We start from the raw sequence: 72,089 nt of genomic DNA, 5'->3' as shown, positions 1-72,089 counted from the left end.
TGATTTCCATGGCCAATAAAAGTCATGCCAATACTTGGTATGGCTACGATGGTTCCAGAAGTGCCCGCAGACTAGAAGCTTGCTGATTGGTTGCTAAGAAACCTTTCAACAAGCTTTATTTGGGTGACAAACCTGAACAGGAACCAGGCGTGAAGTACAGTCAAAACTCAGTGTTCGGTGTTCAGCACTGAACACAAGGTGTTTGGTATGGACACCAAACTTTACAGTTCCGGTTCGCTCATCTCACCTAATTTCCGTCTGACATTACATTTTCTTCACTGTCAGAACATAAAAGGGCTTATACCTCACCTTATACAAATCACCCAAGAAAGTGTGTTACTACAACAAAATTCCCCAACGATGGCTCTAATTTGCTGTCATGATGCTGATGTCATCAGGTCCCGATGAGGTCAGAAGTCCCAGCTAGCATTCTGTACCGGAATCCCAGTGTCTGCAGGTATGTGGGGGTGCCAATCACCATAAGTCTGTAAGTCTGCCACCATAAGTCCGCCAACTGTAGATAAACATTGGTGCACACAGATTAAAGATATTTTTTTTCTATTCTGTAATGACATGAAATAAATGAGACACAAGAGAAAATGAGTAACAATCTCCATGGAATGACTTCCCAAAATATCCCAGCTTCAGATTGTGTATATATACTGTATACTGTTCATGTGCTGTATCCATTAAATTTTATGCATGCAATGATGGTGTCTGTGTCTTCTAAGTCTCCTATTTAATGACAATGATGGACTTCCACTGATCTGGCAGACATTTTCTAATGTGACAGAAAATAAAGCTTCCAAAAATGGGTGTCCAAAATATGAACACATCTAATGTAAGTAATGTGACTGGAAATGCGTTACCTGTGATATGATCCCGCTGTGTTCGGGTGTGTGGCCATGGTCAGTGTTCAGCAGTTGAAGGAAACTTGCGCTCACTCTGCGCTGCCATGAATAGACCCCTATAGAGGGACCCAGGACACATCAGTAGATGGAAGACATTTATTTTTACGCATTTCAAAGTTTTCTGGCTTCTTCTTCAGAAAAAAACCACAATGCACCCGTACAGACAACATTCAGGTTACAAAGCTGCTGACCTTTGAATTTTTAGCGCCAAGGAGGCACATGAAATGTCCAAGTTCACAATTAGTTTGCGGTAGTAAAAAGACAATTTGATTGTATAGTCCACTTAAACAAAAACAAAGAAAAAGAAAACTAAGGAAATACTGTATGTGATAACTTTGTTGATTCATGAAAAATAGATAAAAATAATAATTAAACAAAGAAATGGTCTAGAACTTATGATTTCTATGAGCTGAGAAAGGTGAGAGGATTGCAATGCTAATGAGCTAAGTTCAAGTCATAAAGAAGGAGGCAGTGAAACGTGTGTAAAGGTAACAAGCTGTGCACAGAAAAAAGGCAATTTTATATGTACTAGTATTAAAAATAAAAAAATATTTATTAATAAATGTGAGGAAGGGATAAAGAAAAGATTATAATAATGGTGGTAGATTAATGTGGTTTAATAGATTGAAATTAGGTTCTCTGTAATAGTTATAGGACTGTATGATAGAGTATAATTCACACTGAATTGAATGGGAATGAATGAAGTGATGCAGCCGGGATAAAGTGGTTCATTAGCTGATGTAAACATGGGGATTCACAGCTGCTGGGAGTGACTCCAGGTCAGCAGTGAAGAAGAGCCGGAGTGATGAGATAGCGGCCTCTGCCGGGTGCTGTGTATATATCATATGGGTCAGGTAAAGAGAAAACCGGTTTAAATGCCGTGCTAAAAACCACTTATGCTGTAGACGAAAAAGATTTCCTTTATTTCATAATTCTACGCGTTTCAGAGACATCTTCGTCTCCTTCCTCAGGAAAAGAAATCATAACATTACATAACATAATAATATTGATTTCTTTTCCTGAGGAAGGAGACGGAGATGTCTCTGAAACGCGTAGAATTATGAAATAAAGGAAATATTTTTCATCTACAGCGTCAGTGGTTTTTAGCGCGGCATTTTAACCGGTTTTCTCTTTACCTGACCTATATATTATATACTGCATTCCGGGGCCGCTGCTAAACCGCAAAAAGGCACTCACATGCGATCATAAGGAGTTGTGACTTGCAAAACCCTACCAGGTGAGTGTACCTCTTTCTGTCTCTCTACCCTCATACCGGGTAAGACCCTATTGCGCTTTTTCCCCCTACAGCTCTATATATCATATGGAGGAGAAAGGGAAGAAGAAAATGGAATGAATGTTTTGAAGCAGAAGAGTAAAAAGGAGTGATAGATTTGTTATCAACAAGTGAAAGAAAGAAATAGAGAAGAAAAGAAAGGAATAGCTGGAAAGCCGAAAATTAAGAGAGGATGAACATGCCTCAGAAGAGCATGACATGCGATATACTGATGACCCTGTGAATGGGATTGTTTTAAGTAAACTAGAAAAATTGCCGGCCCTTCCTAATCTCATAGTCTGAACTGCTGCATACTGAACATGACCTGCAATATCCAAAAATAAAATAACTTGTGAAAAATAGGGGGTATTTACCATGTTTACAAGTAAAACTACTGTTCCACAATTGTGAAAAAAATATCCAATTTTTATTATTACAAAAATACAGATATTAGAATCACATGTGATAGACATTTAGTAATTTGACATACATGATTAAAAACCAGTTAGATGAGACAGAAGGAGGAAATAGGTCCCAAGGAGGGAGACAGACTGCCCCTTAGCCTAAATAAAGGGAAGAGAACCATATCTCTAAATCCCAAGGGGACATGTAAGAGTAAGTTAGAGAGCGATGTAACCTAGGGATCAGTAATATCATGGAGAACAGAGACTTTTTACTCTTCTAAATTAACACATTTTTAAGTGTTATTTAACTCTTTTTATGACCTTGGACGTTCACATATGCATATGAGCCCTCATTACTCCTCCACATGTCTTCTGAGCTGATCTGATCAGCAGCCATGTGTAGCTAACATGTGCGGGTGGTTCCCCGATAACTAGTTACATCGCGCTATCAAACTCTGACAGAGTGAGCTAACACACCCCGGCGGGTATTGCACCATTCACCGCTGCCATTGGAAGCCTCGGGACATGATCACGGGGTGCCAATTGGTTGACCCCTGTCTCTGTCATGACTCACTTCCTGTGAATGCCAGCCGAGTGCCGCCATTCAGAGGAGGATAGCATTTCTGCTGTTCAGAGAGATTCTGAAGCTGATTATGATCTGAAACATTGCTTTGATCAGCAGAAATGATCGGATAGTGCAGGCGTAAAGACCAACATGGAAACTAATAAAATCTAAAAAAGTTTTTAAAAAGATGAAAAAAAGTTCAAATCATACCGCTTTTGCTCCCTTAAAAATAAATAATAATACTAATAATAATAACAAAAAATACACATTTGGAATCGCCACTTTCATAACTGCTAGAACTATCAACATATAATATCAATTCATCTGATCAGTAAAGAGAGTAGCAAAAAATAAAATCAAAACGGCAGAATTACTGTTTTTGGTCACCACAACATTGCATTATAATGCAAAAACAGGGGATTCAGACATTGTATCTACACAAATAATTAAAAATGTCATCTCAAGATGCAAAAAGTAAGCATTCACACAGATCAAGATCCGAAGAAAGGAGAACCCGACGGGTCTCGGAAAATGGCAACAAGAAGCGCATTTCTGGTTTTTTTTTTTTTACAAACTTCTGAATTATTTTTCAGCACATAAATAAAATTAAACCTATACATGTGTGGTATCTACAAACTCATACTGACCTGGGGAATCGTAATACCAGGTCAGTTTTACCACATAGTGAATGTGGTAAATTAAAAAAAAAAAAAAAAAAAAAATAACTAGGCAATTTCAGTTTTTGCATTTTCACCACACTTCAAATTTTCTTCCCGTTTTCCCACACAATATGTGGAAGAATGAATGGTGACATTCAAAAGTACAACTTATTGCTCAAAGACAAGCCTTCATATGGCTATATTTATGGAAAAATAAAAATGTTGTAGCTCTGGAAGAAGGGAAGGAAAAAAGGAAAAACTGAAAATCTCCGGATGGTGAAGGGGTTAACTATTTGAAGCATTGGAGTGAAACCAGCAAAACATTTTGGCTAGGAAATATTTTGAAGTTTTGTGTTACATATATTTTACGTGACGCAAATAAATGAGATCCTGGAGCACAAGAAAAACTGCATTCTGCATCTATCTTTTCATTTTTACTTTTTTTTTTTTTTACATAAATGTCAATAATTGTTCCAGTTCCTGCCCCGATACCGGAGCCCACAGGTCCATCAATAATATGTAAGAGGTTTGTTTGATGGACAAGGTGTTTCAAACTGCAAATGTATTCTAAATTGTAATTAATTTAAAAACTAAATAAAATAAATAATAATATAAAACTTCATGCCTCCATTAGAGTCAATGGAGCTGGAAGCCACAGGTTATTATTAGCAGCTGTGATTGGTTGCTATAGGAACGAAAGACATTCATGGTATAACAAGCTTATGTGTTAGGTAATATGATATCGGTGGGGAGATGGATAGAGAGAGAGGCAGACAGACACAGAAAGGGAAAGAGGCAGGAACAGACAGACAGGGAAAGAGAGACAGACAGACAGACAAACAGAAAGAGACAGACGGGGAAAGAGACAGATGGGGAAAGAGACAGACAGCAAAAGAGACAGACAGAGAGACATACAAAGACAGACCTGGAAAAGAGACAGACATGGAAAAGAGACAGATGTGGGAAAGAGACAGACATGGGAAAGAGACAAACGTGGGAAAGAGACAGACCTGTAAAGAGACAGACAAACAAAGAGACAGACAGGCAGTCAGGGAAAGAGACAGATGGGCAAAGAGACAAACAGGCAGACAGGGAAAGAGACAGACAGAGAGACGGGGAAAGAGACAGATGGGAAAAGAAACAGACAGACAGGCAGACAGGGAAAGAGACAGGCAGCAAAAGAGACAGACAAAGACAGACGGGGAAAGAGACAGACCTGGAAAAGAGACAGACCTTGGAAAGAGACAGACCTGGGAAAGAGACAGACCTGGGAAAGAGACAGACGGGCAAATAGACAGACAGGGAAACAGACAGATAGGGAAAGAGACAGAAGGGGAAAGAGACAGACGGGGAAAGAGACAGATGGGGAAAGAGAGAGAGAGACAGACAGACACAGAGAGAGACAAACAGACAGAGATAGAGAGAGACAGACATATAGACACACACATACACACACACACAGATAGAGAGAGACTGAGAGATTGTTACAGAGACAGACAGAGAGATATACACAGACAGACACACAGAGACAGACAGGGAAAGAGACAGACAGAGACAGACAGACAGAGACTGGGAGAGAGACAGAGACAGTTACTAGCCCGGGCAACGCCGGGTACTACAGCTAGTATTTAATAAAAAAAGATAGCCTTGTACAATGTGTAACAAATAAGAATGTATCTAGTTTGAAACTAAATTTATTTCACCCCTGAATTGTGTTTTTCTCTAGATGTCGGAGAAGAATCTGACAGTAGTGAAGGAATTTTTCCTCTTAGGCTTTCAAGGCAGTGAGAAAGTGAGAATGTTTTTGTTCTTTTTGCTCCTTGTGGTTTTCAGTGTGACAATCTGTGGGAACCTCCTGATCATCATCCTGGTGTCCACCAGCAAGAACCTCCAAACTCCGATGTACTTCTTCATCTCACAACTGTCCATCGGTGACATTTTGTTACCCACAGATATTGTCCCCAACTTGCTCCATGTTCTACTGAATAATGGGGGGCCCATAACATTTATCTGCTGCATGGTTCAGTTGTATTTCTTCTGTATTGCTGAAGCCTCTGAATGTCTTCTGCTCACAGTGATGTCCTATGACCGATATGTGGCCATCTGTAAACCCCTCCGTTATGTCTCTATCATGACAGGCACATTGTGTGTGAGGTTGGCCTTCACCTTCTGGTTGCTTAGTTTTACTATATCATTAATTTACATTAAAATAATATTAATGTTAGAGTTCTGTGGACCAAACATCATTGACCATCTGTTCTGTGATCTTGTTCCCTTACAGGATATTTCCTGTTCTGATACATTTCCTATAAAACTACAGATATATTTATTAAGCATACCATTTGTGGGTATTCCCAACCTAATAATTATTGTTTCTTATATAAACATTGTCCGTGCCGTTTTACAGATGCAATCTAATGTCAGTAGACAGAAAGCCTTCTCCACCTGCAGCTCCCACCTCACTGTGGTCTCCATATTTTATATTAGTCTTTCAAGTGTGTATATTCTTCCAAAAAGAAGACAAACGTCCAATGCTAATAAAATCTTATCACTCCTCTATATTGTATTTACTCCATTGATGAATCCCATAATATACAGCTTTAGAAATAGAGATATTAAGAAAGCAGTGCAAGAAATCATTTCAAAATATCTAATCTATTGTATATAATATAAATTAAAAATGGAAAAATAAAAAAATTACTGTAGCCAAAAATTGATTTTGGATAAAATTTAACTGTCTTGTTTAATTCATTAATTTAGAGATGATACAGTTAGGTCTAGGTGATGTGAATTTGCCTTAAATTTTTTTTTACAGGATCAAAACTTTTTTCTGTTAGCTGCATGCAAATTCTGCACAATGTTGGTCAGCTGGAAATAATTTTTCTGAATAAACGAAAGACTTAAAAATGGATAAAAAAATATTCATCTTGTAAGTCACCATGTCAGCTGCTGACATTACTGTTACTCACCTGATACATGGCTTCATTGTGTCTACAGTGTATCCACCCATATCCTGTCCACTGCCATTAACTTGAGAACGGTGGCAGCTATAGGCATAGAAGTGGTGTCTAGGTATAGTAAAGTAGTTATGCACTATGCAATGAAACCACCCATAGCGCCACCTGGTGGAAAACGGAGTTAGCATTTTTATCTCGAAAACGGAACGAGATAGAAAAAAAAAAAGTGAATTACAAAGTTGTAGAGCATCATCAATTCAATACGAATCGACACCTTGTACAGAAATGCTATGAGTAGAATGTGTAAAACTCACAAGGCTGCGGACGTGAAGCGATACCTCATGGAGACCTTCCTACAAGTCATGGGGTACGGTGTCTGTGTGGAGTGGCCTCCACGCTCACCTGACCTGACCCCATTGGACTTCTTTCTGTGAGGTCACATCACACAGCAGGTGTATGCGACCCCTCCACCAACATTGCAGGACATACGATGATGTAACACAGATGCTTGTGCAAACGTGTCACCTGCCATATTACACAGCGTTCAGCAAGATACAGTATGATACAGTATGCTGTCCAGAGTCCAGATGTGCATTGCAGCTGACAGGGGACACTTTGAGCATCAAAGTTGAATGAGAGCCATATGCTTGACCAGCATTCGATGTTTTGGGAGGGTCAAGGGTTTCATATCATAGCATTTCTGTAGGGCAAGTACTGTGTAGGAGAACCCGTGACCTAGGCCGACATTCCACAGAGTTTGAGAGATGGAAGATCAAGAAATCCTATAAAAGGCCTTCTTGGCTTCCAGTGACCGTATCATAAGGGGAGTCTTGTTGGTGTTAACATGATTAATAATATCTATGGTTTTAAAGGTATTGTCATTCACCTCTCTTTCAAAGAAAAACCTGTCCTAGTGCTGATAGATTAATTCAGGCAAAAGGGGGTTTAGCCTCTTCACCAGCATCTTGGCATATATCTTCAGGTCAATGTTTAGAAGAGAGATTTGCCGATAACTTGCACACAATTTAGGATCCTTCCGCGATTTAGGGATAACAGAGATAAATGCAGAGGAAGAGAGGTAAAGAAAAGGAGAGGAACTGGTCATAGAATTGAAGTCTGCCAACACCATGGCCCTGAGAAGAATGTGTAGAATTTAGAAGTAAGGCCATCAGGGCCTGGACTTTTGTTGCAAGGCAGATTGCCAATTGTCTCGGCCAACTCCTACACCGAGAAGGGGATCTGCAATTCTGACAAACCTCCAGATCCAGGAGTCAAAAAAGAGAAGGTAGATCAAGGGATGGAGTGATAGGGGAGGGTAAGTTATACAGCTTGGCATAGTTTGACTTAAATGCATCAAGCATTTCCGGGTTGGTGTTTACCATGACTTCCTTTAAGCTCTTTAAATGATTTTGAGTAACTCTAGCTTTCACTGCTCTAACCTGCATTTTGCCAGGCTTATTTCTGAACTCATAGAACCTACTATGACCCACCTGGAGGAGATGCCTAAAGGAAGCATCCGGCAAGTGTTTAACCTCTAGTCTTGCCCTCAGAATGCTCCTAAGAGTTTCGGTGAAAAGAGCATGGTTATGCGCCATCTCCAATTTACTCATTGTCTGGAGAGCCAGCAAGAGTTCCTAAGCTCTCTCGTTCTTCAGTCTAGCTCCATTCTTGATAAGCACCTTCCATCGTACATATTTTGGGGCTTCCCATTTTATGCAGGGTGCAGTGTCATCTGCCTCATGATCCAAGATAAAGTTGGAGATACAGTTACTAATTTCTGCTGTGCATGTTGGATCAAGAAGTAACGACTTGTTCAATCGCCGGGGGCATGATGGTTTGGAAAAGGAAGGCACTTTTGAGGATCAGTACACTGGGGCATGATCTGACCACAAGGTATTGCCAATGCTGGTAGAAGAGAGCCAATAAAGGGTACTATGTTGTATAAGAATGTAATCTATCCTACTATATGATTCATAACAATCACTGATCTTGAGGAGACAAGCCAGAGAAAACACTGCTGGCACCCAATGAGGGCGCTCAAAACAGTGAAATCCTAGGTGTATTGCCCCTGGGAAATATGCAAATCAAGAAAGTCTGTGGAGCCTCTGTTAGGAGTCTTGACACAGAAACTAGCCAGATATCCCTCCAGGAAGGACCTAGCCAAGGAGTGGCTCTTTTTAGGAGACCACCATAACCACCATACTAAGTAGCCCTTTTAGTCAATATCCAACTTTTTGGCAAGTTTTCATAAAGATATGACAAGGGAAATATCAAGGTCAGGTATCCATCCACAGAGGTGTTGCCCCTCATCAGTGTGGAGTAGGATTCTGGCCAGGTGGGAGCAATGCCTAGTAGACCAACAAGACAGAACAATCACTGATCTCGGGGAGACCAGCCAGAGAAAACACTGCCTGGTCTATATGATTCATGGTACGAGTAGTAGGAACTGTAGTCTCTGTCAGCTGGGTGATGGATTCTCCAAGCGTCGCTCAGCTGTAATCGTAAAAGGGATTTTTTTAATGTGTTTACTGGCTGCGTACGAGACATGGGACCTTTTGTTTGAATTGTCTAGAACCAGATCTAGTGTACCATTAAGATCAACACACAGAATAACTGTTGCACTGACTAAGGGAGAAATCAAGTCAATCAGTCTTGGGATATAATTTGCCTGATCCGGATTAGGAGCATATAAGATAATAATTTTAAACAGTTGACTTTCAATTGATAATGTGAGAACCAGGTACCTAGCCTCTGAATCAATGCTGCATTTTATTGTTTGATGGGTGAGGGACTTGTGAATAGCAATTGCTACTCCCTTGGAATGCACCAAGAGACTGTTTGCAAAATGCCAGGTCATGTAATGTTTGTATTTAATAGATGGTGGATTACTGGATTTAAAGAGTCGTTCCTGAAAACAAATGATGTGAACATTTCAGTGATGAAACTGATGAAGAATCTGCGCTTGTTTTTCTGGAGCATTGAGTCACCTGGCATTAGATGATGCAACATTTAAGTCAGCCATTTGCAGGATGCAGGTTGTGCTTTGCAGGAAAAATGGAGTAAATTCCCATGGTCAGAGTTAGAGAGAGGAAAAAAAGTGGGGATTACCAGAGAGGAGAAAATAACATGGAAACAAAAGAGCAGAGGGATAGCCTCTGCAGACAGGACTACATCACTATTAACAGTAGAGAAGAGATTGGATGGTCCTGAAGGGCCAAACAGGGGCTCCCAACCTATTGGGAGAGAGAAAGGTCAAATATGCAAGGAGTAAACCTTGAGCAAAGCGACAGAAAAATATAAGTTGTTCAGATTCCCAACATATAAACAAAAATGTGTAACTATGGGCAGTTTAGAAGCATTTGCACTAAGTATCGTTAAATAGGATATAAGTTTAGGTGAGCTAGAGTCCCGTGAAAAATTGGATGACATTTAAGAAATTGTTACAGGAGGGCTTCTCTTTCCTTTTGGCACGATCCTTCACGGCAAGTGCCTCATCGAGGCAGAGCAGGAAAAGATCCGGGATAGACGCTTAGCCAAGTAGTTCATGCCAGCTCCACGGCCCACTTAGGTAGGGATAAGCTTGGTTAGTCTACACCAGAAAGGCAACGTCTCCTGGGAATTGAAGAAACATGAACCTCTTCTCACCCTGAGTGAGAAGGGGAAACCCCCCCTGAGGGGTATTCCTTTTTCATGAAGGAGATCAAGCAGTGGTTTGATTGCTGAGCACTGAAGGAGGGTCAGCAGAGTCAGTTACAGCATAATTCTGACCGGGTAGCCATTAAAGGTAATCTGCTTTTTGTGGCATGCTTGGAGAATGTCCTCTTTAATAGAGTAATAGTGGAAACGACATAATATGCCCCTCAGGCGTGGATCCTTGGGATCAGGTGGACACAGGGCACTGCAGGCTCTGTCTATTTTTATATGTGCCCCGGTGGATGGCCAAAGAGGCCATTAAAGATAGATGTAAGTGCAGATGGGATGTCCGATGGAGTGATAGACTCAGGCAGAACTTGTATCCTGAGGTTATTTTTACGGTTATGGATTTCGAGGTAATCTAGGTTCTGTTAGAGGTCGTGGATCTGGGAATCCTGATGGAGTGACTGTATCTGTCAGGGTCCTGATTGAGGACTCAGCTGATTCTTGGGCCTGAGAAATGGTGTTTACTTTGATCTTAAGGGTAGAGACTTCAGCGCGAACCTGTACAAACTCCAGTTTGCACTCTGCAATAATTTCCATCGTTAAAGTGGAGATATCCTGCTTAATGGGGATAGATTGCATGATGAGGCATAGGTTAGCTAGTGAGGCTGGCCTCTTATCTTCCCCAGCTTAAAAGTGGAAACTGGGGTCCCGAAGTGTCGAACTTGGAAATCCTGGGGTGGGGAATAATTCACCTCAGTGCTGCGCAGGGTGACAATGGTGTCCTCTTGTGTGAAGGTTCTTAGGGGAGATCCCAGGAGGTCTACAGCTGCATTGGTGGATAATGGCCCCGACACACCCAGTCTGAGAGTCTAAGCTGGGTGAGGAAGGGAAGTTGTCCAGGAGGAGACAGTTGACCACAAGGTAAGAGAGTTGTGATCCAATTCTGTAGGGGGTTCACACCATAAGGATTGCTCCAGGAATACAATCTGCTAGTGGCCTATATGATACGACCCTCCAACTGTTAAGCTAGGAAAATATGAGGTGAAATGAGCATTCGAATATGTGCACAGAGAGCATCCATGCTAATGTTTGGGATCAGAGAGGATAATGATAAGGGGTCCTGAGATGCAAGGACAGGTGTAGAGAACTGGTGCTCCCATTACTGGGGTGGCTATCCTGGGCCGAGAGTGGTTGAAGATGTGCTGGGTGTCTGCCCATTGCCTCCGGTGTGTTGGAGACCCTTCTCCTGGGATGGGTCAATCACAAGGGGAAACATTATAGGTGCAGGACCATCTTGGAGACAGGAGCTTGCTTTATTGTGGGGTGCAGGCTGAAGGCAGAGCTCCTGGCTAGGATGGGAGTCTGTGGGTGATGTCCGGATGGGGCCCGTGTTACCTGATCATCGGTGGAGGGATACTTTTCCAGACGCTGCCTTGCCTCCCCGGAGCCAGGCAGAGTTGACTCACATTGGGCCCCTGCACTTTATCTTCCTCTGGGATCCAGACACTGCCTGCCTCGGGTGAGTTATCCACCAGTGGAAGTTAAATTGAAGTCACTCCTTCTCGTACCTGATGGTCATGCCGAGGGGGCTGTTGGTGTTTGCTTCAAGTGGTGCGGGAGATGGAGGTTGCTTCAGTTTTCCCTGCAATACGAGGCAGTGGCCATCTTGCAGCACCTCCATTTCCGTGTTCCTCAACCCAGCTGGGTTGGATCCTCGTCACCTAGGGGCTTTTAGCGGAGCAGGGTCGTCATCTTGCATGAGAGGGTGAGTGCTGGGAGACTCACAAAGGCTGCAGCCCCGCAACACGTCAACTCCGGAGGATAACACGGTCCGGGCAGGAACCACCAGCTCCAGGCATGTAAGGAACACAGAGATGTCCCCTGAAGGGGGTGAGGGCTTTGAGGAGGATTGGGACCTCGCCTTTGAAGTGGATTTGACCATAATAAGTGGGAATTCTACATTTTCATTTTAATTTTAATGTAGAAATATCCCGGAGCTCTTCTCCGTGCATCCTCATTCCAGCATGGTTACTCACGCCCACCCGTATTTTTTATTATCATGGCTCAACATTATAAAATTCTGTGAAGGCACTGGGGTTTCAAGGTACTCAAAAACCACCTAGATAAATTCCATGAGGAGTCTAGTTTCCAATATGCAGTCACATGTAGGTGAGCTCCCCTGTTTAGGTACATCAGAGGCTCTCCAAATGCGCCATGGCATCCATTAATGATTACAGACAATTTTGCAGTCAAATGGCATCACTCTTGTCCAAGCCCTGACGTGCACCCAAACAGTTGATTTCCACTACATATGAGGTATCGGCGTACTCAGGAGACATTGCATAATACATTTTATCATGCATTTTTTCCTATTACCTTTGTGAAAAAAAAGCTGTTTAAAGTAACAAATTTGTGGTAAAAATTAATTTTTTTATTTTTGCGGCTTATTGTCATATACATCTAGATAAATTCTGTAAGGGTCTAGTTTCCAAAATGGGGTCACTTGTTGGGGAGCTTCACTGTTTAGGCACCTCAGAGGCTTTCAAAACACGACATGGCATCCACTAATTGTTACGGGGGGACCGGCAGATTAGGACCAGGGGGTATATATCCTAATCGCCAGTCGGGGCCCACCATGCTCCAGATGACAAAGGAGCTGCTGGCACCTGAGGGTTAGGCGGAGACTATAGAGCTGGATGGCTCTGAGATAACCCAGGAACTCTGGAACCGGTTACATGTGTTGGGACACGTCAGACCGGACGACAACCCGATTAGCGTTTTGGTGCACCTAGCGCTACACCAACCACGTTTGCAGGAAACACGTCAGGCCGGGTGGTAACCAGGTAGCGTTGACCGGAAGACCGCCACGAAAGCGCCCTTTCGGCCACGTGTGTAGGACACGTCAGGCCGAGCGGTCCTCCGATTAGCGTTTCTGGCCACCTCTCGACTGGCCACGTGTGTGTAGGACGCGTCAGGCCAGATGGGTACACCAGTAGCGTTGACCGGGAAGCCGAGGAGGATAAGGAACACCCTGTTAACTCCACAGGGGTCCTATGGTACGCTGTCCGTGCGCGTAGGGGACACAACCGGACAGGTGGCGCAGCAGGTGCGTTGTCCGTGTGCGTAGGGGGCACAATCGGACAGGTGGCGCAGCAGGTGCGTTGTCCGTGTGCGTAGGGGGCACAATCGGACAGGTGGCGCAGCAGGTGCATTGTCCGTGTGCGTAGGGAGCACAATCGGAAAGGTGGTGCAGCAGGTACGTTGTCCGTGTGCGTAGGGAGCACAATCGGAAAGGAAGCACAGCAGCCGCAGCCCAGTTAACGCCACTGGGCTGCTATAGCAAGACTGGAACAGCAGGAGGGAAGCACGGCGCCTTACCCTGATGTGCCGAGCCACGAATCTTGGCATGACAGGCACCGTTCGCCTAACCCTACCTACCGCTTCCCAACATAGGCTTATGCCGCAATGAGGCTCTAACATGGAGGTGTGCTCTGACTGAGCAAAAGTGAAGACTGCGCACCTCCATGTTGTCTCCAGCCCCTTTTATAACCTGGGTCCGCCCCAAACCCAGGGTGGAACCACCAAGGTCCAATAGCAGAGTGCCATGTCATCAGTGACGTCACATGCGACCTATCCGGAACCGCCACGTCATTGATGACCTCATGGCAGCCACGCCCCAAACACTTCACTAGTCATCGTCTGACGACCAATACTGAGGTGCCAGATCATAGGGGCGGGCCTCTGCGAGCCAGTCCGGAGTTGCCACGTCATCAGGACACCTGACACCCTCTGCCCTATCAGGGCCTGCCACCTCACAGATATGCTCAGTGAGGTCCTTACCGGACCTAGCCTCTGGTGCACTAAGTGCCTGAGCTTGCCCAGTAGCCTGAGCAACAGGCTCAGAAAGCAGACTATCAGTTTGAGCATGCTCAGTAGGCACATCCCAGAACTTAGACACAGCACGAAGTCCAAGTACCTGTGCAAAGAGGCTGTTAGGGTTAATTGTGGGAGCATGCTCAGTAGCCTGAACTGAGGACTTAGTTTCAGACATAACACAATCAGGCTGAGCATGCTCACTAGGCAAAACACCGGGCTTAAACTCTGGCTGGGGTAAATCGGCGCACGCATGCGCACTAGCCACCTCTCCACACTTAGACGTGGTGGAAGGAACAGCCAACTGGACGACCCGAGGCACGGCCAAGAATGGCAGCCGGCGCCTGGGTGCAACAGGAACCGCAGCAGGCTGCTTGCGGCTATGGCGGTGCCGGTTCGTAACACTAATGATATCAGCTAATTTTGCTTTCAAATATTCAAATAGCGGTCCTTCTCTTCCGAGCCCTGCCATGCGCCCAAGCAACTGATTTCCACCATATATGAGGAACCGCCGTACTCTAGAGAAATTGCACAATACGTTTTTTTTTTATAATTTTTTTCTTGATACCCTTGTGAAAATGTAAAATTTTATAGCTAATATTACATTTTTGTGTAAAAAAAGTAAAAATGTATTTTTTTCCTTACAGATTGCATTGGTTCCTGTGAAGCACCTTAAGGGTTAACACAGTTCCTGGATGTGGTTTTGAGCAGTGTGAGGGTTTTTATAGAATGATGTCACTTTTGGTATTTTTGTCACTTTGGCCTCTTAAAGTCACATTAAATTTGATGCGATTCCTAAAAAAATGGTAATGTAAATTTTTCTGTAAAAATTAGAAATTGCTGATAAAATTCGTCCTTTCTAACTTCCTAACAAAAAAAATATGTTTCTAAAATTTCGCTGGTGTGAAGTAGACATGTGGGAAATGTTATTTAATAACTATTTTGTGAGACATAACTCTTGGATTTAGGGGTATAAAATGTTAAACTTTGAAAATTGCAAAATTTTATACATTTTTGCCAAATTTCTGATATTTTCACAAATAAACTCAAAAAATATCGTCTTAAGTTTCCAACTTTCATGAGATACGATATGTCACAAAAAACAGTATCAGAATTATCAGAATCCATTGAAGCGTTCCAGATTTAAAACCTTTCAGATTGGCAGTGAACAGAATGGAATAAAATGGTCTGGTCATGAAGGTGAAAATGATCCTGGGGTAAAGAGTTAAAAACCAAGACATGCATGAATGACAGGCATAGGCCTCTTTCTGTCAGAACCCTGGCAATACAGACAAATACAATTTGAATATTCATCTTGAAGTCTTGAGATTAAAAAACTTTCAGACAGCCAGTGGATGGTACCATCAATTCCCTTCCCTCCTTCCTCATAGTGTGTTTGCGCACCAAGGAAGTATGGTCCATGCAACACAAAGGATATGGGCTGGCATTTTCTTTTTAAAAATCAAGAGATGCATAAGTGACAGGCGTAAGCCTCTCGATACCAGAACTCTGGCAATACAGACAAAACACAATTTGGAGGCCCATCTTGGAGTCTTGAGATTAAAAACTTTGCACGCAGACAGCAAGACAGTGGCATCAATTTCCTCCACCCCCCCATTTCCCATAGTGTGTTTGCACACTAGGAAAGTATTATCCATGCAAAACAGGATGTAGTCTGTCATTTTATTTTTAAAAATCAAGAGCTGCATGAGTGACAGGCGTAGGATTATTGCTCCCAGAATCCTGGCACTACAGACAAAAGATAATTGGGAGACACTTCTTGGAGCCTGGACATTTAAAAAAATTAAGATCAGATAAAAGAAAAAGTGACAAAAATTGGTATAGACTACCAATAGTTCAACAAAGCAACCTGGATTTTTGGAACCGGCCCAGTAACAAAGCCTGAACCAACACTTGCACCTTCAGGAGAGACAGCAAGATGGCAGACAGGTATAGACCTCTTGCTCACAGACCCCTGGCAGTACACAATCGTCTGGAACTAGGGTGGCAATGTCATTGGACATCCACGACTTGATCATCTTTATGAAAGTTAGGAGGTCTACACTTTCAGTGGACAGCTGGATGCGCTTATCCATCAATACACTACCAACAGTGATGAAGACACGTTCTGAGAGAATGCTGCTGGAAGGGCATGCCAAAACTTTCAAGGCATGACTGGCGAGATCAGACCACTCTTAAATTTTGAAGACCAAAATGCAAAAGGTTCCAATTCCCCCTTATGGAATTGATACTAAGCTCTAGATACTCCAGCACCTTCCTCTCCAGTTGTTTACATTGTGTCCGACTTCTACTCTATTCTGCTGGTGCATGTGATGGTCTAAAAAATGTGTGCAACTAATCAAAGAATTTGCTTCTGCCACTTCAACTGCTGCTATTGTCTCTGTGTTGAAGTTGCGATGATTCCGTGGTTGGAAATCTGGAACTGCGATGCACACTGTGTGCCTCACTGCTGTCCGTTAAGATGGTCTACAAGGTTTTTCAATACTCCAGCATGCGTGCTTCCCTTTCCAGTGGGGGAATCATCTTGATAAATTTACTCTTGTACCATGGATCTAACAGAGTGGTAACCCAGTAGTGAGCACAATTTTGAAAACTAACAAAATGGATATCATGTTGCAGATCATGTGCAGCAAGAAGGCGCTTATGTGTTAGGCAATTCCATGAGGTACAAGTCCATGTTGTGTTGTTGATGGGGTAATGCTCAAGCTTGCCTCCTCCATCCTCTCTCCCCAACCACAGACAAAAGAGATGGGGTCAAGATATTCATTGTCTCCTGAGTTTTTTGTGCCCATTACCTTTTCCTCCTACATTTGTTCCTCAGCTCCTGCACCTCCACTGCCAGTTTGTTACAATGAGCCTGCCTCGATTGATGTACTCCACCCTCCCGTAACACCCACCTGTGCAACGACTGCCCGGACCTTACAGGAAATGGTGTCCCTTCCTCATAATCCTCTGCTTCCTCCTCTTCCTCTGGGACCCCCACTTCCTCCCGCAGACTATTCAAAGAGTGCTCCAACATGTAGATGAGCGGAATACTGATGCTGATGACAGAAATGTCAGAGCTAAACATCTTTATAGCCGTTTCAAAACTGTGCAGGGGGTGAAGAGGTCTTTCATCTGTGCCCAGTCTTCAATATTGAATTACATCACATCTGCACTGCATACTCCCAGGATGTGCTTAATGGTATACTGCTGAGCTCAACCGAACAAACAGTATGTTTGCTGAACCGTTCAGCGAACCGACCTCCGAAGCTTATTTGACCTTTTGAACTGCATTGGATTTAATAGGAGGCCAAACATAAGGCAGAAAAAACACCTTTAGGGCAGTTGAAAAGCTTCCAAAACAGAGGCCAAACAAAAGGCAGAAAAAACACCTTTAGGGCAGTTGAAAAGCTTCCAAAACAGCAAAAATACTGTATGTGTTACAGTGCAGTACCACTGTTTTGGCATAGCCATTAGCTTCCTACACTCTTCACATAAAAAATATAGAGGTGGATGAGAGGCAGGTGTAAGGCTGGTGCTCCCATACCCCTGCCAGTACAGACAACACACAACTTGGAGACCCATCTTGGAGTCTTGATATTTAAAAACCTTTCAGGCACACAGCATGACATCAGCATCAATTCCCCCCTATTTGCACATAGTGTGTTTTCACAGCAGATAATTATGGTCCATGCAACACAAAGGATGTCAGCTGTCATTTTCATTTTAAAAATCAAGAGATGCATGAGTGACAGGTGTAGGCCTCTTGCCCCCAAAACCCTGGCACTACAGACAAATGAAATTTTGGAGACTCATCTTGGAGTCTATACATTTAAAAAAATTAAGGTCAGGCAACAAGAAAAGTGGCAATAATGAGCACAGACTACAAATAGTCCAACAAAGCAACCTGGATGCTTGAAACCGGCCCTGTAACAAGGCCTGAACCAACATTTTTCTCTTCACCAGAGACATAAGGAGAAAAGACAGGTGTAGAGTGGTGCTCTCATACCACCAACAGTACACCATCGCCTAGTCTGCACAGTCTTGACCTGGGATGTGCAAAGTCATTGGATATCCATGTCTTGTTCATCGTTATCAAAGTTAGGCGGTGTACAGTTTCAGGGGACAGCCGGATGCACTTATCTTTCAATACAATAGCATCAGTGCTGAAGCCACATTCTGAGAGAACGCTGGCAGGCGTACATGCCAAAACTTCCAAAATGTTACTGGAGAGCTCCGGTCATTCTTCCATCTTTGAAGACCAAAATGCAAAAAAGGTAAAATCCTCCCTTTATGGCATCGATATTGAGTTCTAAATACTCCTGTGCCATCCTCTCCAGTCGTTCCCTATCTGTGAGTCTTCTACTCTGTTCTGCTGGTGCATGTAGTGGTCTAAAAAATATGTGCCAAACATCACATAAATTGCTTGTGCCACTTTAATTGCTGCTAATGTTTCTGCATTGAGGACGTGATGTTCCCATGGTTGCAATTTTAGAATGCACGCTGTATATCTCACTGCTGTCTTGTGAAAACGACTGTTAAGATGGTCGACAAACTTGATTCGAATTTCCATCATTTGCGTATCTCTTTCCAGGGGGAAGCATCTTACTAAATTTACTCTTGTACCATGGATCTAACAGAGTGGCAGCCCAGTAGTCAGCACTATTTCTAATATTAACAATACAGACATCATGTTGCAGATATTACAGTAAATTGGTGCTAATATGTCGGAAGATTCCATGATGTGGTATTGCAGTTTAATTTTAAAATATCACGAGACGCATGAGTGTAGGCTTACCTCTTGCTCACAGAACTCTAAAATTATAAGCTTTAATTATTAAATCTTAAAAAGGACATACAGTGTCTCTCTATGGACAAACATAAAGGACATATAACAGTGCCAGTGAATGTTAGATAGGAATAGGTCAGCGTGAGGAAATAAATAGCGATAGACAGGTTGCCAGGGATGTCTAAATACTAGCTAACAACCTCTGCTTACCCTACCTAATTACGGAGGGTGTCATAAGTTGTAGGACACCCCCCGTTCCAGGTGGCTGACCCTCGCTGTCCCTATTCCTCACCAACAAATGTCCACCACCAAGAAGACCAGGTGAGTATGTGTAAAGACAAACCAAACAAAACAAACAATAGCGTTATAAGGTTGGTTCCTGGCTGGAAAGACTCTCCAGTTGGAAAGATAGATGTAGTTGTTAGGATTGAGCCAAGGAGGCCCCATTAAAAGTAAGCAGGCACCGTCAACTCTCCCGATGTTACGGGGGGCTGTCTGATAATAACTTAAAGGAGTATCAGACAGTCAGGGTCCACCGTGCAAAGACTCTGCTGCGGACTATGGCAGAGTGCAATACCTCTGTTAACTCACAGAAGGATATAATAAGTAAGTAAAGCAATTCCTCCCTTACTTGGAGGGTGTGTGGAATGATCTCTGTTAATAATCACAGAGACAAAGGCAATGTGTGCGAAATGGAACCTACCTAGGTCCGCTCTTCTAGTGGTGCAAAAGAGACGAACAGCAGCGTAAGCCGCACAAAGCTCCTACCTGCGTTCGCTCCACTAGTGTGCGAGGACACGAACCACTAGATATGGCACCTGCCTAGGTCCGCTCTTCTAGTGGTGCAAAAGAGACGAACAGCAGCGTAAGCCGCACAAAGCTCCTACCTCTGTTCGCTCCCCTAGTGTGCGAGGATACGAACAACTGCCAGACGCAGTATAAGGAACGTTACCCTAGCGGCAACGTCCACCTATGAGTCGAACCACAAGGCCCAGCCAGACCATGTGCCTCAGGCACCTGCCTATGTCCGCTCCCCTAAGAGGTAAGGATACGGACAGCAGTCGAAGCTGTAAGGTATAAGAACGCTACCCTGCCGGTAGCGCTCACCTAGCATAGACAGAGGAATGCCTAGAGGAACGCGCACAGAGCGTCTACTCTTATGCATGAACCAAGAGGACTGAGCGCCATGTGGCGTGTGTCAGGGTCTTATATAGACTCTGTGCCTCATCCAAGATGGAGGACACCAGAGCCAATCCGCTGCCAGAACGACAGGAGTGACGTCATGCTGGCCTATCACCTAGCAAGGCATCACAAGCACATGACCAGCGACCAATCGGCATAGAAGGTGTCAGAGACATGTGACCTCGTGTCAGCGATGATGTCACCCGCACATGTGCAATGGCTCCAAGATAGGACTTAGTCTCCGGCGCTCGCACATGTGCAGTAGCAAGAAATCTGGACATAGTCTCCAGTGCTCCCAGCAACCGTAACACCCGACGTGTTTCACCCCCTCCTAACGCGATGAAGGGGGATCATCAATGGTATTTGAAAAACACATGACAGTGACTATTGCCAATAGGGCAGGTGCTACAGCCACAGATATGGACTCTTGATACGCCAGACAAGGTTCAATATTTAGATTCACTGGTTTCAAGTAATCCAGGGGTCAGAGACCTTATTAATCAGATACAAGTAGTTTGATCCTATATTACATTCAGATGATGCTTCTAGAGAGGGGTTAAATAACCCTTGGCTATGACAGACAATCCTGTAAATATTGTATAGACGTTCCGATTTCTATTTCTTTTTAGCAGACAGTAATGTAGCAATATACACTGGATCAGAAAATACAATCCTGCAATGAAAAATTCCCTTTAAGCATGTTCCATCTTGGGGGCTGGGTGTTTCAATGAACACTAATTTTACCAGAAGCTGCTCAAAGAAAGAACTTGACCTGCAAGGACATAGGAGTCCCGAGCGCGGAAGCACGTCTATAACGCAGGGAGTAAAGTCAGATGTCCTGGTGTCTGGATGCTGCGTCCTACTGTGTCCCCATATCATGTGTCATAGTTGTGGCTGTGGATGCAGTGCTTCTGATGGCTGCATCACTATGTAATTGTATAGGAATTGCCATTGTAACCTACTCAGCTTCCTCCTCTTTAGCTGATGAGCTACTTAACTGTCTGCCTTGGAGATTTTTGATGCAGGTGATAAGAAGTGTAATTGGAGTGACCTCTAAGGAATGAACTGTTTGTGATGTTGAGATGCAGGAGGAGAAGTACAGGTCACTCGATGCAGTGCTTGCCTTCAACTCTAGCACCTGCTGTTTCTCAGCCTCATTTTGAAGTTGAAGTGATATGTGGCTGCCAAAGAAATCTAGTGGAGTAGTCTGTCCCGTAATGGAAGTTGTTCTTTTTTCTCTTGGGATACGATGAGTGGCATTTGATCACTACTGTAGAGCTTTGACTAACAGAACTTCCAATATGTACACCTCCAACATCCCTCCTATTCCCCTTTCTACGACATCCTCATCATGATTTACCACTCATGGTTACTGTACAGTTCCTCTTTCAAACAGATGTTTTGCTACCCTATGACCACACATGTCAGACACTTGACATAAAAGATAAATTATTTATTTCCTGCCAGAGTTGGCAATATTGTGAAGACAGTAAAAAGTACCACATATCTACAAATCCGGTTCACTGTGTAATTTGGAGCAGACACAGTAAAGTGCCAAAAAGACCTTTTTAGCTTGTTCAAGTGCAAATTTTCAGACACCACTAACAATACCTAAACATATATTTCACTGTGTAATTTTAAGTTGGCAATTTAGGTTGCAAAGAAACACTTTTCACATACTAACTTACCACATTTTTTAGGCCAGGCACTAGCAAGCAACAATACTTATAACTAACTGTGTTTGCAGAATTTTGACCAGGCAATTAAAATTGGCAAGAACCGCATTTTAGATACTTCCCTAGCAACTTTTTCGGCCACTCACAGCTAACTACCAATACGTATAAATGTGTTTGCATAATTTTCAGCAGGCAACTAAAATTGCCCAGAACTACTTTTTAGATACTTCCGTAGGAATATTTTCTGGACCAGGCAATAACAAGTAACAATACCTATTCCTGTATTTGCAGAATTTAACCAGGCAATTAAAAATAGCAAGTACCACTTTTAGATACTTACCTAGCAATTTTTTCCCTGTGTGGGTGAACTGCAAATACAGGTTATAAAGGGTAAATTGGTTAAATGTATTGCTCTGTGGGATAAGCCTGGCAATCTAGACTGTGTGGGTGAACTGGGAATACAGGATCTCTAAAGTTCTTTTTTAAAATTTTTGGTTTGTGGAGAATCTCTGAAATCCATTTCTGTGGGGTTACTCTTAACCCCTTCACCCCGCGTGATTTTTCGTTTTTCCGTTTTGTTTTTTTTCTCCCCTTCTTCCGACTGAGAGCTGTAACTTTTTTTATTTTTTCATCAACCTTGCCATATAAGGGCTTATTTTTTTGTGGGATGAGTTGTACTTTTGAATAAAACCATTAGTATTACCATATAGCATGCTGGAACAAGGTAAAAAATTCCAAGTGAGAAAAAAATTGCAAAAGAAGTCTGATTGATTTGGGGATATTTTATTCTCCATGTTCACAATATGGTAAAACTAATGTGTGGATGTGATGCCTCAGACTGGTATGAGTTTTTATACACCAAACATGTATAGGTTACTGATATCTAAGGGGTTAAAATAAATTCACAAGTTTCTCCAAAAGAATAACACATTTTGTGCCAATTTTCCGTGATCCGTATTATTCTCATTTTTCGGGATCTATGGCTAAGTGATTGCTTATTTTTTGCATCTCCAGCTGGCATTTTTAATGGTACCATTTTTGGGCAAAAGCTATGTTTTGATCGCCTGTTATTGCATCTTGCGCAAGATTTGCGGAGACCAAAAAACATAATTTTGGAGTTGGACTTTTTTTGCCGCTATGCTTTTTAACAATCAGGTTAATTAATTTTAGGTTTTGATAGATCTGGCATTTATGAACTCAGCAATACATAATATGTGTATATTTTTTATTTTGTAACCCTTTAATTTTCAATGGGGCGAATGGGGGGTGATTTGAACTTTTAGGTTTTTGCATGTTTTAATCAGCAGTCTGATTGCTCATTTTTTTCTGTAGACCAGAGGAGCATTGCTCTGTTTTGCAGAAAATCTGCTTTACACTCACACTCGATACTCTGATGGCTGTGAGAAGAACTGACTCATGATAGCTATAGGAGTTATCACATGACCCTGTGCTACCATGGCAACCATCAGATCCACGTGATCACATGTGATTTCCGATGGCACTGGGTAAGGGAATGTTTACCACAGCCGGCATGTACAGCGCGCTGTGGCATTTTAACAGCGCACTGTAAAGGGTTAACAGGCACGAGTGGGTAGTGAATATACTCGTGCCTGATGTCAGCTGGTCAAATTAACTGATGTGTGAATAGATCGCTGCCAGCTACCCGCAGCAGCCGGCAGGGATTACCCTTGCACGATCCATGACATATGAGAACCACTAGAAACAATACCTCTATAAAAATATATAACTTTATTGTAAAAATTAAAACACGACACCATGTGTCTTGAGTAACATAAAGGACATGGACAATGTGCTAGTGAAAGATCAGATGAAAAGCAGGATGGTGTGATACATCTCCCACATTTAAATGTTCCCTGCGGTTTACAATCCAGCCTTGTTCCCTGTCCTCTAGGAGATGAGAAATGGCTATGCGTGAGATGGTCTTTGATGGAATGCCCCCTCCTGAACGTCACACTTGGGTGTGGGGAGATAAATCTCCCTATGTCTGGATCAGACCTCAAGATCGGCCACTAACGCTTCAGAATCTCCATGACCCTGGGGTTTTGGTCATCGAAGGTGGCAATAAGTCTGGTGATCTGATTGTCGTCTTTTCTCTTTTTTGGGGTCAGCAGATCCCTTCTAGAGTTAGATTGTGCAAATTTATAGGCTGGCTCTAGAACCCGTGAAGGATAGCCCCTTTGCCGAAAACGACACCTCATGTCTTCAGCCTGGGATTCAAAATCAGAGAGGGATGAACAGTTTCTCCTTATTCTGAGAAATTGCCCCTTTGGGATTCCTCTCCTCAGGGGTGCTGGGTGGTAGCTTTCCCACCTGAGGAGACTGTTTGTTGCCGTTGGCTTTCTATAGATGGAGGTGGCCAATTTCCCCCCCCCAGATCCCTGGAGATCTTTAAATCAAGGAAGGCCAGAGAGTCCATATTGATTTTAAACGTGAACCTGAGTCCGATGTTATTGGAATTCAGTCTATCAATGAACAGTGTGAAGAGAGGCTCATCTCCTGTCCACAGGACGAGGATGTCATCAATGTAACGTCCCCAGAATTGAATATGGGGGGCAAAGATGACATCCCTGTCCATAAACACGTGGGTGTCCTCCCACCAGCCCAGGAACATATTAGCGTATGTGGGGGCACAAGGGCTCCCCATCGCTGTGCCCCTGAGCTGGTGGTAAACCTTTCCATCAAATAAGAAGTAGTTATGTGTTAAGATGAAGTGTAGCATGTCACCCACGAACTTGCTGTGTTCACGGCATCCTTTTTGTCTTGATTTCAGGTGTCCTTGGCAAAATACCTCCGATGAACATCTTACTAACCAGTTAGGAAGAGGGGAAACGCGTCGGGAGAGCGGGAGGTTCCAACATACCTGGTGGAACCACCAGCTCAGTCCTAACCATCTCATTTTGCTGCTGTGACTGGAAAACCTTGTCCAGTCTAGGAACCATTCTATCCAATTAATTTATGTATTTGTCTGTATCTTGGTTCGTTTCACTCATTGCACCTGGTTTCTTGGTGGAGGGATTAGGCCAGTGAATAACAGGGACAGTGAGGGTCAGCAACCTGGAGCGGGGGGGTACCCTAAAAAGTATGATACCCTCCGTTGACAGGAAGGGCAAGTGGAGGATTCAAATTCGTCTCCTTTAAACGTTATCTAGCTATCAATCTATCGGGATTTCCCCTCATACCATCCTGCTTTTCATCTGATCTTTCACTAGAACATTGTCCATGTCCTTTATGTTACTCAAGACAAATGGTGTCATGTTTTAATTTTTACAATAAAGTTATATATTTTTATAGAAGTATTGTTTCTAGTGGTTCTCATATACTCTTTACCTCATTACCTTATTATTCGTGGTTTTTCTACTATCCATGACATACCCAGCATGTCATGTGTCGTGAAGAGGTTAAAATTTTTAAGTTCTGCATTTACTTGCTATTTAATCATATTTGCTATGGTGACTAGAGATGAGCGAACCGGTCCCGGTTCGGCTCGAGGTCGGTTCGCCGAACGGAGGTCCCGTTCGAGTTCGGCTCGTCGAACGTTCGACGAACCGAACTCGAACTGCATAGGAAACAATGGCAGGCAATCACAAACACAGAAAAACACCTAGAAAACACCCTCAAAGGTGTCCAAAAGGTGACAAACAACTCACAACACAACACAAACACATGGGAAAGTGACAAGGACATATACTCATGCGAAAACAAAACAGCTGGACAAGGAAAAAGAGGAGGACACACAGATATATGAGTATATGCAAGGAAACATCGATTCCATTATTGTGCAACTTGAGCCCTGCTCATTTTAGGCTTCCAATCTGGATAAATTGCCTGAGCTCGCCACGTACGCCTTGGGGATCTTGTCATGTCCTGCAGCCAGCGTTCTCTCGGAACCTGTCTTCAGTGCTGCTGGGGGTCTGCTGGCAGATAAGCACACGCGTCTGTCCACTGACAATGTGGACATGGCTCTCAGAGGACTTTTCTTCCCCTGGGTCAGCCAGGGGAGGCGAAAGGCACGCGTATTTTTGAGAGTGCTTCATGCAAAGCATCTTTTTCATCTTGAAAATGGGGGTCAACTGATGCCAGTCAAGTGGGGTGTGTGTGGCCCAATTAGTGGAAACGAGGGAGACTGTGGTTGGAGTCCCCTCGCTGTGTTTCTAAAAGAACCAAGATGAACAAGTCATGGCTCTCAGAGGACTTTTCTTCCCCTGGGTCAACCAGGGGACGGGAAAGGCACGCGTATTTTTGAGAGTGCTTCATGCAAAGCATCTTTTTCATCTTGAAAATGGGGGTCAACTGATGCCAGTCAAGTGGGGTGTGTGTGGCCCAATTAGTGGAAACGAGGGAGACTGTGGTTGGAGTCCCCTCGCTGTGTTTCTAAAAGAACCAAGATGAACAAGTCATGGCTCTCAGAGGACTTTTCTTCCCCTGGGTCAGCAAGGGGACGGCAAAGGCACGCGTATTTTTGAGAGTGCTTCATGCAAAGCATCTTTTTCATGTTGAAAATGGGGGTCAACTGATGCCAGTCAAGTGGGGTGTGTGTGGCCCAGTTAGTGGAAACGAGGGAGACTGTGGTTGGAGTCCCCTCACTGTGTTTCTAAAAGAACCAAGATGAACAAGTCATGGCTCTCAGAGGACTTTTCTTCCCCTGGGTCAGCCAGGGGACGGGAAAGGCACGCATATTTTTGAGAGTGCTTCATGCAAAGCATCTTTTTCATCTTGAAAATGGGGGTCAACTGATGCCAGTCAAGTGGGGTGTGTGTGGCCCAATTAGTGGAAACGAGGGAGACTGTGGTTGGAGTCCCCTCGCTGTGTTTCTAAAAGAACCAAGATGAACAAGTCATGGCTCTCAGAGGACTTTTCTTCCCCTGGGTCAGCCAGGGGACGGGAAAGGCACGCGTATTTTTGAGAGTGCTTCATGCAAAGCATCTTTTTCTTTTTCAAAAGGGGGGTCAACCGATGCCAGTCAAGTGGGGTGTGTGTGGCCCAGTTAGTGGAAACGAGGGAGACTGTGGTTGGAGTCCCCTCGCTGTGTTTCTAAAAGAACCAAGATGAACAAGTCATGGCTCTCAGAGGACTTTTCTTCCCCAGGGTCAGCCAGGGGACGGGAAAGGCACGCGTATTTTTGAGAGTGCTTCATGCAAAGCATCTTTTTCATCTTGAAAATTGGCTCAACTGATGCCAATCAAGTGGGGTGTGTGTGGCCCAGTTAGTGGAAACGAGGGAGACTGTGGTTGGAGTCCCCTCCCTGTGTTTCTAAAAGAACCAAGATGAACAAGTCATGGCTCTCAGAGGACTTTTCTTCCCCTGGGTCAGCCAGGGGACGGGAAAGGCACGCGTATTTTTGAGAGTGCTTCATGCAAAGCATCTTTTTCTTTTTCAAAAGGGGGGTCAACCGATGCCAGTCAAGTGGGGTGTGTGTGGCCCAGTTAGTGGAAACGAGGGAGACTGTGGTTGGATTCCCATCGCTGTGTTTTACATGCTTTTAGAAGGGCATGACATGTCTTGGAGGTTGACTTTCAGCATCTGCAAACTGTTGGCTACCAAAATGCTGCCTTTCCAACACCTGTAGTTATAGACAATGAGGAACATACTGATGAAGATGAGACGCAGATACCCGATTGGGATGACAACTTAAATATTCGGTCAGGGCAAGAAGAGGCTCGGTCTGAGGGGGAGGGGAGTGCAAACACAACAATTGATGATGAAGTTCTAGATCCCACCTACTGTCAACCCACAGTGAGACACTCGAGGAGGTCAACAGAGGTGGTGGAGAAGGATACAACCGACGACGAAGTTACCTTGCGCCTTCCTGGACAGAGTCGGAGCACTGGTAGCACGTCTACAACTGCATCCTCAGCCACCACTCTGCCTCTGAGCATTATTCGGGGTGGATCAACAGGTCGCATGGCCTCTAAGCCTTGCCTAGCCTGGTCCTTTTTTGACATAGAAAAAGATCGCCCAAATTATGTGATCTGTAAAATTTGTCATGGTTCTCTTAGTAGAGGTCAAAACCTCAGCAGTTTGACAACTTCTTCCATGAATCGTCACATGAATAAATATCATATGGCCCGGTGGGAAGCTCACCGTGCTGCAATGCGGCCTAGCGGAGCGAACCATCCACCGCCTGCCCCTTCCAGTGCATCCGCGCTCTCGTCATCTTCTAGGACTGTGGGGACAGCTGTCACACCTGTTTTTCCACCCACAACTTCAACCACTGTAACCGCAACAGGCAGTTTGCTTGGTAGGTTGTCAGTTCGTTTGGAAGGGGAAACAAGTGAGTGTGTACAGCTCTCTCAGACATCGATAGCACCAACGTTGGATGAAGGCAACATCATGTCTCCGCCTGCACTTTCCTCACAAACCTGCATTTTTCCAGGGACACCCTACTCAACACCGTCTACACACAGCAGCCAGATCTCTGTCCCTCAGATGTGGTCAAATAAAAGGCCACTTCCTGCGACCCATGACAAAGCTAAGAGGTTGACTCTATCCCTCTGTAAGCTGTTGGCTACCGAAATGCTGCCTTTCCGCCTAGTGGACACACAGGATTTTAGAGACCTTATGTCTGTCGCTGTGATCCAGTACAAGATGCCCAATCACCACTGCTTCTCCAAGAAAAGCATGCCCGCGCTACACCAGCATGTCGCACACAACATCACCACTTCCTTGAGAAACTCTGTGTGCGACAGGGTGCATTTCAACACAGATACTTGGACCAGTAAGCATAGACAGGGTCATTACATGTCACTGACTGGGCACTGGCAAACTATGGTGAGAGATGGAGAAGGGTCTGCTGTACAAGTCTTGCCGTCCCCACGAGTTGTTTCAATCCTTCTTCTGTATGTAGAAGTTAATACACTGCTTCTGCCTCTTCAACCTCGTGTGGGTCCTCCACCTTGGCGCAAACCCTGTGTGGTCAGGCCACCCTTCCTTGTAACTGCGCACAAGGACTACCACACACCTCCTTACTATGCTGGCAGCAGAGCTCAATGCCATCAGGCGGTCAAAGTTTTACTTTGAAATGTATGGGAAATGTGAGTCACACCGCTGAGAAGTTGTGGACGGTTAGCTCTGGAGACCGAGTTTCATCAATGGTTGTCTCCACTCAACCAGCAGCCAGGGAAGGCCGGGTGCGACAATGATGCAAACATGGGTGCGGCCCTTCGCTGTGACAATGTGACACACATGGCTTGTGTGGTTCACGTGTTGAACCTGGTTGTCCAGCAATTTTTAAAGCACTATCCTGGCCCACATGGCCTTCTGCAGAGAGCACGGTGTAACGCCTTCCTTGATCCACACACTCAGATGGGCTGTTAATGATAGGCTAGAGGGAAGCCACTCACCAAGCAGGACCCCTAGAACCCTGAAACCCTTTAACCCCTATACAGGGATTAGGAATTGCACAGGGCCCAAGGTGATTAATACCTATGGAAGGCTGCAGTTCCAGAGAATAGTAGTCAGGCAGGGTCAAAACATTAATTGAGGAACAGGAACAGAATGGGACGGCCAGGACTTAATCAGAAAACAAGCAGAGGTGAAATGCGGATCGGCCAACAAGGTACATAAACAGCAAGCAGGAAAAGTAGTCAGGTAACAAGCACACAAAATCATAAAACTGAACTGGGGGTAAAAGTAACCAGAGGTCATAGCTATGTCTGGCAGTGGTCTGCAGACAGGATGGGCATAAAAAAGGGTGTGGTGTCTTCCCATTGGTTGTAGCTGAATGATGGTATTTCATCTGTGAGATACCCACCAGCTACATTCAGCCAGAGATTCTGCATCTGTCAAGGTAATGCAGCCCAGTGGGTGAGCATAACCTGCATCCACCTGCGCCGCTGGCATCGACTCCTCTCCCATCATCATCACTATTCATGAAAGGAACACGTTGTCACCTGGCGACCGGAGTACAAATTGACGGAGCGGACTCCGTTGGTGACTTAACAGCCGTGTGCGGCAATGATGCAAACCTGGCTGCGGGCCATCGTCAGGGCAATGTGACACACGTGCCTTGTATGGCTCACGTGTTGAACCTAATTCTCCAGCAATTTTTAAAACACCATCACAGCCTACATGGCCTTGTGCAGCGGGCACGCTCGCTATGTGCTCACTTCCATCGTGCGCACACAGCAGCTCAACAACTTTCATCACTCCGGAAGTCTTAGGGTCTGGCAGTTAAACGCCGGAAATGCGATGTTCCGACACGCAGGAATTGGAATCTGCACATGTTGCAGCGTTTGTGGCAGCACCGCCGAACCCTGCTGCAATACGTTATGACATATAGCCTGGGATAACTTGATCCAGAGGTGGTGCAGATCACGCTGCTGAAGTGGTGTCAGATCAAGGACCTATGCATCCTGCTACACAGTTTACAAATGTCGACGAAGATGTTTAGCACTGGCAATATCATTCTCAGTGTGACAATTCTGGTCATCTACATGATGGAGCACACTGTAATTATTATTCGGAGTCAGGTGTTGGGACAAGAGGAAGGGGAGGAAGTACAGGAGGAGTCATATGCGGAAGGGATAACAAGATCTACGAGGTCCAGATGGTCAGCGGCACCTATGCGGCAGTCATGGTGAGGGAGAGGGATTAACAAGGGCGCATAGTATCAGCAAAAAGTGTTGAGGAAGGTGCAGGAGCCCATGAAGAAATGGAGGACGAACTGGCGATGGGCATGGAAGACTCAGCAGATGAGTGAGAGCTTGCTCACATTTCGGTTGTGCGAGGTTGTGGGGAGAGGGCAGAGGAAGGAGGCACGATTCTCACCTCTCTGCCACCAACACACCAAGGACTTGGTCCTCCTGGATGCACAAGACACATGAGCGGCTTCTTGCTGCACTACCTACAACATGACCCTCGGATTGTACGAATTCAAAGTAGTCCAGAATACTGGGTTGCCACTAGAGATGAGCGAACCGGTCGCGGTTCGGCTCGAGGTTGGTTCGCCGAACGGACCTCCCGTTCGAGTTCGGTTCGTCGAACGTTCGACGAACCGAACTCGAACTGCATAGGAAACAATGGCAGGCAATCACAAACACAGAAAGAAAAACACCTAGAAAACACCCTCAAAGGTGTCCTAAAGGTGACAAACAACTCAAACACATTGGAAAGTGACAAGGACATATACTCATGCGAAAACAAAACAGCTGGACAAGGAAAAAGAGGAGGACACACAGATATAGGCATGGCACGCCCTTCTAAAATCATGTAAAACACCGCAAGGTGACTCCAAGCGGAGTCTCCATTTTTTCCAAAAATTGGGCCACACACACACCCACCCCTTCAGTGGCAGCAGTTGTGCCCCAGTTGTACACTTCACAGCTACATTTGCATCAAGCACATTCAAAAATACGCCATTCTTATCCATCCCCAGGATGACACCGGGGTAGGTAGCAAAGTCTTTCCTGATCCCAGCTCTGTTCATCTTGGCTTCTTTTAAAAACACATCAAGCAAGGGTTACTCCAAGCGGAGTCTCCCTTTTTTTTCCAAAAATTGGGCCACACAGACACCCACCCCATCAGTGGCAGAACTTGGGCCCTAGTTGCAAACAGGATGTTTTGATTTGCATCAAGCACATTCAAAAATACGCCATTCTTATCCGTCCCCAGGATGACACCGGGGTAGGTAGCAAAGTCTTTGCTGATCCCAGCTCTGTTCATCTTGGCTTCTTTTAAAAACACATCAAGCAAGGGTTACTCCAAGCGGAGTCTCCCTTTTTTTCCAAAAATTGGGCCACACAGACACCCACCCCATCAGTGGCAGCACTTGGGCCCTAGTTGCAAACAGGATGTTTTGATTTGCATCAAGCACATTCAAAAATACGCCATTCTTATCCGTCCCCAGGATGACACCGGGGTATTTAGCAAAGTATTTCCTGATCCCAGCTCTGTTCATTTTGGCTTCTTTTAAAAACACATCAAGCAAGGGTTACTCCAAGCGGAGTCTCCCTTTTTTCCAAAAATTGGGCCACACAGACACCCACCCCATCAGTGGCAGCACTTGGGCCCTAGTTGCAAACAGGATGTTTTGATTTGCATCAAGCACATTCAAAAATACGCCATTCTTATCCGTCCCCAGGATGACACCGGGGTAGGTAGCAAAGTCTTTGCTGATCCCAGCTCTGTTCATCTTGGCTTCTTTTAAAAACACATCAAGCAAGGGTTACTCCAAGCGGAGTCTCCCTTTTTTTCCAAAAATTGGGCCACACAGACACCCACCCCATCAGTGGCAGCACTTGGGCCCTAGTTGCAAACAGGATGTTTTGATTTGCATCAAGCACATTCAAAAATACGCCATTCTTATCCGTCCCCAGGATGACACCGGGGTAGGTAGCAAAGTCTTTGCTGATCCCAGCTCTGTTCATCTTGGCTTCTTTTAAAAACACATCAAGCAAGGGTTACTCCAAGCGGAGTCTCCCTTTTTTTCCAAAAATTGGGCCACACAGACACCCACCCCATCAGTGGCAGCACTTGGGCCCTAGTTGCAAACAGGAAGTTTTGATTTGCATCAAGCACATTCAAAAATACGCCATTCTTATCCGTCCCCAGGATGACACCGGGGTAGGTAGCAAAGTATTTCCTGATCCCAGCTCTGTTCATCTTGGCTTCTTTTAAAAACACATCAAGCAAGGGTTACTCCAAGCGGAGTCTCCCTTTTTTCCAAAAATTGGGCCACACAGACACCCACCCCATCAGTGGCAGCACTTGGGCCCTAGTTGCAAACAGGATGTTTTGATTTGCATCAAGCACATTTAAAAATACGCCATTCTTATCCGTCCCCAGCATGACACCGGGGTAGGTAGCAAAGTCTTTCCTGATCCCAGCTCTGTTCATCATGGCTTCTTTTAAAAACACATCAAGCAAGGGTTACTCCAAGCGGAGTCTCCCTTTTTTTCCAAAAATTGGGCCACACAGACACCCACCCCATCAGTGGCAGCACTTGGGCCCTAGTTGCAAACAGGATGTTTTGATTTGCATCAAGCACATTCAAAAATACGCCATTCTTATCCGTCCCCAGGATGACACCGGGGTAGGTAGCAAAGTCTTTGCTGATCCCAGCTCTGTTCATCTTGGCTTCTTTTAAAAACACATCAAGCAAGGGTTACTCCAAGCGGAGTCTCCCTTTTTTTCCAAAAATTGGGCCACACAGACACCCACCCCATCAGTGGCAGCACTTGGGCCCTAGTTGCAAACAGGATGTTTTGATTTGCATCAAGCACATTCAAAAATACGCCATTCTTATCCGTCCCCAGGATGACACCGGGGTAGGTAGCAAAGTCTTTGCTGATCCCAGCTCTGTTCATCTTGGCTCCTTTTAAAAACACATCAAGCAAGGGTTACTCCAAGCGGAGCCTCCCTTTTTTCCAAAAATTGGGCCACACAGACACCCACCCCATCAGTGGCAGCACTTGGGCCCTAGTTGCAAACAGGATGTTTTGATTTGCATCAAGCACATTTAAAAATACGCCATTCTTATCCGTCCCCAGGATGACACCGGGGTAGGTAGCAAAGTCTTTCCTGATCCCAGCTCTGTTCATCTTGGCTTCTTTTAAAAACACATCAAGCAAGGGTTACTCCAAGCGGAGTCTCCCTTTTTTCCAAAAATTGGGCCACACAGACACCCACCCCATCAGTGGCAGCACTTGGGCCCTAGTTGCAAACAGGATGTTTTGATTTGCATCAAGCACATTTAAAAATACGCCATTCTTATCCGTCCCCAGGATGACACCGGGGTAGGTAGCAAAGTATTTCCTGATCCCAGCTCTGTTCATCTTGGCTTCTTTTAAAAACACATCAAGCAAGGGTTACTCCAAGCGGAGTCTCCCTTTTTTTCCAAAAATTGGGCCACACAGACACCCACCCCATCAGTGGCAGCACTTGGGCCCTAGTTGCAAACAGGATGTTTTGATTTGCATCAAGCACATTCAAAAATACGCCATTCTTATCCGTCCCCAGGATGACACCGGGGTAGGTAGCAAAGTATTTCCTGATCCCAGCTCTGTTCATCTTGGCTTCTTTTAAAAACACATCAAGCAAGGGTTACTCCAAGCGGAGTCTCCCTTTTTTCCAAAAATTGGGCCACACAGACACCCACCCCATCAGTGGCAGCACTTGGGCCCTAGTTGCAAACAGGATGTTTTGATTTGCATCAAGCACATTCAAAAATACGCCATTCTTATCCGTCCCCAGGATGACACCGGGGTAGGTAGCAAAGTCTTTGCTGATCCCAGCTCTGTTCATCTTGGCTTCTTTTAAAAACACATCAAGCAAGGGTTACTCCAAGCGGAGTCTCCCTTTTTTTCCAAAAAACGCAGCAACGCAGGCAGACGTGCTGCAAATGTCTTGGCACTTGTGGGACTATAGCAAAGTCCAATAGCCACGTATAGGATGCCACTAGGTACACTGAGTGTGTGCTAGTATAATGGCTTAGTTATAATTAGTTGGAGTGTGCAACGCAGGCAGACGTGCTGCAAATGTCTTGGCACTAGTGGGACTATAGCAAAGTCCAATAGCCACGTATAGGATGCCACTAGGTACACTGAGTGTGTGCTAGTATAATGGCTTAGTTATAATTAGTTGGAGTGTGCAACGCAGGCAGACGTGCTGCAAATGTCTTGGCACTAGTGGGACTATAGCAAAGTCCAATAGCCACGTATAGGATGCCACTAGGTACACTGAGTGTGTGCTAGTATAATGGCTTAGTTATAATTAGTTGGAGTGTGCAACGCAGGCAGACGTGCTGCAAATGTCTTGGCACTAGTGGGACTATAGCAAAGTCCAATAGCCACGTATAGGATGCCACTAGGTACACTGAGTGTGTGCTAGTATAATGGCTTAGTTATAATTAGTTGGAGTGTGCAACGCAGGCAGACGTGCTGCAAATGTCTTGGCACTAGTGGGACTATAGCAAAGTCCAATAGCCACGTATAGGATGCCACTAGGTACACTGAGTGTGTGCTAGTATAATGGCTTAGTTATAATTAGTTGGAGTGTGCAACGCAGGCAGACGTGCTGCAAATGTCTTGGCACTAGTGGGACTATAGCAAAGTCCAATATCCACGTATAGGATGCCACTAGGTTCACTGAGTGTGTGCTAGTATAATGGCTTAGTTATAATTAGTTGGAGTGTGCAACGCAGGCAGATGCGCTCTGCAAATGTCTTGGCACTAGTAGGACTATAGCAAAGTCCAATAGCCACGTATAGGATGCCACTAAAAAACACTTAGTGTGTGCAAGTATAATGGCTTAGTTATAATTAGTTGGAGTGTGCAACGCAGGCAGATGCGCTCTGCAAATGTCTTGGCACTAGTGGGACTATAGCAAAGTCCAATAGCCACGTATAGGATGCCACTAGGTACACTGAGTGTTTGCTAGTAAAATTGCTTAGTTTAAAAAAGTTGTAGTGTGCAATGCAGGCAGACGCGCTCTGCAAATGTCTTTGCACTAGTGGGACTATAGCAAAGTCCAATAGCCACGTATAGGATGCCACTAGGTACACTGAGTGTTTGCTAGTATAATGGCTTACTTAGAATGAGTTGGAGTGTGCAGAGGACAAGAGGGTACAGTGGCAGGATTGTGGTGCTCTGGGTAGAGGAATGGAAGCCTGCCTTTCTATTCCCTCCTAATGGTGAAATGCAGGGAGGAAATCCCTGACCTGGGCTACACAGACGCTGTTGCTGTTTGCAGGACCTGTCACTTATGGCTCTCTGACCCTGCCGCTTTGAGCCCTTAAAAGGACTGCTAGAATGTGCTCTCCCTAAGCTGTCTAACGCTGTGTATGCAGCGCATACAGCTGTATCGGCTATAGGACTCAGGAGGACGGAGCTGCGACACTGATGTCTGACACCAAAGACGCAGAAGGCAGATAATGGCGTTCGTGAAGAAAATGTCCGGTTTTATAATGCAGGGACATGTGACATGGACATCCTATCACACATGCCGTTGCTTCTCTGGCTCAAAGTCCACTTAGGTGTGTGTGTGTCTGTGATTGGCTGACATGCTGGCCCGCCCCACAAGACGCGCGCGCTTTGGGAAGGAAGACAAGGAAAAAAAAAAAAAAATGGCGATCGCCATTGTACAAACAGCAGTGATCTGAAGGCGCTGTTCACGCACACTATACACTGAAATGTCATAATAGTGTGATTCACAGAGTGACTTACACTATTACAGCGAAACGCCAGCTAGGAATTAGCTGGTTTTTTGCTGCTAGAACCGTTCTCGAACGTTTCTAGAACTATCGAGCTTTTGCAAAAAACTCGAGTTCTAGTTCGATCTAGAACAGGCCCCAAAATCACTCGAGCCTAGAACTGGAGAACCTCGAACCACGAACCGCGCTCAACTCTAATGGTGACATAAGACCTTTAATTAATTTACCTTTTCACATTTGTTTGCAGAGAAATTGGCATGATTTTTCCCACTTTGCAACCCCGTAGCCCTTACTGTAACCATTTGACAGACCAGGACTTTGGCTCCCCATTGACTTGTACAGGGTTTGTTGTCCGGGGTCAAGTTTGGTTTTAACTTCGTCTTCCATACCCATTTTTTTACATTATCTTCAGCCTCTTACAGTTTTTCCCTGTGTCTCTATGGCTTAAGCCACTGCGTTTTCACACCTGATCCAGACCATATCTCAGGAAGTCACGGATCAATGCTCCCAGGTTGTGCAGCAACTGCAGAAAAATGCTGGGTTTCACCGCATGCCCACGCACAAACCTATCTCAAGAATGCCTTCCTGGATTTCCTGGTGGGAGGGATAAGTTTATCACCTTCAAGGAAGCCTTTAAATTTTTCTTCAGGCTCTGCCTTCGAACTTCCAGGAGTGAGGAGCAGCGGCTGGGGATAGTAGACTGGGAGAGCCCCAGTCCTGGCCCTTTTCTCTGCCGACCGACTCCTAGGCATTGCAGTCAGTAGATGAATTTTTCACTGCTCTGTTCTTGGTATATGGATACCCTGACAGAATCACGCTCGTGGAGTCTAAATTCCAAAAGCTCTAGCAGGGGGTGCAGCCAGTAGAGGAGTATTGCTTGGAGTCCTGGAGTTGGCCCAGTGACACCAAGTGGCATGGCCAAGCATTAAGGAGTCATTTTTGTCAGTGGTTGTCAGGTAGGCTTAGGGATTCTCTGGTGTAATACTCCACCCAGGAGTCACTGGAGGCCGCCAAGGCCCTCGTTATATGAGGAGAGAGAGGAGAGACCCTCTAAAACCATGTCCCCAGTTATTTTTCCCAGGGAACATTTCCCACTGATGCAGGCTGACAAAGTTATGCAGTTGGAGAGAGCCTGCCCTCAGTCTGGGTCACTTGAAGTTCGTCATGGGTCTGGGTCTTTCGTTTACTCTGGAGACAAGGGTCATTACATGGGGCCTGTGCTATAAAACTTAATCCAAGTCCATCTGGCCATAAGCTGCGCCTGCCTGGACGGGTGGATGGAAACAACCAGACTGTGTACATCTTCTCCATCTTCACGTCCTAGTTTACCATCACAGCAGAGGTGATTATTGGTGGAAAAACTGAGGCAATCTCTGTACTGGTGGACAGAGGAGCCAGTGCCAATTTAGTGGATTCTTGTTTTTCTCGGATTTAGGGTCTGATATGTACTGCACTGACAAGATCCATTCTCATCAAGGCTATTGACTCAGCTCCGCTCAGCCAAAGAGAGTTCACACATACCATGCCCAATATCAACCTGCGAGTGAGTTTGGTACATAAGAGATGTCTGTCCTGATATGACTTGGAAGGTTTGCCCCCTCCTATCATACTGGGACTTCCCTGCTTGAAGAGGCATAACCCTGTGATTGACTGACAGTCAGGGAAAGTTGTCAGTTGGGGCACTTTCTGTGAAACTAGGTGCCTGTGTGCTCCCATTGCTGCAGTACTTATTAAACACCCACCAGCCCACCTACCAATAGTGACCACCAAACTGTCAAGCAAAAGTATGGGTACACTACCCCGACTTCAGAGGAAGAGTAGGCCTTAGTGCGGCCCAGGTAGAGGTGATCGTGTGAGGGTAGTCAGTCCCTCTAAGTACGGTTCCAGAGTGTAAGTGTTTGAATGGGCAGGGAGTCTCCTCTGTTTTTGGCTCTCCCAAGAGTTTTTCCTCTACCTCCCAGTGCATGCGTGTGAATAAATGTCCAGGTCCAGATCTGTGTAAAAATTATCTTGTATGGGTGGCCACCAAGAACACCAGGTGGAAGTGTGTGTCTGGGGCTTTAGGCTCAAGGTTTATTGGTTTATTTATCTTTTGTGTTCTTAACATTCTTAATCCTATGGCCATACGACTGGAGTTACTCCCAGCATTAAACACGCAGTCCACAGGTCGCTGCTTCGGAAGTGTGGGTTGCCTCCTTTTTGAAACTGGGAGGACCTTTTCACATTTAAGGTGAATGATAGTACCAATCTTGAGAGTCCAGGGGCCTCTAATTAAGGGGGAGGTACTGTCATGTTCGTCTCCCTGCATGTAGAGACCAGTGACAGTCTTTGGACTGGAGCCTCTCATCTTGCTCTGTACATTTAAATAGGTTTAATTTCTCTTGGTATTGAAGTGGTTAACTGTCAGTTTTCCACTTGCAGCCTTTCTTAGCAGTTTCCTGCAGTGTGTTTTCAGCTGCCCTTACTTTGTAGACACGCCCTTTACCTTTGAATAGTCTTGTATCCCAGCAATCCTTGCTGAAGATACAAAGACATTTGTACTCTGGCCACCTTGGAGAAAGGTTTTTCAGTTGGAGTTCCTGTGATCAGTCAATAACCTTATGGTTGTTTTTCCCCCTGTTTGTCTTTACTGACCATGTTAGTGAAACAGTGAGGTCTAGTGAACCCCACCTGCCCTTCACTGGTCAGGACTAGAGATGAGCGAACCGGTCCCGGTTCGGCTCGAGGTCAGTTCGCCGAATGGAGGTCCCGTTCGAGTTCGGCTCGTCGAACGTTCGACGAACCGAACTCGAACTGCATAGGAAACAATGGCAGGCAATCACAAACACAGAAAAACACCTAGAAAACACCCTCAAAGGTGTCCAAAAGGTGACAAACAACTCACAACACAACACAAACACATGGGAAAGTCACAAGGACATATACTCATGCGAAAACAAAACAGCTGGACAAGGAAAAAGAGGAGGACACACAGATAAAGGCATGGCACGCCCTTCTAAAATCATGTAAAACACCGCAAGGTGACTCCAAGCGTAGTCCCCCTTTTTTTCCAAAAATTGGGCCCCACACACACCCACCCATTCAGTGGCAGCACTTGTGCCCTAGTTGTACACTTCACAGCTAGATTTGCATCAAGCACATTCAAAAATACGCCATACTTAACCGTCCCCAGGATGACTCCGGGGTAGGTAGCAAAGTCTTTGCTGAACCATGACTTGTTCATCTTGGCTCCTTTTAAAAAGCACAGCAAGCAAGGGTTATTCCAAGCGGAGTCTCCCTTTTTTTCCAAAAATTGTGCCCCACGCACACCCACCCATTCAGTGGCAGCACTTGTGCCCTAGTTGTGCACTTCACAGCTAGATTTGCATCAAGCACATTAAAAAATACGGCCTAATTAACCGTCCCCAGGATGACACCAGGGTAGGTAGCAAAGTCTTCCCTGATCCCAGCTCTGTTCATCTTGGCTTCTTTTAAAAACACAGCAAGCAAGGGTTACTACAAGCGAAGTCTCCCTTTTTTCCAAAAATTGTGCCCCACACACACCCACCCATTCAGTGGCAGCACTTGTGCCCTAGTTGTACACTGCACAGCTAGATTTGCATCAAGCACATTCCAAAATACGCCATTCTTATCCGTCCCCAGGATGACACCGGGGTAAGTAGCAAAGTCTTTCCTGATCCCAGCTCTGTTCATCTTGGCTACTTTTAAAAACACATCAAGCAAGGGTTACTCCAAGCGGAGCCTCCCTTTTTTCCAAAAATTGTGCCCCACACACACCCACCCATTCAGTGGCAGCACTTGTGCCCTAGTTGTACACTTCACAGCTAGATTTGCATCAAGCACATTCCAAAATACGCCATTCTTATCTGTCCCCAGGATGACACCGGGGTAGGTAGCAAAGTCTTTCCTGATCCCAGCTCTGTTCATCTTGGCTACTTTTAAAAACACATCAAGCAAGGGTTACTCCAAGCGGAGCCTCCCTTTTTTCCAAAAATTGTGCCCCACACACACCCACCCATTCAGTGGCAGCACTTGTGCCCTAGTTGTACACTTCACGTCTAGATCTGCATCAAGCACATTCCAAAATACGCCATTCTTATCCGTCCCCAGGATGACACCGGGGTAGGTAGCAAAGTCTTTCCTGATCCCAGCTCTGTTCATCTTGGCTACTTTTAAAAACACATCAAGCAAGAGTTACTCCAAGCGGAGCATCCCTTTTTTCCAAAAATTGTGCCCCACACACACCCACCCATTCAGTGGCAGCACTTGTGCCCTAGTTGTACACTTCAAAGCTAGATTTGCATCAAGCACATTCCAAATCCACAAGCATTTACTCTCCCCAGGATGACACAGGGGTTGTAAATTCCTTCTGGATCCATGACTTGTTCATTTTGATGAACGTCAGTCTGTCCACATTGTCACTGGACAGACGCGTGCGCTTATCTGTCAGCACACACCCAGCAGCACTGAAGACACGTTCAGAGACAATGCTGGTAGCTGGACACGACAAAATCTCCAAGGCGTAACTGGATAGCTCTGGCCATTTTTCTAGATTTGAAGCCCAAAATGAGCAAGGCTCCATTTGCAAAGTCATGGCATCGATGTTCATTTGTAGATACTCCTGTATCATCCTCTCCAGCCGTTGACTATGTGTCAGACTTGTTGTCTCTGGTGGCCTTGCAAAGGAGGGTCTAAAAAAATTATGAAAAGATTCCATAAAATTGCTGTTACCAGCACCAGATACGGTCCTACTGGAACGTGTAGACTGTTGAAGATCACGAGACCGTCCCATGTTTGTCAAGTTACAACTGGGAGATTCACTCCCTGCACCTGCACAGTTGTTTGGTGGAAAAACGGATCTAAGATCGAGTAACAGCTTCTGCTGATACTCCTGCATACGTGCGTCCCTTTCTATGGCTGGAATTATGTCACAAGATTTGGACTTGTACCGGGGATCTAATAGTGTGGCAATCCAGTAGTCATCATCACTTCTAATTTTGACAATACGAGGGTCATGTTGGAGGTAGTGCAACAAGAAGGCACTCATGTGTCTTGCGCAGCCATGCGGACCAAGTCCACGCTGTGTTTGTGGCATAGAGGTGCTAACCGTTCTTTCTTCCTCTGACATCTCCCCCCAACCTCTTTCAACTGAAATTTGACCAAGGTCTCCCTCATCTGCTGAGTCTTCCATGTCCATGGACAGTTCGTCCTCCATTTCTTCATGTCCTCCTGCACCTTCCTCAACATCTCGCCTGCTACCATGCGCCCTTGTTGATCCCTGTCCCCCATGGTCCCATGCCTGGCGCCTTGGTGATGATGAACGTCTGGACCTTGGTGATGTTGTTGTGTCTTGCGCATATGAATCCTCCTGTAGTTCATCCCCTTTTTGTTGTCCCACCCCCTGACTCCGAATAGTGTTTAGCGTGTGCTCCAGCATGTAAGTGACTGGAATCGTCATGCTGATAATGGCATTGTCAGCGCTAAACATATTCGTCGCCAGGTCGAAACTGTGCAGAAGGGTGCATAGGTCCTTGATCTGAGACCACTCCATCAGGGTGATCTGACCCACCTCTGCATCTTGTTGGCCCAGGCTATACGTCATGACGTATTGCACCAGGGCACGGCGGTGCTGCCACAGTCGCTGTAACATGTGGAGAGTTGAATTCCAGCGTGTCGCCACATCGCATTTCAGGCGATGAACCGGCAGGCCGAAAGACTTCTGGAGCGATGCAAGTCGCTCAGCTGCGGCGCTTGAACAGCGGAAGTGAGCAGACAGTTTTCGTGCCCTGTTCAGAAGGCCATCTAGGCCGGGATAGTGTGTTAAAAATTGCTGGACAACAAGGTTCAACACGTGAGCCATACAAGGCACGTGTGTTACCTTGCCCAGGCGAAGGGCCGCACCCAGGTTTGCAGCATTGTCGCACACGGCCTTACCAGGCTGCAGGTTGAGTGGAGACAACCATTTATTAAACTCGGACCGCAGAGCTGACCGCAACTCCTCAGCTGTGTGACTCTTATTCCCAAGACATGTCAAGCTAAAGACCGCCTGATGCCGTTGCGCTCTGCTGCCAGCATAGTAATGAGGGGTGCGTGATTCCTTCTGCGCAGTGAGAACGCTGGTGGCCTGACCAGGCAGGCTTGGGGCGGAGGTGGAGGACCCAGATGAGGTGGAGGATGCAGAAGCAGTGGCGGAACTTGGACAGACAGAGGATTGACACACAAGTCGTGGGGATGGCAAGACTTGTGCAGCAGACCCTTCACCATCTATCACCATAGTTACCCAGTGCCCAGTCAGCGACATGTAACGTCCCTGTCCGTGCCTACTGGTCCAAGTATCGGTGGTGAAATGCACCCGTTGACACACAGAGTTTCTCAAGGAAGCGGTGATGTTGTGTGCGACATGCTGGTGTAGCGCGGGCACACCTTTCTTAGAGAAGTAGTGGCGAATAGGCATCTGGTACTGGGGCACAGCGACAGACATAAGGTCTCGAAAATCCTGTGTGTCCACTAGGCGGAAAGGCAGCATTTCGGTAGCCAAGAGCTTACAGAGGGATAGAGTCAACCTCTTAGCTTTGTCATGGGTCGCAGGAAGTGGCCTTTTATTTGACCACATCTGAGGGACAGAGATCTGGATGCTGTTTGTAGACGGTGTTGAGTAGGGTGTCCCTGGAAAAATGCAGGTTTGTGAGGAAAGTGCAGGCGGAGACATGATGTTGCCTTCAGCCAACGTTGGTGCTATCGATGTCTGAGAGAGCTGTACACACTCACTTGTTTCCCCTTCCAAACCAACTGACGACCTACCAAGCAATTTGCCTGTTGCGGTTACAGTGGTGGAAGTTGTGGGTGGAAAAACAGGTGTGACAGCTGTCCCCACAGTCCTAGAAGATGACGAGCGCGCGGATGCACTGGAAGGGGCAGGCAGTGGATGGTTCGCTCCGCTAGGCCGCATTGCAGCACGGTGAGCTTCCCACCGGGCCATATGATATTTATTCATGTGATGATTCATGGAAGAAGTTGTCAAACTGCTGAGGTTTTGACCTCTAGTAAGAGAACCATGACAAATTTTACAGATCACATAATTTGGGCGATCTTTTTCTATGTCAAAAAAGGACCAGGCTAGGCAAGGCTTAGAGGCCATGCGACCTGTTGATCCACCCCGAATAATGCTCAGAGGCAGAGTGGTGGCTGAGGATGCAGTTGTAGACGTGCTACCAGTACTCCGACTCTGCCCAGGAAGGCGCAAGGTAACTTCGTCATCAGTTGCAGCCTCCTCCACCACCTCTGTTGACCTCCTCGAGTGCCTGACTGTGGGTTGACAGTAGGTGGGATCTAGAACTTCATCATCAATTGTTGTGTTTGCACTCCCCTCCCCCTCAGACCGAGCCTCTTCTTGCCCTGACCGAATATTTAAGTTGTCATCCCAATCGGGTATCTGCGTCTCATCTTCATCAGTATGTTCCTCATTGTCTATAACCACAGGTGTTACAGTTTGTGACAATGGGTCAACATAATGCTCAGAAACTTGTTCCCCACGGCCTGAATCAGAGTCACAAAGGTTCTGGGCATCACTGCAGACCATTTCCTGTTCTGTACTCACTGTAGCTTGGGAGCAGACCTCTGATTCCCAGGCTATAGTGTGACTGAACAGCTCTGCAGACTCAGCCATCTCAGTTCCACCATACTGTGCAGGGCTGATGGAGACTTCAGAGCTGGGAGAAAGCAAGTTTGATTGGGATGACAACTCAGAGGACTGGTGTTTTTTGGATGCGGTACTTGAAGTGGCTGAGAGGGCACTTGTTGGACCACTTGAGATCCATTCAAGCATTTTCCTTTTTTGGCCATCATCTACCTTTGTTCCTGTTGTTCGTGTCCGTAAAAAAGGGAGCACATCGGATTGTCCAAGGTAAGTAGTAGACATCTTACTTTTGCTGGTAGATGGTCTATCTTCAGCAGATGATAATGGAGCTTTGCCACCTTCCCCACGGACAAAACCTTTTTTGCCTTTTCCACCACGCCTCTTCCCCTTTCCAGCAGCATCTGTCATTTTGCCACTCATGTTGATTGCGACAAGATTGTGCACTGAAAATGTGGTAGTAAAAATTGAGAGGTGGTGTAGATTGCAGCGGTGGTCTAGCTTTATTAACAGCAGAATAATAAAGAATAAATATCCCTGACAATGCAACTACGGCCCTTAAACTGGCAGCAACAATTGCTAGTATAATGGCTTAGTTATAATGAGTTGGAGTGTGCAATGCAGGCAGAGGTGCTGCAAATGTCTTTGCACTAGTGGGACTATAGCAAAGTCCAATAGCCACGTTTAGGATGCCACTAGGTACACTGAGTGTTTGCTATTATAATGGCTTAGTTATAATGAGTTGGAGTGTGCAATGCAGGTAGAGGTGCTGCAAATGTCTTTGCACTAGTGTGACTAGACAAAAGTCCAATAGCCACGTTTAGGATGCCACTAGGTACACTGAGTGTTTGCTAGTATAATGGCTTAGTTATAATGAGTTGGAGTGTGCAATGCAGGCAGAGGTGCTGCAAATGTCTTTGCACTAGTGGGACTATAGCAAAGTCCAATAGCCACGTTTAGGATGCCACTAGGTACACTGAGTGTTTGCTAGTATAATGGCTTAGTTATAATGAGTTGGAGTGTGCAATGCAGGTAGAGGTGCTGCAAATGTCTTTGCACTAGTGTGACTAGACAAAAGTCCAATAGCCACGTTTAGGATGCCACTAGGTACACTGAGTGTTTGCTAGCATAATGGCTTAGTTATAATGAGTTGGAGTGTGCAATGCAGGCAGAGGTGCTGCAAATGTCTTTGCACTAGTGGGACTATAGCAAAGTACAATAGCCACGTTTAGGATGCCACTAGGTACACTGAGTGTTTGCTAGTATAATGGCTTAGTTACAATGAGTTGGAGTGTGCAATGCAGGCAGACGTGCTGCAAATGTCTTTGCACTAGTGGGACTATAGCAAAGTCCAATAGCCACGTTTAGGATGCCACTAGGTACACTGAGTGTTTGCTAGTATAATGGCTTAGTTATAATGAGTTGGAGTGTGCAATGCAGGTAGAGGTGCTGCAAATGTCTTTGCACTAGTGTGACTAGACAAAAGTCCAATAGCCACGTTTAGGATGCCACTAGGTACACTGAGTGTTTGCTAGTATAATGGCTTAGTTATAATGAGTTGGAGTGTGCAATGCAGGCAGAGGTGCTGCAAATGTCTTTGCACTAGTGGGATTATAGCAAAGTCCAATAGCCACGTTTAGGATGCCACTAGGTACACTGAGTGTTTGCTAGTATAATGGGGCTTAGTTATAATGAGTTGGAGTGTGCAATGCAGGTAGAGGTGCTGCAAATGTCTTTGCACTAGTGTGACTAGACAAAAGTCCAATAGCCACGTTTAGGATGCCACTAGGTACACTGAGTGTTTGCTAGTATAATGGCTTAGTTATAATGAGTTGGAGTGTGCAATGCAGGCAGAGGTGCTGCAAATGTCTTTGCACTAGTGGGACTATAGCAAAGTCCAATAGCCACGTTTAGGATGCCACTAGGTACACTGAGTGTTTGCTAGTATAATGGCTTAGTTATAATGAGTTGGAGTGTGCAATGCAGGTAGAGGTGCTGCAAATGTCTTTGCACTAGTGTGACTAGACAAAAGTACAATAGCCACGTTTAGGATGCCACTAGGTACACTGAGTGTTTGCTAGTATAATGGCTTAGTTATAATGAGTTGGAGTGTGCAATGCAGGTAGAGGTGCTGCAAATGTCTTTGCACTAGTGTGACTAGACAAAAGTCCAATAGCCACGTTTAGGATGCCACTAGGTACACTGAGTGTTTGCTAGTATAATGGCTTAGTTATAATGAGTTGGAGTGTGCAATGCAGGCAGAGGTGCTGCAAATGTCTTTGCACTAGTGGGACTATAGCAAAGTCCAATAGCCACGTTTAGGATGCCACTAGGTACACTGAGTGTTTGCTAGTATAATGGCTTAGTTATAATGAGTTGGAGTGTGCAATGCAGGTAGAGGTGCTGCAAATGTCTTTGCACTAGTGTGACTAGACAAAAGTCCAATAGCCACGTTTAGGATGCCACTAGGTACACTGAGTGTTTGCTAGCATAATGGCTTAGTTATAATGAGTTGGAGTGTGCAATGCAGGCAGAGGTGCTGCAAATGTCTTTGCACTAGTGGGACTATAGCAAAGTACAATAGCCACGTTTAGGATGCCACTAGGTACACTGAGTGTTTGCTAGTATAATGGCTTAGTTATAATGAGTTGGAGTGTGCAATGCAGGCAGACGTGCTGCAAATGTCTTTGCACTAGTGGGACTATAGCAAAGTCCAATAGCCACGTTTAGGATGCCACTAGGTACACTGAGTGTTTGCTAGTATAATGGCTTAGTTATAATGAGTTGGAGTGTGCAATGCAGGTAGAGGTGCTGCAAATGTCTTTGCACTAGTGTGACTAGACAAAAGTCCAATAGCCACGTTTAGGATGCCACTAGGTACACTGAGTGTTTGCTAGTATAATGGCTTAGTCATAATGAGTTGGAGTGTGCAATGCAGGCAGAGGTGCTGCAAATGTCTTTGCACTAGTGGGACTATAGCAAAGTCCAATAGCCACGTTTAGGATGCCACTAGGTACACTGAGTGTTTGCTAGTATAATGGGGCTTAGTTATAATGAGTTGGAGTGTGCAATGCAGGTAGAGGTGCTGCAAATGTCTTTGCACTAGTGTGACTAGACAAAAGTCCAATAGCCACGTTTAGGATGCCACTAGGTACACTGAGTGTTTGCTAGTATAATGGCTTAGTTATAATGAGTTGGAGTGTGCAATGCAGGCAGAGGTGCTGCAAATGTCTTTGCACTAGTGGGACTATAGCAAAGTCCAATAGCCACGTTTAGGATGCCACTAGGTACACTGAGTGTTTGCTAGTATAATGGCTTAGTTATAATGAGTTGGAGTGTGCAATGCAGGTAGAGGTGCTGCAAATGTCTTTGCACTAGTGTGACTAGACAAAAGTACAATAGCCACGTTTAGGATGCCACTAGGTACACTGAGTGTTTGCTAGTATAATGGCTTAGTTATAATGAGTTGGAGTGTGCAATGCAGGTAGAGGTGCTGCAAATGTCTTTGCACTAGTGTGACTAGACAAAAGTCCAATAGCCACGTTTAGGATGCCACTAGGTACACTGAGTGTTTGCTAGTATAATGGCTTAGTTATAATGAGTTGGAGTGTGCAATGCAGGCAGAGGTGCTGCAAATGTCTTTGCACTAGTGGGACTATAGCAAAGTCCAATAGCCACGTTTAGGATGCCACTAGGTACACTGAGTGTTTGCTAGTATAATGGCTTAGTTATAATGAGTTGGAGTGTGCAATGCAGGCAGAGGTGCTGCAAATGTCTTTGCACTAGTGGGACTATAGCAAAGTCCAATAGCCACGTTTAGGATGCCACTAGGTACACTGAGTGTTTGCTAGTATAATGGCTTAGTTATAATGAGTTGGAGTGTGCAATGCAGGTAGAGGTGCTGCAAATGTCTTTGCACTAGTGTGACTAGACAAAAGTCCAATAGCCACGTTTAGGATGCCACTAGGTACACTGAGTGTTTGCTAGTATAATGGCTTAGTTATAATGAGTTGGAGTGTGCAATGCAGGCAGAGGTGCTGCAAATGTCTTTGCACTAGTGGGACTATAGCAAAGTCCAATAGCCACGTTTAGGATGCCACTAGGTACACTGAGTGTTTGCTAGTATAATGGGGCTTAGTTATAATGAGTTGGAGTGTGCAATGCAGGTAGAGGTGCTGCAAATGTCTTTGCACTAGTGTGACTAGACAAAAGTCCAATAGCCACGTTTAGGATGCCACTAGGTACACTGAGTGTTTGCTAGTATAATGGCTTAGTTATAATGAGTTGGAGTGTGCAATGCAGGCAGAGGTGCTGCAAATGTCTTTGCACTAGTGGGACTATAGCAAAGTCCAATAGCCACGTTTAGGATGCCACTAGGTACACTGAGTGTTTGCTAGTATAATGGGGCTTAGTTATAATGAGTTGGAGTGTGCAATGCAGGTAGAGGTGCTGCAAATGTCTTTGCACTAGTGTGACTAGACAAAAGTCCAATAGCCACGTTTAGGATGCCACTAGGTACACTGAGTGTTTGCTAGTATAATGGCTTAGTTATAATGAGTTGGAGTGTGCAATGCAGGCAGAGGTGCTGCAAATGTCTTTGCACTAGTGGGACTATAGCAAAGTCCAATAGCCACGTTTAGGATGCCACTAGGTACACTGAGTGTTTGCTAGTATAATGGCTTAGTTATAATGAGTTGGAGTGTGCAATGCAGGTAGAGGTGCTGCAAATGTCTTTGCACTAGTGTGACTAGACAAAAGTACAATAGCCACGTTTAGGATGCCACTAGGTACACTGAGTGTTTGCTAGTATAATGGCTTAGTTATAATGAGTTGGAGTGTGCAATGCAGGTAGAGGTGCTGCAAATGTCTTTGCACTAGTGTGACTAGACAAAAGTCCAATAGCCACGTTTAGGATGCCACTAGGTACACTGAGTGTTTGCTAGTATAATGGCTTAGTTATAATGAGTTGGAGTGTGCAATGCAGGCAGAGGTGCTGCAAATGTCTTTGCACTAGTGGGACTATAGCAAAGTCCAATAGCCACGTTTAGGATGCCACTAGGTACACTGAGTGTTTGCTAGTATAATGGCTTAGTTATAATGAGTTGGAGTGTGCAATGCAGGTAGAGGTGCTGCAAATGTCTTTGCACTAGTGTGACTAGACAAAAGTCCAATAGCCACGTTTAGGATGCCACTAGGTACACTGAGTGTTTGCTAGCATAATGGCTTAGTTATAATGAGTTGGAGTGTGCAATGCAGGCAGAGGTGCTGCAAATGTCTTTGCACTAGTGGGACTATAGCAAAGTACAATAGCCACGTTTAGGATGCCACTAGGTACACTGAGTGTTTGCTAGTATAATGGCTTAGTTATAATGAGTTGGAGTGTGCAATGCAGGCAGACGTGCTGCAAATGTCTTTGCACTAGTGGGACTATAGCAAAGTCCAATAGCCACGTTTAGGATGCCACTAGGTACACTGAGTGTTTGCTAGTATAATGGCTTAGTTATAATGAGTTGGAGTGTGCAATGCAGGCAGAGGTGCTGCAAATGTCTTTGCACTAGTGGGACTATAGCAAAGTCCAATAGCCACGTTTAGGATGCCACTAGGTACACTGAGTGTTTGCTAGTATAATGGCTTAGTTATAATGAGTTGGAGTGTGCAATGCAGGTAGAGGTGCTGCAAATGTCTTTGCACTAGTGTGACTAGACAAAAGTCCAATAGCCACGTTTAGGATGCCACTAGGTACACTGAGTGTTTGCTAGTATAATGGCTTAGTCATAATGAGTTGGAGTGTGCAATGCAGGCAGAGGTGCTGCAAATGTCTTTGCACTAGTGGGACTATAGCAAAGTCCAATAGCCACGTTTAGGATGCCACTAGGTACACTGAGTGTTTGCTAGTATAATGGCTTAGTTATAATGAGTTGGAGTGTGCAATGCAGGTAGAGGTGCTGCAAATGTCTTTGCACTAGTGGGACTATAGCAAAGTCCAATAGCCACGTTTAGGATGCCACTAGGTACACTGAGTGTTTGCTAGTATAATGGCTTAGTTATAATGAGTTGGAGTGTGCAATGCAGGTAGAGGTGCTGCAAATGTCTTTGCACTAGTGTGACTAGACAAAAGTCCAATAGCCACGTTTAGGATGCCACTAGGTACACTGAGTGTTTGCTAGTATAATGGCTTAGTCATAATGAGTTGGAGTGTGCAATGCAGGCAGAGGTGCTGCAAATGTCTTTGCACTAGTGGGACTATAGCAAAGTCCAATAGCCACGTTTAGGATGCCACTAGGTACACTGAGTGTTTGCTAGTATAATGGCTTAGTTATAATGAGTTGGAGTGTGCAATGCAGGTAGAGGTGCTGCAAATGTCTTTGCACTAGTGTGACTAGACAAAAGTCCAATAGCCACGTTTAGGATGCCACTAGGTACACTGAGTGTTTGCTAGTATAATGGCTTAGTTATAATGAGTTGGAGTGTGCAATGCAGGTAGAGGTGCTGCAAATGTCTTTGCACTAGTGTGACTAGACAAAAGTACAATAGCCACGTTTAGGATGCCACTAGGTACACTGAGTGTTTGCTAGTATAATGGCTTAGTTATAATGAGTTGGAGTGTGCAATGCAGGTAGAGGTGCTGCAAATGTCTTTGCACTAATGTGACTAGACAAAAGTCCAATAGCCACGTTTAGGATGCCACTAGGTACACTGAGTGTTTGCTAGTATAATGGCTTAGTTATAATGAGTTGGAGAGTGCAATGCAGGCAGAGGTGCTGCAAATGTCTTTGCACTAGTGGGACTATAGCAAAGTCCAATAGCCACGTTTAGGATGTCACTAGGTACACTGAGTGTTTGCTAGTATAATGGCTTAGTTATAATGAGTTGGAGTGTGCAATGCAGGCAGAGGTGCTGCAAATGTCTTTGCACTAGTGGGACTATAGCAAAGTCCAATAGCCACGTTTAGGATGCCACTAGGTACACTGAGTGTTTGCTAGTATAATGCCTTAGTTATAATGAGTTGGAGTGTGCAATGCAGGCAGAGGTGCTGCAAATGTCTTTGCACTAGTGGGACTATAGCAAAGTCCAATAGCCACGTTTAGGATGCCACTAGGTACACTGAGTGTTTGCTAGTATAATGGCTTAGTTATAATGAGTTGGAGTGTGCAATGCAGGTAGAGGTGCTGCAAATGTCTTTGCACTAGTGGGACTATAGCAAAGTCCAATAGCCACGTTTAGGATGCCACTAGGTACACTGAGTGTTTGCTAGTATAATGGCTTAGTTATAATGAGTTGGAGTGTGCAATGCAGGTAGAGGTGCTGCAAATGTCTTTGCACTAGTGTGACTAGACAAAAGTCCAATAGCCACGTTTAGGATGCCACTAGGTACACTGAGTGTTTGCTAGTATAATGGCTTAGTTATAATGAGTTGGAGTGTGCAATGCAGGCAGAGGTGCTGCAAATGTCTTTGCACTAGTGGGACTATAGCAAAGTTTAATAGCCACGTTTAGGATGCCACTAGGTACACTGAGTGTTTGCTAGTATAATGGCTTAGTTATAATGAGTTGGAGTGTGCAGAGGACAGGAGAGTACAGTGCCAGGATTGTGGGGCTCTGGGTAGAGGAAAGGAAGCCTGCCTTTCTATTCCCTCCTAATAGGGAAATGCAGGGAGGAAATCCCTGACCTTTGCTACACAGACGCTGTCGCTGTTTTCAGGACCTGTCACCTATGGCTCTGACCCTGCCGGTTTGAGCCCTTAAAAGGACTGATAGAAAGTGCTATCCCTAAGCTGTCCAGCGCTGTGGATGGAGCGCATACAGCTGTATCGGTGATAGGACTCAGGACGGAGCTGCGACAGTGATGTCTGACACCAAAGACGCAGAAGAGATAATGGCGTCCTGGAGGAAAATGTCCGGTTTTATAATGCAGGGACATGTGACATGGACATCCTATGACACATGCCGTTGCTTCTCTGGCTAAAAGTCCACTTAGCTGTGTGTGTGTCTGGGATTGGCTGACATGCTGGCCCGCCCCACAAGACGTGCGCGCTTAGGGAAGGAAGACAAGGAAAAAAAAAAAAAAATGGCGATCGCCATTATACAAACAGCAGTGATCTGAAGGCGCTGTTCACGCACACTATACACTGAAATGTCATAATAGTGTTAGTCACAGAGTGACTTACACTATTACAGCGGAAAGCCAGCTAGGAATGAGCTGTTTTTTTGCTGCTAGAACCGTTCTCGAATGTTTCTAGAACTATCGAGCTTTTGCAAAAAGCTCGAGTTCTAGTTCGATCTAGAACAGGCCCCAAAATCACTCGAGCCTAGAACTGAAGAACCTCGAACCGCGAACCGCGCTCAACTCTAGTCAGGACTACTATACAGTCTTCCGATCCTCTAAGGTTCCTGTTCGCTGACAGTTACGGAGACTGCATAGGGGCTGGTGAGGAGAGGAGGGTCAGCTGAGGTGAGGTTTTGAGGTGTCCATCTACCCTCTTACTAGTTCCATGGCCTCCTGTTGTTTTTGTGTTCCTGGTGCCCCCCTTTTTTTGTTGTGCATCAGACACATGTAGGTCTGAATGCACCTCTCCACGCTTGCTACATCTGGCAAGTGTGACTGTTATTATGTGCTAAAATCCCACAAAATTAAGTTAAGAAAATAGGGGAGCAGTGTCTGAGAAATGGGGTCCTCAGATTTTTTTCGCCTATGTGTAAAAAAAAAATAGTTTGCATTCTTACAATAGGAGAACGGCTCAAATGCACCTTTTATGTGAATAAATAGACAAAGGACTTGTGGCATTCTTTCCCCAGGATGGGTTGGAGAAGTTTCCCCCTCATGGTTCATGAATTTTCATTAGCTAAGGTCTCTAAGGATATAAAAAAAATTTTAAACCCTATTTCAATCAATTTGAAGACTTGGGGCAGTCGGCAAAGGAGGAAGTGCCGCCCACCTTAGCTGGAGCAAAATTGGAGTCAGATGTCTGAAGGTCATTTTTCTGCCACTTGTACTGTGGCCTCTAAATATCCTTGTTGTTAGCCAAAGAAGTACCACTCTAAGTATAAATGTTTTCTGAGGCCCTACTCTACCTGTGTTCAAGGGTTTATTAGAGTGCTTCCTTCTAATTTTTTGAAGTATTTGCACATAGTGCATACACTTTAGCAGTCTAGAAGTTCCACTCCATCTAAATGGAAAAAAAATATTTCTGAGGCCATCATCTATGTGTATTCCAGTGTGTATTGCAATCACTCCTTTCAATGTTTGATAGATCTTACACTTAGTTCATAGGTTTCCCAAATTTAATAGTCCCACTCCTTTTGAATGGTGAAAAATCTTAGAAAACATATGCACACAATTCCTTTTTTTCCTGACAATAGAAGCTGAAATTAAATAAATGTCCAATAGGGTCTTATCCAGATACAAAAAAAAGGGTGTAACATATAAGGTTTGTCCTGAAGAAGGAGCCTAGATGGTTCTGAAATGCATTGACAATAAATCTTAACTTGTACATCAATCTCATCTGTACTGTTACTTCATCCCTATGGTAGTGCAGATGTTTTTAACCCTTTTCCCCTCAATATGTTTTTTTTCCTGAGGGTTATGGAAAATATCTGCATTTTTGAATGAAGGAGCATGTCCATTTTTCAGAATTTTTGCAGTATCTTTTCACCATTTAAAGCAATGAAAAAGTGCAAAAATGCAGTAAAATGCTAATTGTGAACATACTGTAGGCAAAGTTGTGGAGGAAACAGTTTTTCTCTGTTTTTTTAAAAAATAATTGCATTATATACAAGTTATTATAGAGGAAATATTGTTTCTTAACTTTTCTTTTTGTAAAATCTGTGTTATTTTCAGTTTGGTATGTGTTTTGTCAGTAAGTGGCATAATACTCTGACAACATTGTTCCCAGCAGTAACCTGGAAGTCAGGTATGTGTCCAGGCGTCTTCCCCATGCTGTTCCCATTCCAATGAGTGCTGCTTCCAACCATTTCAGTGATTTTACTGACCCCCAGACCTCTTGGAAGGGCCTGCTGGAAAAATTCCAAAGTTTTCCATTGACTTCCATTATACTTGTTATTCGAGAAGAGCACCCGGTCATTTTAGTGCTGGCTCATCAATATTATCCATGTTAATTCCTTATTTACTTTTTATGAATCCTTTATTTTACAGCAATAATGGAGCTGCAGATAACGTTAATTAAATTTTATTTTATTTCTCTATTCTGTAATGACCATAAATAAATCAGACACAAGAGAAAATTACTGACAATCTCCATGGAATCACTTCACACAACATCCCCGCTTCAGACTGTGTGTATATATACCGTATACTCTTCATGAGCTGTATCCATTATATTTTCTGCATGTAATGATGGTGTCCGTGTCATCCGCGCCCCATAATTATTCCCACTGGTGAATTTCCACCGGTCTGGCAGAATTTTCCTAATGGAACAGGAATGAAAGCTTCCGAAAATGTAATTTCAAACATGAACATATCTAATGTAAGAAAAAAGTGACCGGAAATGCATTATCTCTCATATCACCTGGCTTTTTACGGGCTCAATGCAAAGGGAAAAATCACCATTGTAGACTCCTTATTATACGAAGAATGTTTTTTTATTGTTGACCTATTCTTTTCCCTTTAATTTTGCAGGACACATTAGACATTTCATTTACTATTGGACCTGATAACTTCACTGATAATTAGAATTTTTACTTTATTTTTAAGGCATTTTGTTGAGTTAATATTGACCCAGAAGAGAGTTCAGTAATTCCTCTTTGCTCTGTGATTTGTTAGCCCGGTATAACATATTGATCAGCAATATTATGGAGACTTCTCTTACAATTTACATGAATCTTCTTTTTCCCTCTTCATTACACACACAAGATTTTGTAACTAAACACATTTTTAATTTTTATTACTATATAGAGGGTTGGGGTAGAACAAACAAAACTTTTTGGTTAGGGAAACATTTAATGTTTTGCGTAACACATATTTGTCATGATATAAATGAATGAGATCCCAGATCACAAGTAACACTGGATTCTGCAGATTTCTTTTCCTGTGGGTAAATCATTATTTCATTTTTGTTTTTTTTCACATGAAATGAAATGATTGTTGCAGTTCCTGCCCCGATACACACAAGAGCGCACAGGTCCATCAATGATAATATGGAAGATATTTGTTTGATGGAGAAGATGTTTCATTTCCTATTAGACCTGATAACTTCACTGATAATTAGAATTTTTACTTTTTTTTTTTTAAGGCATTTCGTTGAATTAATACTGACCCAGAAGAGAGTCCGGTAATTCCTCCTTGCTCTGTGATTTGTTAGCCCGGTATAACATATTGATCAGAAATATCATGGAGACTTCTCTTACAATTTGCATGAACCTTCTTCATTACACTCAAGATTTTGTAACTAAACACATTTTTAATTTTTATTACTATATAGAGGGGTTGGGGTAGAACAAACAAAACTTTTTGGTTAGGAAACATTTAATGTTTTGCGTAACACATATTTGTCATGATATAAATGAATGAGATCCCAGATCACAGGTAACACTGGATTCTGTGGCTTTCTTTCCTTGTGGGTAAATTATTATTTCATTTTTATTGTCTTTCACATAAAATGAAATGATTTTTCCAGTTCCTGCCCCAATACACACAGGAGCACACAGGTCCATCAATCATAGTATCATAGTATCATAGTTTTTAAGGTTGAAGGGAGACTCTAAGTCCATCTAGTTCAACCCGTAGCCTAACATGTTGATCCAGAGGAAGGCAAAAAAAACCCAATGTGGCAAACAAGTTCAAATGGGGAAAAAATTTCCTTCCTGACTCCACATCCGGCAATCAGACTAGTTCCCTGGATCAATACCCTGTCATAAAATCTAATATACATAACTGGTAATATTAAATTTTTCAAGAAAGGCATCCAGGCTCTGCTTAAATGTTAGTAGTGAATCACTCATTACAACATCAAGCAGCAGAGAGTTCCATAGTCTCACTGCTCGTACAGTAAAGAATCCTCGTCTGTGATTATGCTTAAACCTTCTTTCCTCAAGACGTAGCGGATGCCCCCGTGTTCCAGTCGCAGGCCTAGGCGTAAAAAGATCTTTGGAAAGGTCTCTGTACTGTCCCCTCATATATTTATACATTGTGATTAGATCCCCCCTAAGCCTTCGTTTTTCCAAACTAAATAACCCCAAGTTTAATAACCTGTCTTGGTATTGCAGCCCACCCATTCCTCTAATAATCTTGGTGGCTCTTCTCTGCACCCTCTCCAGTTCAGCTATGTCCTTCTTATATATCGGTGACCAGAATTGTACACAGTATTCTAAGTGCGGTCGCACTAGTGACTTGTACAGAGGTAGAACTATATTTTTTTCATGAACACTTATACCTCTTTTAATACATCCCATTATTTTATTAGCCCTGGCAGCAGCTGCCTGACACTGTACACTAAAGTGAAGTTTACCATCCACCCATACACCCAAGTCTTTTTCTGTGTCTGTTTTACCCAGTGTTCTACAATTAAGTACATAATCATAAATGTTATTTCCTCTACCCAAGTGCATGACCTTACATTTATCTACATTAAACTTCAATTGCCACTTCTCAGCCCAATCCTCCAATTTACATAAATCTCCCTGTAATATAAAATTATCCTCCTCTGTATTGATTACCCTGCAGAGTTTAGTATCATCTGCAAATATTGAAATTCTACTCCGCATGCCCCCAACAAGGTCATTTATAAATATGTTGAAAAGAAGCGGGCCCAATACTGACCCCTGTGGTACCCCACTATGAACTGAGACCCAGTCCGAGTACGTACCATTAATAACCACCCTTTGTTTCCTATCACTGAGCCAGTTTTTAACCCAGTTACACATATTTTCCCCTATCCCCATTATTCTCATTTTATGTACCAACCTTTTGTGTGGCACCGTATCAAAAGCTTTTGAAAAGTCCATATACACAACATCCACTGCATTTCCCTGGTCCAGACTTGAACTTACCTCTTCATAGAAGCTGATCAAATTAGTTTGACAGGATCGATCCCTCATAAACCCATGTTGATACTCTGTCATAAGGTTATTTTTCTTGAGATACTCCAGTATAGCATCTCTCAAGAAACCCTCAAGGATTTTACCAACCGTAGAGGTTAAACTTACCGGCCTATAATTTCCCGACTCAGTTTTTGTCCCCTTTTTGAATATTGGCACCACATTTTCTATGCGCCAGTCCTGCGGTACCGACCCTGTTATTAAGGAATCTGAGAAGATTAAAAATAATGGTCTATCTATCACAGAACTCAATTCCTGTAGTACTCTGGGGTGTATGCCATCCGGGCCCGGAGATTTGTCAACCTTAGTGATTTCGAGGCGGCGGCGTACTTCCTGCTGGGTTAAGCAGGTAATATTCAAGGGTGAATTTATGGTATCACTGGTCATGTCATCTGCCATGGCATTTTCTTGTATAAAAACCGTAGAAAAAAAGTCATTCAGCAGGTTGGCTTTACCCTCATCCCCTCATCCCTATAATAATATGGAAGATATTTGTTTGATGGAGATGTTTCAAACTGCAAATTTAATTTAAAAAAGTAAATTGTAATTAATTTAAAAATGATATAAAAGACACAATAACTTAGAACTTCATTGATCCTTTAAAAGAAAAAGAATTGTTGGTCTAAAGGATAATTAGGAAAGATTTAATAAAAGTATAGCCTGATACACTGTGTAACGTAAGAAGATTGGACACTACCTGCAGTTCACTCTTGATTTGTGCTTTTCTATAGATAACGGAGAACAATCTGACAGGGGTCAAGGATTTTTTCCTCTTGGGCTTTCAAGGCAGCCAGAATGTGAGAAAGTTTTTGTTCTTTTTGCTCCTTGTGGCTTACAATGTGACAATATGTGGAAATCTCCTGATCATCGCCCTGGTGTCCACAAGCAAGATCCTCCAAACTCCAATGTACATCTTCATCTCACAACTGTCCATCGGTGACATCTTGCTGATCACAGATATTGTCCCCAATTTGCTTCATATCCTACTAAATAATGGGGCATACCTTAATTTCATCAGCTGTATGGCTCAGTTGTACTTCTTCTTTCTTGCTGAAGCTTCAGAATGTCTTAATCTCACAGTGATGTCCTATGACCGATATGTGGCCATCTGTAGCCCCCTCCATTATGTCTCCATCATGACAGGCACATTATGTGAGAAGTTGGTCATCACCGTCTGGTTACTCAGTTTTTTTGTTTCGTTCATGAACATTATAATAATATCAGGGCTAAAGTTCTGTGGTCTGAACATCATTGACCATCTCTTCTGTGATATGGTTCCCTTACAGGACATTGCCTGTTCTGATACATTTCCTATAAAATTACAGATATATTTGTCAGGCATACCATTTGTGGGTATTCCCAGCCTAATAATTTTTATGTCTTATTTTAAGATTGTCCGTGCCGTTTTAAAGATTCAATCTAATGTCAGTAGACAGAAAGCCTTCTCCACCTGCAGCTCCCACCTCACCGTGGTCTCCATATTTTACATGACTCTCTCCAGCGTCTATATTCTTCCAAATAGTGGACAAACATCTGACATTAATAAAATCCTTTCCATGTTATATATTGTTTTAACTCCACTGATAAATCCCATAATATACAGTTTTAGAAATAGAGATATTAAGAAAGCCGTGCAAGAAATCATTCCGAAATCTCTAATGTTTTGACTAAAATAGAATAAAAATGGCAAAATAGAAATAACTGTAGCCAGAGATTGACCATGAAGAAAATGCAAATCTCCTGTTTAATTCCTTTATTTAGAGATGAACAAATTTGTTGGGATTGAGTTGAATTTGTCTTGAATTTATTTACAGAACTAACATTTTTTGCTCTTAGCTACCGGGAAATTTAGCAAAATAGTGGTCAGCTTAAGGACTTAAAAATCGTCAGAAATATATTCATCTTGTCAGTTCCTTTTAAGCCATCTCTGCAGCCTGCTCTCCAGTCCTGAACTTCTTCCAGCCTCTTATTTCTATATTTCTAAGGCACTGAGTATCATCTTCAGTCTTCAGAACTTAACACTGCGACATCCATTGTGGTGAGTCTCCAACGGTCGGCACATTTTGCTTAATAGGCAATGGGTGAAACAAGTTGTGCTTTCACATAGCATAACACGTAATCAGAGACCTACTTGGGTGTAAATAAGTTGGATGAAATTACTGAATCAATTGGTAGGTGGTGAGAAAAGTGACCCCCAAGGTCAATATTGTTATATTTTTTACATTAAGTGTTTATTATTAGGAATGATCGAAAACCTCGAATATTCGGCTACGCCCATATTCGCCGAATTTGCGAATATTCGATGTTCAATGTAACTCTATGGGAAACCTGAATAGTTGTCGAATAACAACTATTCAGGCTTTCCATAGACTTACATTGCACATCGAATATTCCCATAGCGGCGACCTATTCGTCGAATATTCACAAAGCCGAATATTGCCGAATATTTGTGATATTCGATCATCCCTATTTATTATGCCTGTGGTCTTTAGCGATCTCAGAGCACTATGCAATTTGCTAGACTAGAGATGAGTGAACCTTTTCAGTAAAGGTTTGCCAATTGCAAATTCGGAACAAGCCTTAGCTTGTTCGATTGGGCTCAGTAACCCCGAGCCCTTTCCTCAGAAGTCAGCAATGTTCATTTTTGTTCATTTTGTGCAAAGCATTTTCTACTTTTGTAAAGGATTGTGGTGCTGTCGGATGTGGGAACGTGTAGAATTTGTAGAGGAGGCAGGATCTCTGGGCCAGGAGAAGGCTTTCGGCATGCAGCACCATTTTTTTCTTAACTTTATTTTTGGATGTTGCTTCAGCCAATCACAGCACAGCAAATATCCACAAGGTTCAGACAGAAAGGCTTCTGTGAATCGCTGCCTAAGTCTCATGTCCGTGTTCATATACATTGTGGACTTGTTGCGTCAGTGCCATTTTGTGAATGTCAAACATTAGGGAAGATGCTGCAGATGGGGCTGCTAGACAGTCAGTTTAGTTAGGGGTTTAATGCTATGTATTTTAGATAGATAGTAGAGCATAAGTTTACAATAGGGACATGCAGTGTAGAAAAAGGTGTGTGTGTGCCACAAATTGGCACATTTATTAATTGAAATAGCGATTGGTATTTGTAGTACCTGCTAGAGAGTTGCCAGTGAGGCATGTAAATAAGTATCGCTGCATATTACTGCCTGCACAAAAGTATGCAAACCCATTTATAGGTATTGGTAGTTAGCCATGTGTAGCCTAACAAGTTGCTATGGAAGTGTGTAAAAAGTGGTTCTTGCCAAATATAATTGCCAAATATTATTGCCTGCTGCAAATTATGCAAACACATTTATAGGTATTGGTAGTTAGCCATGCGGGACCTAAAAAGTTGCTAGGGAAGTATGTAAAAAATGGTTCTTGCCAATTGTAATTGCCTGCTTAAATTTACGCAAACACATTTATAGGTATTGCTAGTTAGCCATGCGTGGCCTAAAAAGTTGCTAGGGAACTATGAAAAAAATGGTTCTTACCAATTTTAATTGCCTGCTAAAAATTTCACAGTGGAACACATGTATAGGTATTTATATTAGTGCCTGCTGAAAATTTGTTATTGAACAAGCTAAAAAGGTCTTCTTGGAACTTTTCCATGTCTGCTCCAAATTATGCAGTGAAACACATTTGTAAGTAATGGTAGTTTTTTAGTGTCTTTACAACATTGTCAACTCAGGCAGGAAAGAAATGATTAATTGTCTGACATGTGTGGTCATAGGTTTGCGAATCATCTGTTTGAAAGGGGAAGGATACATCAAACATTATGTACCATTCCTGACAGGTGTGGTCATAAGTTTGCGAATCATCTGTTTGAAAGTGGAAGGGTACATCAACCATAATGTACCCTTCAGGCATGTCTTCATTTTTAAAATTGAGATGTCGGGCTACAGCCTGTGTGTTTCATGAACCGTGCCTCACAACTCTTTTAAGGCCCTATAGGAGTAGAAAAATTGATGCTACTGTACTGCAACCTGCCTGAAAGGATTCTAAATCTCAACACTAAGTTGGCTTTCAACATTCTCTTTTAACTGCAGTTTCAGTGGTCTAGGAGCAAGAGGCCTATGCCTGTCAGTCATCTTTCTGTCTATGATGAAGGTAAAATGCTGGTTCAGGTCTTATTCCTGGGACGGTCCCATGCAGCCATGTTGCTTAGCTGGCCTATTTGTAGTGTGTGCCAATTGTTATCACTTTTTCTCTTTTCTGACCTTCATTTTTGGAAATGTGGAGACTCCAAGTATGGTCTCCAAGTTGGCTTTGGTCTGTAGTGCCAGTGTTATTTGAGCATGAAGCCTATGCCTGTGTGTCATCTTGCTGTCATTGGTGAAGGTAGAAATACTGGTTCAGGTCTTGTTCCTGGGACAGTCCCACACAATCTGTAGTGCACGGCCTGGTCCCAGTGTGGCACTCCCACACACCTCTGCTGCCAGGCCTTAGCAGGTTCACAGCTCTTCTCACCTGCTTAGCAGCTCCACTTGCCCTTTTCCTGCCACGATGTCTGCCTCAGACTCCTCCTGCTTTCAGGCCATGCGCAGACCTTTTGTGAGTGCCCTTAGGTCCCGGCGTCTCATTACCCGGAAGTGATTTCTGAGGTCATCCATTATCCTAAAGGTGTTTAAGTTTGTCTGCCCTTAGGAGAGACACTTGAGCAACATTGCCTATTAGTGCATTGATAGTTCTCAAGTCCCATTACTCTACTGTGTCAAGATCAGCCTGCTGTGAACTGTTCCAGTTCCGTGTTTCTAACCTGTGTCTTATCCTAGAGCCTGCTTACTACCACCATCTCTGAGCTGCCACGTCTGAGCTACAACCTCTGTACCTGCCACATCTGAGCTACCACTTCTATGCTGCCATGTCTGAGCTACCACATCTGTGTTGCCATGTATGACCTACCATCTCTGAGCCACCCAGTCTGAGTTACCACCTTTGTGCTGCCACATCTGTGCACACCAGCACTGGACATAGAGAGACTTATCCAGTCCATAAGAGCCGACTGCCACTGGTCCATGCAGTCGTTCATTTGGGTCTCCTGGGTCTGCGTCTGACAGTGCCTGTATACGAGTTTGCTACAGGTTATCCCCTTAACGGGAGTCCAGAGAATGACCTAGTGGGTGAACTCCCGGACGCTTGCGGCCACATAGTGACTGTAACACGGCCGTGTTGTTTTGCCTGTCATTCATGCATCTCTTTACTTTTAAAATGAAAATGCTAGGCCCCATCCCGTGTTTAAGTTAACCCCTTAACGACCGCGGGCCGTAAAATTACGTCCTAAATGACATAATCTTACTGCCCGCGGTCCTCCGGCGGCAGCATGCCGCGATCGGCACACATCTCAGCTGATTTTCACAGCTGAGATGTGTGCCTGCTAGGCACGAGCAGAATCGTTAACTGCTCGTGCCGATTAACCCCTTATATGGCACTGTCAATACCTGACAGCGCCATTATAAGCGCAATCGCGGTAAAGTTTTTACTTACCGCCGAAACCGGAAGTCACGTGACGCGATCACGTGACTCCCGATAGTTGTCATGGTAGTACAGGGTCATGTGATGACTCCTGTACTACACATGAATTGGTTTCACTTTCGCTGTGCCCGGGGCACAGCAAAAGAGAAAGACAGCGTATCTGCTGTTTACAGCCTTCCAGCTGTGATCAGCAGATACTGCAGAGCGATCGGAATGCTGATCGCAATAGCCCCCTAGGGGGACTAGTAAAATAAAAAAAAAAAGTAAAAAAATAAGTTTTAAAAAATTAAAAAAAAACAAAAAAACCTAAAAGTTCAAATCACCCCCCATTCGCCCCATTGAAAATTAAAGGGTTAAAAAAATAAAAAATATACACACATTTGGTATCGCCGCGTTCAGAAACGCCCGATCTATCAAAATATAAAATCAATTAATCTGATCAGTAAAGGGCGTAGCGGCAAATAAATTCCAAACGCCAAAACGACGTTTTTTTGTCGCCACAACTTTTGCGCAAAATGCAATAAGAGGCGATCAAAACGTAGCATCTGCGCAAAAATGGTACCGTTAAAAACGTCAGCTCGAGACGCAAAAAATAAGCCGTCATTGAGCCTAAGATCCCAAAAAATGAGAACGCTACGGGTCACGGAATATGGCGTAAAACGTGCGCCACTTTTTTCGGACAAACTTCCGATTTTTTTTTAACCCCTTATATAAAAGTAAACCTATACATGTTTGGTGTCTACGAACTCGCACTGACCTGAGGCATCACACCCACACATCAGTTTTACCATATAGTGAACACAGTGAATAAAATATCTCAAAAACCATAGTGCTATCGCACTTTTTTTGCAATTTTTCAGCATTTGGAATTTTTTTGCCATTTTCTAGTACACAATATGGTAAAACTGATGTTTTCATTTAAAAGTACAGCTCGTTCCGCAAAAAATGAGCCCTCACATGACCATATTGACTGAAAAATAAAAAAGTTACGTCTCTCAGAAAAAGAATGGCGAAAAAAAAAAACGGAAAGCGAAAAATCGGCCGGTCGTGAAAGGGTTAATGCTATCAGGCAGTGCTTTAATTAAAATACATTGGAGAATTCAGAGTTGTGGACAAATATCCAGGCCCAGTTTGACCAATAGAAAAAAAGAGAAACCAGTTCAGCTCAACATTGTAAATTGGAGGGTGCAGTGCATGGGAAAATTCAGGCCAGTTCCTGAGCAGAAGCAATCCAGAGTAGAGGAAACCAGAATCCACTAGTAATGTATGAAAACCTTTGCTTTATTTACTCCATAAGTTAAAACATAGACAGGGTCTGGTCTATGCATTCTTAATGTTTTTAATCCTAGAATCATAGAATGGTAGAGTTGGAAGGAACCTCAAGGGCCATCGGATCCATCCCCCTGTAAGTGCAGGTTTTCTTAAATCATCCCAGCTATATGTTTATTCAGTTTCCACTTGAAGATTTATATTGATGGAGAGCTCACCACCTCCCGTGGTAGCCTGTTCCACTCCCTGACTGCCCTCAATGTCAGAAAGTTTTTCCTCATGTCTAATCTGAATCTCTTTCCTTTTAGTTTCATCCCATTGCTTCTTGTAGTTCCTTATGCTAATGAGTATAGGGTGGTTCCCTCTGCACTATGACTACCTTTCACATATTTGTAGACCGCTATTAAGTCTCCTCTCAGCCTTCTCTTTTGCAAACTAAACATTCCTAGTTCTTTTAGCTGTTCTTCATGTGACATGGTTTGCAGAACTTCTACCATATGTGTTGCTCTTCTCTGGACTTGCTCCAATATATCGATGTCTTTCTATAATTTGGCCGCCCAGAACTGTGCACAGTGTTCCAGGTGGGCTCCGTCCAGGGCAGAGTATAGGGAAATATTACCTCTCTTGATCTTGATTCAAAGTTTGTCTTGATACATCCCAGAATTTTTTAGCTGCAGCACCACACTTTTGGCTCATGTTGATCTGGGATCTACTATTATGCCCAAATCCTTTTCCCTGGTTCTATCACCTAGTTCTATTCCCGTCCATATATTATATTATTTTTCCATTTGTACTACCCAGATGTAGGACTTTGTACTTGTCCCTGTTAAACACCATTCTGTTCTCCTCAGCCCATTGTTTAAGTGTGTCTGGATCCTGCTGAATACAATCTCTTTCCTCTCTAGTAGTTTCACAGTAATTCTGTTATCCAGATCATATATGAAGATATTAAACAGCACTAGCCCCCGCTCTTAACTTTCCTCTAGTTTGATATGTAGCCATTTAGTGTTACTCTTTCTGCATTATCATTAAGCCAGTTGTGAATCCATCTAGCTGATTTTTTGTCAATTCCGTACTTGATCATTTTTTCAATGAGGATGTCATGTGATACTTTATCGAATGCCTTACTGACGTCAAGGTATATAATATCCACAGCATTTCTCTGCTTTATATACTATATCCACGACAGTCCCCTGGTCCAACCATTCAGTAACCTTGTTGTAGAAGGAAATCAGGTTGGTCTGACAAGAGTTACTGGCCATAAAGCCGTGCTGGCTTTGGTTAATTAATGCCTTCACATCCAGGTACCTAAGTAAGTGTTCTTTGACAATTTGCTTGAAGATTTTTCCTGCTATGGAGGTCAGGCTTACTGCCCCGTGACGAAGGTACTCGAAACGGCCGTCGGGCCGCTTCCTGCTGGTTTATTGCACGTGTTTCTGATTTCATCTACCAGGTATGGCGATTACCACTTAGGTGTTGGAATATAACACTAGTATCAATGGGACTCAGTAGATGTTGTTGTTATAGTTATATGTTGGGCAGCTTATTGCTGTCTGATTACATGTGCTCACCCAGCTAATTATCAGGTATGGTGATTACCATCTGTTCATCTTTCCCATATTTTTGACTGCTGTGGCTTGTCTATTTATATGTGTTTATTCAGCTGGCTATCTGATATGGTGATCGCTCTTGCCTGAGTTTATATAACAATAGTAGTTATGGGATTGAGTGATCCAACTTTTTTTCAGCTAATTGAGTCCCTTAGTACATTGTGGTGATTTAATTTAGCTTTCTTTGGCATGCAAATTGTTTATAGTTGGGGACAACATATTAATACAATTTAGCTACTGTGGCAATGATCAACTTTTTGGGTGACTGTCCTATAATTGGCTAGTACACCAAGTGGGGTAGTTGTCTATTATGTCTGATTTATTTGATTATATTAATTGAGAGAAATATATATATACCCCATATTGGTGGCTATGGGAATTTCCTTGTACCTATGTGACTTCATGTCATCATTTGTACGTTGAAGGAGAGCCATATGTGAGGTTTTCAAAATTACAATGCCACTGTGGCTATTATTCTATGTATTGATTGTGATGCCCCTTTATATATTGTGGTGAACCTATTTTAGCGATTTATGGCATACTAATTGTTTGCAGTTGGGGATCATCTATCAATGCAATTTAACTGCAGTGGTTTATTGAATTTCCTGTAGATTTCCACTGATCAGCTTTTGGGAGATTGTCCTGTTATAACCGGCTAGTGCACTACGAGGGATAGTTGTTCATTAAGTTTATTATCTTATTTGATTACATTAAATTGAGAGATATATATATCCCATTTTTGTGACTACTGGAATCTCCCATGCACCTATGTGATCTTCCCCCTTCCCCCTTTTTGCCATCACTGGTACATTAGAGGTGAGCTATATATGATCTGTTCGAGACTGTGATACTACTGTGGCCATTATTTCCATAGATTGAGGATGTAATTTTGCCTTTGGCTTTCTTTTTATGTAAACTAGGTACCTCCATCTTGTGCCAGTAGTTACGTGCAATATCCAGCTGGATATAATCATTGTTCACCGCTATCTTCTCTATACTGTGTGTATCCATTCACTGCTCTGTTTGTTAAAAAATCTTTTTCAGACATATAAAATATCACTTAAATAAATTATTTCTTGATGTAATTGGACGTTGTTCGCCTCTTTCTTTCATTCTTACTTCTTGTTTTAGCGAATTCAAACACACAAAAATCTGTTATATATATACAGATTTTTAGAAAAGCTCAAGAAAGTCAGAAGTAAAAATACTTTTTCTTTATTGAAATATTTTCTCTATAAAAAAATACATAGATACAAAACTCCACTATATAATACCCATGGACTGGTCAAAACAGGTCAGAAAATTAAATCATAGGCCCGCATTAACAAATGGATTTTAAGGATTCATGATGCCCTATACTTGAAATAAACATATATAAGGCTCTAATGAAAATTCAAACTTCCTTTTTTCCGAATGCAGGGTTACTTAGTAAACAATAGACATAGCTACATCTCATGTGGTAAGTGATAATAAAGTGCAAAATACCATACAACAATTCCCTGTACCACTATGGGATTCTCAATCTATTTAATACATTCCCAATTTTGTGGATATGCAAACGCATACTGCGTTCCATCTGTCATCTGACAACGGAGGCAGCGCGTGGCCAATTCTAGCCGCCGGGCAGAAGTCGCAATCCGAGCCATTCCATTGATCTTAAGTAGCACTGTCACATATTTTATCATATTTATAAAATGTTTATTCACCATTATTTATTTTATGTAAGATTCATCTTATCACTTATTCATATCCTAGATTAATTTATATGCACTTTCTGACACTTTATCATTGAATTCGTCACTGTATGTATACAACACTATATATATGCACGTATTGACATACACTTTTTATATATATTTTCTTGACATTTTACAATGCACTTTACTCCTTAAGAGTTCATATGCCCGCTGAATAGATATTAAGATACGTATTGTTTTGAGGAGGGTTGTTCCCTTATGTTGAAATCCTTGCTGTCTTGCAGTTTTATGTGCACTGCCCTCACAGTGTGATGCGCGGGTCAGGAATGGCTCGGATTGCGACTTCTGCCCGGCGGCTAGAATTGGCCACGCGCTGCCTCCGTTGTCAGATGACAGATGGAACGCAGTATGCGGGTCACAGCCGCCGGGCGGAAGTTCCTTGTACTTCCTGCAGTCCTGGCCTTCCGACGCCGCGCCGTACAGCACGGGTGAGTGGAGTTCACATAATTAAGCAGCATACTATATAAAGACCAAGTCCCCCTACCCCAACACACGCCCCCTGAAGAAGAAAAGGCGAAACACGTGTTGGGGTCGCAGGACGTGGAATTCAGGTCTCCTAATAGGTAACGGACATTAGTTATCACTGTGGTGGTTCAGTGGGTTTACTACTCTCATTGAAAGCTGGGTGGTGTATTATGGTGCAACCCTAATAGTATTACAATCCGTTTGCATATCCACAAAATTGGGAATGTATTAAATAGATTGAGAATCCCATAGTGGTACAGGGAATTGTTGTATGGTATTTTGCACTTTATTATCACTTACCACATGAGATGTAGCTATGTCTATTGTTTACTAAGTAACCCTGCATTCGGAAAAAAGGAAGTTTGAATTTTCATTAGAGCCTTATATATGTTTATTTCAAGTATAGGGCATCATGAATCCTTAAATCCATTTGTTAATGCGGGCCTATGATTTAATTTTCTGACCTGTTTTGACCAGTCCATGGGTATTATATAGTGGAGTTTTGTATCTATGTATTTTTTTATAGAGAAAATATTTCAATAAAGAAAAAGTATTTTTACTTCTGACTTTATTGAGCTTTTCTAAAAATCTGTATATATATAACAGATTTTTGTGTGTTTGAATTTGTAATAGAAGCTTTACCACAGTGGTGGTGGAAGTATGTTACAATAGGCAAAATTTGTGAGTTATTGTTTTAGCGAATGTCCTAAATAAGATCATATATCCATGAATATTTTAACTAAGTATTAACTAATATGAATATTTCACATCTTTCATTGTTGCTCTTTCCTCTCTAGTAGTTTCACAGTAATTCTGTTATCCAGATCATATATGAAGATATTAAACAGCATTGGCCCCCGCTTTTAACTTTCCTCTAGTTTGATATGTAGCCATTTAGTGTTACTCTTTCTGCATTATCATTAAGCCAGTTGTGAATCCATCTAGCTGATTTTTTGTCAATTCCGTACTTGATCATTTTTTCAATGAGGATGTCATGTGATACTTTATCGAATGCCTTACTGACGTCAAGGTATATAATATCCACAGCATTTCTCTGCTTTATATACTATATCCACGACAGTCCCCTGGTCCAACCATTCAGTAACCTTGTTGTAGAAGGAAATCAGGTTGGTCTGACAAGAGTTACTGGCCATAAAGCCATGCTGGCTTTGGTTAATTAATGCCTTCACATCCAGGTACCTAAGTAAGTGTTCTTTGACAATTTGCTTGAAGATTTTTCCTGCTATGGAGGTCAGGCTTACTGGCCTGTAACTCTCTGGATCCTCCTTTTTCCTCTTGTTATAGATAGGAACCACATTTGCCCTTTTCCAATGTAGAGGGACAATTCCTGTTTCCCATGACTTATTGAAGATTATGGCAGCAGTACTATTATTTCCTCAGCTATCTATTTCAAGACTCTAGGGTGTAAATCGTCTGGACCTGGTAACTTGGTTTCCTATATCTTGGCTAAGTGTTCTAATATCGATTTTTATTGTCATCTTAGTCTCCTCCTGACTAGAGATGAGCCACCTCCCTAGTGTTCGAGTTCGGTTCTTCGAACTTGGGGTGTGTTCGTCGAACAGTTTCAAACACCTTCAAACACAATTGAAAACAATGGCAGGCAAACACAAAGACATATAAACATGCACAAACATACACGCACACACACATATTATGCTCACCTTAACTTCCGTTACATCGCCGGCCTCCTGGGACTTGCAGTTTTCCGGTACAGGATGTGTATTGAGTAACCATCGCGACCGATGCCGGAACTTCGACTGACAGAGCGCTGACATCAAAGGCAGGAGCCACTTGCCTCTCATTGGCCAGCGCGCTGCCTTTGAGTAGCGTCTGACAGAGGAAGTTCCTCCCTCGCCGTGATGGTTACACGATACATGTAGTTCGCCGCTACAGGATGTGTATCGGGTAACCATCGCGACGAGGGAGGAACTTCCTCTTTCAGACGCTACTCAAAGGCAGCACGCTGGCCAATGAGAGGCAAGTGGCTCCTGCCTTTGATGTCAGCGCTCTGGCAGTGGAAGTTCCGGCATCGGTCACGATTGTTACTCAATACACAGCTTGTACCGGCGTACTGCAAGTCCCAGGAGGCCGGCAATGAAACGGAAGGTAAGGGGAGCATAATATGTGTGTGTGTGTGTGTGTATGTGTGTGTGTGTTTTTGTGTGTGTTTGTACATGTTTGTGTGTGTTTGTGCATATGTGGAATGGCACAATAGGGGACCAGGATGGGACATTTAACAAGTTGTGGAAGGAATTGTCTGCATTGCAATGATTTACTATGGGAAATTTTGCTTTGCCAGACGAGTGACTTAGTTGACAAGCACACTCCCAGAACGGATTGTTCTCGTTAACCAAGGTTCCACTGTATTAAAATTGAATGACAGTATTACTGTGAAAAGTCAGTTACGCTTTTGGTGATCAAACCATTATCGAACATAATCTCGAACTTTCAAACTTGAAGATAATTGTTCGCGTTCGTCGAACGACTCCAACATCGCCTAAAACAGGTCAAATTTGAGATTGGCAAACAGTTTGATTCGAACACCGCTCATCTGTACTCCTGACCATCACTTCATCTTGATTATTGTTGAAGCTTGCATTCGTTTTTTGGGAGATGACAGATATGAAATGTAAATTTAGTAGCTACACCTGCTGTTCCACCTTGTTGACTGTTTCATCTTCTTGATTCTGCAGGACTCCTATGGTCTCCTTCACTTTTCTTTTACTTTTAGCATACTCCCAAAATCCTTTTACCTTACTCATGGCCACTTTTGCAAAACTCAATTCGTGTTCGGCCTTAACTCCTTTGATGCTTGTCTTGCAGATTCTGCCACATATTCTTCCCTAGGTATAGCCCCCATCTTCCACTTCATGTATCATTTTCTTTTTAAGCAGCTGATTTAATTTGTTGGTCATCCAACGTGGTTTCTTTAGGGCTTTCACATTTTTCTTCCTGATAGGTATTGTTAGTTCTTGTGCATTAAGGTTTTCCTTACGGAAGATTGCCCATCCTTCGTGTTCAGTTTTGTGTTTAAGAATTATGTGCCATAAAATTCTACCAACCCATGTCTTTAGGCCCTTGAAGTTTGCTCTACGAAAGTCAAGCTTTGAGTCTGAGTGTTCCTGCTACCCTTAGTCGCTTAATCATATCCTCATTGTTTGTTAGGACTAGTTCCAAGATGGCTGTTCCCCTTGTATTTTCTTCTACTAGCTGGGAGATAAAGTTGTCTGCAAGGCAGGATAAAAATTGGACGGTACCTTTACTCTTACCTGTGAGGGTTTCCCAATGAATGTATGGGTAGTTGAAATCACCCATGATCACTATTTCATGTTTTTTTGAGAATGTGGCCATATAATGTGAAAACACCTGTTCTAATGAACTTCCCATTATTTACTCCATGAATTCTTAACCAAATATTTTCTAATACATTCTCATTCTCTGAATCTTTAATTTCTGTGATCTGATTTTTTTTTACATACAATGCAACTCCACCTCCTCTTTTGTTAGTTTATTCTTTTTGAATAAGTTGCAATACTTCCATTTGTATGTTTAAATCGTGCGTGTCACTCCACTATGTTTCTGTGTTACTCCACCATGTTTCTGTGTCCCTCCACCAGGTTTCTGTGTCACTCCACCAGGTTTCTGTGATGTCGATGATATCATAATTTTCCTTCTGTATTACTAGCTCTACTTCTCTTTGTTTATTTCCCAGGCTTTGTACATTTAGGTAAAAACATTTTAGTTTCTGCTCTGTTGCTCCCCTTTTCTTAGATTCCTTCTCAGTATCCTGTCTGATGTTCTCTTTATCACATCTAGTATCCTTATTTAGTATGTGTTTTAGCTGCATGTTCTTCTCTAGCATTTTTTCTTCCCATCCGTTCTTCTTCTAGTTTAAGCCCTCCTTATGAGTGTGGCAAATCTTCAGGCAAATGTGTGTTTTCCAGGTTTTGTGAGGAGTAGCCCATCTCTAGTGAGGAGTTGTTCGTAGAGGTAATTCACACCATGGTCCAAAAATCCGAATCCTTGCTGCCTGTACCACCATCTTAGCCAGTTATTAACTTCTAGGATCATATTCCATCTCCTGATGCCATGACCATCAACTGTGAGGATTGATGAGAAAACTACCTGCACACCCAGTTCCTTCACTTTTTTCCCAGATTTTCATAGTCTTTGCAGATAGTTTGTAAGTCATTTTTTGTGGTGTCATTTGTGCCAACATGTATCAGTAGGAATGGGTGATTGTCCTTGGAACTTGGGAGGGTTGGTATCCTGTCGGTCACATCATTGATTTTTGCTCCTGGGAGGCAGCATAATTCTTGTGTGGATAAGACCGGCCTGTAGACAGCTGCCTCTGTGCCTCTTACTAGTAAGTCGCCCACAACTACCAATCTTCTTTTCTTCTTAGACACACTATTTTTTGATGCTCCTGAATGTTTCTTGGTGACTTTTCTTTCTTTTTTTGTTGGACTCTTCTGGTTTTGGTCTCTCCTTGAATTGTGCCATTTTCATCATTTTGCATGAGGGTTTGATCCCGGTTCCTAAGGTGTGTGAGTAGTGACGGCTTCATGTATTCATTATTTGGCCTCAGCAGGTGCTCTGAGGCTTTTCTCTCTTTCCGTGTCCTGAAGGGTTGCTTCTGCTTCGTACAAGAAATCCTCACCTTCTTTAATTAGCTTTAAGGCCGCTTTACATGCTGC

The 72,089-nt window shown here is 43.6% G+C and overlaps 2 protein-coding genes across 2 annotated transcripts; both read left to right on the top strand.

Moving 5' to 3' along the window:
* Positions 1 to 5,538: 5,538 nt before the first annotated feature.
* LOC142302977 (olfactory receptor 10A7-like) lies at positions 5,539 to 6,480 on the top strand. Its single transcript, XM_075344078.1, has one exon. It carries the CDS (start codon positions 5,539 to 5,541, stop codon positions 6,478 to 6,480), a length of 942 nt encoding a protein of 313 aa, XP_075200193.1.
* A 17,373-nt stretch (positions 6,481 to 23,853) lies between these two features.
* LOC142302976 (olfactory receptor-like protein I9) lies at positions 23,854 to 58,450 on the top strand. The gene is made up of 2 exons (XM_075344077.1): positions 23,854 to 24,075; positions 57,515 to 58,450. The coding sequence occupies exons 1-2, from the start codon at positions 23,854 to 23,856 to the stop codon at positions 58,448 to 58,450; spliced, it is 1,158 nt and encodes a 385-aa protein (XP_075200192.1).
* Positions 58,451 to 72,089: the final 13,639 nt, after the last annotated feature.

Source organism: Anomaloglossus baeobatrachus, chromosome 4, assembly GCF_048569485.1.
Source record: "Anomaloglossus baeobatrachus isolate aAnoBae1 chromosome 4, aAnoBae1.hap1, whole genome shotgun sequence".
In the NCBI taxonomy this organism is placed as follows: domain Eukaryota; kingdom Metazoa; phylum Chordata; class Amphibia; order Anura; family Aromobatidae; genus Anomaloglossus; species Anomaloglossus baeobatrachus.
Note: the sequence above shows the minus strand (reverse complement) of the source record. Positions and strands in the feature narration are given on the sequence as shown.

What these genes read in the sequence shown, in the direction of transcription:
- LOC142302977 (XM_075344078.1), top strand. Translation starts at nt 5,539, where the DNA reads ATGTCGGAGAAGAATCTGACAGTAGTGAAGGAATTTTTCCTCTTAGGC.
- LOC142302976 (XM_075344077.1), top strand. Translation starts at nt 23,854, where the DNA reads ATGGCTATGCGTGAGATGGTCTTTGATGGAATGCCCCCTCCTGAACGT. An exon ending in GTCAGCAGATCCCTTCTAGA is followed by an intron (nt 24,076 to 57,514) that starts GTTAGATTGTGC and finishes GCTTTTCTATAG; the next exon opens with ATAACGGAGAACAATCTGAC.